Source organism: Phyllostomus hastatus, unplaced genomic scaffold (genome assembly GCF_019186645.2).
Source record: "Phyllostomus hastatus isolate PE091 unplaced genomic scaffold, TTU_PhHast_1.1 phas_contig_40, whole genome shotgun sequence".
NCBI classification, from domain to species: Eukaryota; Metazoa; Chordata; class Mammalia; order Chiroptera; family Phyllostomidae; genus Phyllostomus; species Phyllostomus hastatus.
In genome coordinates, this window is record NW_025333872.1 from 13369170 (window position 1) to 13441258 (window position 72089).

A 72089-nucleotide genomic window follows, 5' to 3' on the forward strand; every position below is an offset into this window, starting at 1 on the left:
CTTGGATAAGAGGATCTTTCCAGGTCATTAGAATCCTAAGTGACTGTGAGATTCCGGCCCCTTGGGAGAGGACTTTGGTTGGCTCTTGGGGAGGCCTCAGAGGCCAGTAGATTCACAAAGTGGTGGAAGGGTGCCAGGGGGTAGATAGAACCAGAGCACCATTAAGAGAGGAAACATCAGTTGTTGGCTTTCTTGGAATTCTCTAAAGGTACCTTTGCTCTCTCCACACATCCCAAATAAGCACTGGGAGAACAGAAGCTTGGGAACTTTAAGGATAAGTATTGATATTCAGATGTCTACTTCTTGTTTCACTTTGTGGAAAGAACTTCTGCAGACTATTTTGGATCTTCAGAATTCTACTGTTCTCCCCTCAAGCACCCATGAAAGTTGTCTCCTATTGTGCAAACACATGTCCAGGTTAGGAAACTCCATGTCTCACTGAAGCAGAGCACACTATATTTCCCTCTTAGACAATATACACATGTGGTCTCTTAAGGCATAAGTTTAATGCATTCAAACTTATCTCTACCTTCCTCTAAAAGGGAAGGAAGATGGGAAGGAAAAATGGGGGGGGGGAAGAAGGAAGGAAGGAAAGAAAGAAGAAGGAGGGCGTTCTGGCTGGTTCATGTATATGAATATGTCTTAAGGAAATATTTTTGGTTGAAAATGCCCAAATAAGTACAATCCTTAATTACTTCATTTAGCCTTATGCAAGAAGGTTTGTAGGCAATGTCTTTTCAGGCTACATAAAACAATTAAATTCATTTTACTAGGCAAATAAAATTCCAAGCAGGAAAAAGGAAAAAGAAGAGAAATACAAAACTAGGGATCGGCACTTGTTTGCTGGTAATTGTCCCCCCACCTCAAACACACAATGGGTGACAGACCCTTTCATTGAAAATTAGATTGGATAAAACCTGGCGTTTGTATGATATCAGCCTAAAAGCTCAAGACACCTGAACTTCCCACACCCGCATCTGAACCATAGAAAACAATTCAGAAACTCTCTTCTCTAGCTCTGGATCCTACCCAAAACAATAATGATAAATACAAATATTGGTCTGCAGATTCCTAAAGCAACTGCAGTAGAACAATCCCTCCTGGAGTGTGGAGTATGGAATCAGAAGGCAGAACAGAAGCTCTGGGGTCTAAGGGAGACCCTCTCCAGCTTCTAGGGTGCGGGGCTAGCAGGATCGCTCCCTCGCTTTTATGAGCTCTGTCAAATGGGCAGGAGCCAGACTGGCCTGGGGCTTAGGCTAGGATGCTCACTCTGGTTTCCCGAGGGAGGGAGCCCCAGGCGATTGTCACCAGTCTCCAACTCGCCAAGGCCAGTTAATTCAATTACGCGCCCGCTGGAGAATGTGTGGCCAATTGCTCTCTGGGAAAGGGGCAAAGTAGAGAAAGAGAAATTAGCTTTTGGGTCAAGCAGGATGTCACTTATTAATTGCTCAGGACTATTAATTAAATGGGCAGGGAAGATGGTGGGGGGACTGTCAGACAATCCTGCGTGCACGCACATCACACACACACACAGACACCAAGCCATACACCTGCCTCGGTGCGTTTCTTTAGAGAAGGGGCGCGCTAAGCAACCCTAGAGCAGATGGAAGGGAGCGCTGACCAGTCTGTGCATATGGCACAGATGATTTCCCCAACTTTTCTTTCAGGGACATGCAGCTTTTTTGAGGGGTGGAGGGGGTGAGGTGAGAGGAAACAGTTGGCCAAATGGAGTTTCCTTACAGTTCAGATGCTGGTGTGGGAAGCTGGGACACCAGGGTGTAAGCAGAAGAGCTTTCCCAAAAGGAGACGTGGTGCCCTGACAAAGTAGTTCCCTAAATTTAAAAAGACACCCTTTTTTCTGTTCTGCTTCATCTTCTCTGAAAACAAGTTTTTTTCTTATTCTTCATTATATTTAATTTTCTCTAATTCCACAGGGGTTCAAGAAGCACAGTAAATGAAGCCCTGGATGCCTTTTATCTTGGTACCAAGGAGTCACTCAGAAAGCTGTGGGGGGAGCTAAAGAGTAGAATGGTTCTCTGGTGATGTCCTGAAGTATTCAGATAGATGAGACATCCAGAGGTCATTCTGAGGCTGTACTCAGCTCCAGCCAGAGCTCATTACCGAGAGTATCAGAAGCTCTGGGTTATGTGAGGATCTTCCCCTGGACAGGGACAGACACACAGGGCAAATGTGCTGGGACAGCAAGCACAGCAGGTGGCCACGACTTCCTGAGTCTCCTGGTTGTTCCCAGGGGAGAGGATTTTCGTCTGCCTCCTGGACCTAAGCCCAGGAAAGATGGTCCCTTCACCTTCAATGAAGATGTACCTGACAGCAGGGGAGTTGAGGGAGGGGTTTGCAGCTTGTCTGAGAAGGAGCCATCCTTTTCTATTTGAGTTGGACTAACTGGGAATATCATAAAAAAAGAAAAGCACACCTGGCAATTCCCAAGATAACCTGAGGGCCTTACACATTATTCTAGGGGGAAGGTTGTTTCTTTGCAGGGGTGGGAGTTCCTAGAGTAAGGTCATGGGAGCTCCCACAGAGGATTATTTATTACGTCTGTGGGTAGAATATAGAGGCCTCACCCAGTCCTGGCAAACAAAAGACTTGGCTGCAAGCATTTTGGGATATTGCCCCTAGTGCCAACAGCACTCATCTTACCCCTTCTACTTAAATATCAAAGTGGGCACTTTTTCTTTTCATTTTCATTGGACTCTCAGTCTTCTGACTCCCTTAGACCAAAATTAGGAATTTCAAGAAGTTGGGGGGTGCTTGCACACCTTGGAAAAGGGAGCAAGTGTTGGCTGCTGAGCCTTGTGCAGGGCTGAAGCATCATGGATCTCCATTTCAGACAGTGCATTTCAATTTTCGTCGTGCGCCTTTGTCCATTTATATAAAGCAAAGAGTACTGAGTGACAGCCCCAGTTACCCTGCATGAGCAGATCCTAATAAACCCTCCCAAACCCCAACCAAAAAAAAAAAAAGCCACATGCCTGTTTGCCTGCAGCTTATTATTAAGATACCTTCTCAGCTTAAACACTTAAAAGCTAACCAAATGAAATGGCAATTAAGACTAAATTACCCTTCTATCTTTGAGATGACTCTACAGGGCCAGACGGTCCTTGTGAGGCTGACAGGCTTGGAAAGAGGAGCTTTCAGAGCCTCAGTATTGCCGGCATGTAGCCACTGATACCCTCTCCAGGGGCTAGACCACTTGGTGTGGGAAAGCCAAATTTTGAATGAAGCTGAAATACTCCTTGAAAGTTGAGAAACTCACAGAAGAACTAGAGAAAGGTGTGCGCTCCCTTCCTTCCTGCCTTCTCTTTGTAAAATATAACTTTCAAACATTTAAGGGCTATTTGAGGGCAATGGTGTTCAAATACCTGGTGCCACTGCTAAATGGTCTACCCCACCCCCTATCCAACACGGTTTCCAAAAGGGAAGGGAAAAACAAAAGACTGGGAAAGTGGGTTGAGTTGGGGATTGAAAGACAACATTTTACCTAAATGTAGAATCTTGTCACACATCTTTATTCTCTTGTGTTTTTTTTTCCTTAAATATATTGCCAGTTACACCATTTCTGTATAATGGAAACTTGGGACTATCCATCATGGTTATTTATTTTAAAAGCTGCAGAAGGTGTAAGCCACCTCCGGGTGTTGCCTCCCAAAAGAGGGAAAAGAACCCAAATTCGATGTAAATATGGAAGAAGCAGTATTGTTTCCAGTTGGGTAAAGGCAGACACCCCAAATTGAATGAAATTGATTTGGGTGCTTGTTGCAAAAAGCAGCTTTCAGCATGCAGGGATTGGAACCAATAGGAATGAACACTTACTTATGTAAAAGTAAGCTTTAATTAATATATATTTCTATTTCTAATACACACACATTGGGGCTAGATCTTTATCTTCACAATAAAATGTGTGCAAATTCTCTCTGCAGAGATGAGTCCCCATCTCAGTCGGTATAGAAAAGCATGATAAAGGTTGGAAAAAATGGATAAAAATGTTGAAAGAACCTCCAGTTCCTTATTAGGCGAAGATACAATATTTATTCCTTGTCTCCTGGGATAAATCTCTTCTGCCTATTGTCCTCCCAGTTCTCAGTGCTGATGCTTAATTTTCAAAACTTCTATATTACCAAGGGACCTACGACATCAGCCAAAGAAATACTCAGCAAGTACAAAATCTGTTCCAGGGAGCTGCTTTTGTGCAGAGGGAAAATTTTGTTCCTACAGGTTTTTAAGTGGGTAGAGGCAAGGAGCTAGCTGATCCGGGCAAAGCCACTGCAATTTAGATCTCTATCTATAGACTATTTTTTTTCCTTAAAAAAAATTGGAAAATACAAGAAGTTTGGATTTTTTTTCCCGATTCTTTTTTTGGAGGGGGAAACTGCATCGTAAGCTTTCGGAGAAACCCAACATGTCAACTACCTTTCCGGGACTAGTCCACGATGCCGAGGTATTATTACTTTTTTTTTTTTTTGAGCGCGCGCGTGTGTGTGTGTGGCGGCTGCGGCGGTGGCAGCGGCGGCGGTGGCAGCTTCCTCTGTCTCTAATCTATATTGGACCGTTACGTTTAATTATGATCTGGCTTTCGGGAGAAGTTAAGGAAGGAAAGGGGGAAAAGTTCGTTATGACATCTGTCGCCAGGAAGGGCAACTCTGCCACGTTAAAAAACATTTGCCATAATGAGGGGGAAACATAATCCTAAGAAAAAGAAAGGGAGGAGGTAGCCAAGAGAAAGATAGAGATAGGAAAAAGATACTCAGAAAGGCAAAGTAAAGAGATCGATGGGGGGGGGGGGGCGGTAGGTGGACAAGGGGGGTGGGGAACCACGCACCCCTTTTGGAATGGACTTATTCTAGGAAAGTGAAGCAGAAAGTGGGGGGTCGGATTCCTTGCCCCAAATGGTTAAGGAAATGAGCAAGTTGAATGATTTGCACAGACTGGATTTTGAAAATACATGGACAATGATTTTGAACAGCTCTGGAAAAACATTTCGGCCTCACAGCCGCGGATATCTGGGCTGGTATCTGGCTGGAGTGGCGAGGCGCTCTGCGTGTGTGGACTCTCGCCTTCTGCTCCCTGCGCCCCGGAGACAGTCGCGAACCTGGCTCCCAAAGCCCAGCTCCCTGCGCAAGTTGGGCAGGATGTGTGTGTGTGCACGTGTGTGAGTGTGTGTGTGTGTGTGTGTGTGTGTGTGTGTGTGTGTGTGTGGTGTCACCCGCACCTATATAGGGTGGGGGATTTTTTTTCCCCGCTCTCGACTTGAGGACGAGGCCGCCCACCCCCAGTCCGCCTGCTCGCAAAGGCTGTCTGGCAAAGGCGCTGAGCCCTGGCTGCGGCTCGGTCCGAGCCCTGCGCGCTCACTCTCCTTGGAGAGCCAGAGAAAGCCCCTGGCTCCGGGAAAGCAGCGTCTTGGTTGCACAATGACAAACCTCAAGTTTTTCTGCTCTCCCTTTTCCCCCTCTTCCTTCCAGATACGTCACGACGGATCAAACAGCTACCGTTTGATGCAGCTTGGCTGTCTGGAGTCCGTAGCCAATTCCACTGTCGCCTATTCCTCCTCCTCTCCTTTAACTTACTCCACCACCGGCACCGAGTTCGCGTCCCCCTACTTCTCCACTAACCACCAGTACACCCCGCTCCACCACCAGTCCTTCCATTACGAGTTTCAGCACAGCCACCCGGCCGTCACCCCTGACGCCTACTCTCTGAACTCGCTCCACCACTCGCAACAGTACTACCAGCAGATCCACCACGGGGAGCCCACCGACTTTATTAACCTGCACAATGCGCGGGCGCTCAAGTCGTCCTGCCTGGACGAGCAGAGGCGGGAACTGGGCTGCCTCGATGCCTACCGCCGCCACGACCTGTCCCTCATGAGTCATGGCTCTCAGTATGGAATGCACCCAGATCAAAGACTCCTACCAGGGCCCAGCCTGGGGCTGGCCGCCGCTGGAGCAGACGACTTGCAGGTAAATAAGCATGCAGTGAATTTGTCTGAGCCCTCCCCTATTCGCCCTCCCCCTCCCGTTCCGTTAATTCTCTGACTGTAAGCCGACTCTCCAAGTCTCTCTCCCTCTCTCTGCGCTCTCTCTCTCTCTCTCTGCGCTCTCTCTCTCTCTCTCTCTCTCTCTCTCTCTCTCTCTCTCTCTCTCTCTCTCTCTCACACACACACACACACACACACACACACACACACCACTTATGGGAAGTTATCAAAACAATTAGAGGAGGCGTGTGCCATTCGGTCCCTCTCATTGGATCAAGGCATTTCACCTGGACGCTCCGAAGTCCGGCTAGCTGCAGTTTCCCGCTTTGGGTGGGTCTGCAAGGAAGTCTTAGGTGAATCCACATTTCCGTCCAGGAAGCGGTAGGGTGGGGGAGATCAAGGAAGTTGGGGTTGAGACAGCTGGACTCAGAGTAAGACCCGATAAGTTGATGACCAATCGCACCCTCAATCTGGCGCTTTGCCGGGTCTACCCGTGTGTCTCAGGCGATTGTCCCAGGTTGAGCTGTAGGGAGGTTATTAGGAATTGGGAGGGCTGGTTTGTTTTGGGGACATGGTTGGGACCCTGAGCTCTAGCATAAGTTTCACCAAAGATACTAGGTTGATGTAGAGAGCAAAGAATCCCACGTGAAATCTTCAAAAATGCACCCCAGTGAAAGGATCTGCACAAGGCACCGCACCAGTGCTGAGCCTAATTCCCTGTGCCTGAGAGTGTCCAATCTCACTAGCCAGTTGAGTTAAAACTTTATTTTTTCTTCTTCAACCCATTAACTTTTGTGTAAGATGCAACTCCTGAAGAAGGAAATGAAGAAATAAAGAGGGAGAGGGGGGAGAGAAAATAAATAGGGAGAAAGGAGGAAAGAAAGAGAGAAAATAAAAAAGAAAAAGAGGAAGGGAGAGAGGGAGGAATTCAGATACTGTGGAGGTCACCACTCAGTTTGGTATCTCTCTCCTACTTTCTTAATGCATTTTCTCATATTATTTGCAACAATAGAATTTATAATTATGTAAGCATATTGTCACAGCTTCATTTCAAACAAATAAGCCCACAAATGTCCAAAACAGAAAGATGTGAATTTGCAACTTCGTTTGGCTGAAAATGCGACTAGTTCTACCTGTGAGTCCCTATTTTTCAGTTGGCACAAAGCTGGCCACCTCCACAGTCGCCACAAGGAAAGGCGAGATACTTGGAGAGCACAAGTTGGAGACGCTAGAGATCCCTTGTTGCGCACAGAAAATCTTTTCCCCTCATTTACCTCCAAGCAAGGGATCATTTTAAAATTGAAGTGAAAGCCCTTACAGTCACAACAAAGAGCCATAGCCGCAAGATCGGCACACAAGAAAAAAGATTTGGCTCCATAAACCTTGACTTTCTACATTTATATTCACAAAATCATTTTCTATGCTCAGGGCATTTTTACATTTTTCACAAGGATCCCCTTATGTCTCAAGGAGGAAAAATCTGCTATTCAATGCTTAGCTCAACTAAAACCTATTTACCCCTTTTAATAGCCACGTCTGCTGCTGATTTTTTTGTATCTGTACAAATTTTTTTTCTGTGCTAGGCACAAAGCCGGGCATTTTTCAAAAGAGGGGATTAGAACATTTGCAAGCACCAGACAAAGAGCGAATCCCATGCAAAAGAACACCGTAGTTTATCCAATTTTCGACTTAATGCCATTCAACTGGTCATTTATGCAATGTCATCCGACCAAACAACATGTTTTACTTACAAGGGGGGAAGTTTGTTAAGTGAAAAGTCCAAGATTTGTTTTTTTCCACAAAAATAAATATCTAAACGATGCGCCAGAGAATGGATGGGAAATGGTTCATTCCATCGAAGAGCTTTGCAGCCTTTTGCCTTCTACATTTCCGATGATTTTGAAGCCCTTTTTTCCCTGTCTATGTGTTTTTTTAATATTTCTATCTTTTTTTCCTATTTATTACTCATACTGAGGAATATGCACGCTAAGAGTAACACTCCAAGATACTAGAAGAAACTGAGGCGTATTGTATACCATCTATTTATGTATCTATGTCTATAGGCATATCTATATATATATGTATAATTTTATATATGTGTACATATGAAGGAAGTTGTAAATCTGAGAGTTATTTTCTTTCATTCCTCCTGGACTCAGGCAGCAGAATGAAAAAGAAAGAGAGAAAAGTCATAGGCACTTTTAAAACGAGAAATGGGAGGGGGATGTGTGGGAGAAACCCGTCTCTCTCCTTTTATTTCTTCCTTTTTAAAACATTCATCAGCATATGCCTCATTTCAAATGCAACAAATGTAAATATACTTTTCCCTGCACAGAATTTTAAGTGAAAGTCCAATGGTTTGGAGGGCGGTCTAAGTCTGCCTAACAGATGCAAACAGTCTTGTGGCTTCAGTTCCATCTTTGAGTCCCCTAAAAAGATTTGCTATGGCCAACAAAGGAAACTGTCACACCTTTTCCCATCACAGCTTTAATTTATGCTTAGTCTCCAAGTTTTTTCTTCATATTGATTTGATAATCACTTTAAGGCAGAACAGTTAAAATAAGAAAGAGCTCGTGAGTCCGTTGAAAAGGGGGCTCTTACAGGCCTGCCTCAATATGGTGAAAATGGGGAAGCGAGAGGGAGCCAGGGCTGTAAAGGTTGTTTTGTAAAGTGGGTTTTTATTATGCACCGACTCTCTCCGCATTTACTTAACTCTTCACGGGCTGTTGGGTAGGTTAACACCCTTCAAGGCCTCTTTCATGTCCAATACCTCGTTTGTTTGTAAAGGAAAATGAGCCTTTAACACATTTCAACTCAGAAAAAAAAAGACACAGAGAAAGAAAATTTTATTTTTCTTAATCAAAAATCAGCAAACCCTTACCTTCTTCCCACTTCAAATGATCTCTCAATCCATTAGGATCCTAAAGATCTAGAGTGAGTGAACCTGAAGGTGTTTCCTCTGTAGGACCCATTTTGGGTAGCATTACAGGATGCACCTTAAACTGGGGTAAAGCAGAACATTCATGAGATAACTTCAATCTTCCACTTGAAATGGCTCCTCTGAGCTCCCAAGAAACCTGCAGTGCCAAACTTGACATCTTTGGTGTAATTTGTTTCATGCAGAAACTGCTGTGGAAACTGTTTATGTGCTAGGTACCTTGATGGGAACTCAAAGGATTTCCCATTCACCTATGCCAAGATGAAAGGCACTAACGCCTTTGAAGTGTAATATTTTATGGTGTTGTCAAATGCATACTTTGAGATTTGTACAACTCTTATAGATTGTGGTTTTCTGGCCATTTTCCCCCTTAAAACTATGCATGCTGCCAAACTTGCTTCAGCTCAATGGTTGCTTTCAAGTGTCTACTATGGGGCTTTGTGGATATAAGGTTCAGGGATGGGACAGACTGAAAGACTTGACTCATGTGGGCATAGCTATTGGTATCAATTTGAGTCATTCCATTTATTGTTCTTTTATTAAGGGTTCTGTGGAGGCCCAGTGTGGACTTGTTCTCAATGGCCAAGGTGGAGTGATAAGAAGAGGTAAGTAACAACCTGTTAAAACTAAACATTCTTTTCTTATCTATTACTTCATTTTGAAGATCTGGTGGTTCTTTTAAACATCATACATCTTGTCTGATGATTAAGAAAACAATCACTCTTGGTCAAGTACTCTTGTCTCATGTCAGCATACCCACATTTAAAAGCCTCCTTTTCTGCACTGAGGCTTGAACTTAGCCTGTGCCCAAAAGTCCTATGATGGAAGAGATTGGCAGTTTCTCAGAGAACAGTGACAGAATCGAAGTTCAAGACAAAAAGAAAATCTTTCTCACAGCCCCTTTCCTCATCATGGAGCAGAATTTCTGGTCTTTTTTAGTCCTAAATGTGCCAGCCACATCCTGGGTATTTGAAGTGATGGTGTTAGCTTAAGGCTTTAAAGGATTTTGTGAAAGGCTAGATTCATTGAGGCTGCAGGGAAGGCTAATGAAACACCAACATTGTAGCTGCCCTTATTTTTCTAAGTGTCCTGAACATTTCTTTGAGGGAGGGTGGTAGGGGGAGGTGGTGTTAACTGTACTGGATAAAGCTTTCTTGTTCCCATCTGTTGAAGAAAACATCTGAATCCAGAGTTAGCCATGGAATTGGAAGGTGGGGGTGGGGGGCAAGAGTAGGGAGCTGTTGATTTTGGCTCAGACACTGAAGGGAGCTGTGTCTCAGATGTTCCATTTTGACAAAAGGTTTTGAACTATGACATTTTAAGGGCCTCAAGGCAGTGCAGATTTTGCTTGCTTCCCACTTAACTGTACCCAGAGTCTCTGAAGCATATTTTCCTAGCAAGCTGAGTAACCCGAGGAGCACACAAGGCAAAGGAGACCAGCTGTTATCCCAACTTCATACGAATTAATAAGATGTGGCCTATTCACCAGGACTAATTCCAGCTCCAGGGCTGCAGTTGTCTTTAGTAACTGAACCACTAAAGACTGAGTCTTCTGATGGCACCAAATAAATGTGCTTCAGTCCCTCTCCATTTCTTTCAAAGCTCTTGTAAAGATTCCAAAGAAAGAAATGCAATGATAAAGAGCATTGGATTCTTTCATGTTTAAACTCCAGGTTTGGCAACCCTATGTCCACTGTGAAACTCCATTTAAACTGAGGGGAAAAGAAAACAAAGAGTGCTTTCCTTTTGAAACTTGACTATTATCATAGTGGATATTTGAAACTTCCATTAAATTAAAAATAGATATTTAATTCTGTTGTCTTACCCCATGGATATTTGAAAACTACTTTCTTAAAAAAAAACTGCTAGTGTTGCTCCACAAAGATTTTTTTTGTAATGAGCAATATTAAGCGTGTCAGCCAGGCCAATACTCAGCCATGTTGACATGACATGAAATAGGCCCAAGACTAGCGAAAATTGAAATAAAATATACGCCCTGTTGCGGGGAGGGGTTAAAATTACAGAGTAAAAAGGGGGTCAAATAAGATGTGCTGGTCCGGGTCAGTCGGGGCGGTCACACTGAAGGTGAGGCCAAGCACTCTGAATGCACGAAGGTGTCGGTGGTGCTGAAGGACAGCGCCACTAATTAGCTCCGGGAGCCGGCTCCTCCCAGAGTCCCACTGGCGCTACTGCGGTGTTTTGAGTTCAGCCCCGCACTTGATCACCTCCTCAATTGCTTTTAAATTGCGTCATATCGTACAATAGCTGAAAGAGGGTGGGAATTATTAAAGGCCAAAGGTGGGAGCTGAATGCGAGGTGGCTGTGTAATCAGTTGAATTTTCAGGGAGATCCTAAGGAACTCCCTTGTTACACCATTCTCCAAAAATCCCAACTCTTTTGGGTAACTACAAGTAGAAAGTCTTATCAGAACCAGAAATGGTCTTCCTTAGGTGATGTTTTATTGTTCTTGTAACATTCAGTGCCAACTCACTTCACACACACACACAAAATTAAATTCTGCGCCGAATCTGTTGTTTTAAATCAAATATTGATCTTGTGACTAGCGTGGCTCTAAAGAGAAACAGGGAGGTAACTTGGGGTTTTTGTCTGTATTGTTTGACTGAACCCCACCCTGTGAAGGAATTCAGATTATAACTGCTGAGTTTATTCCTTTTCTGTGAGTCTTAAAGATAAGCCAATTAACTTGGTAATAGCCCCAGAGATCAGCGTGTGCTGACTTGTTTACTCTGAACGATCAATGTTCATGACAATTTACAAATGGATAGCAAGGACATCAAGGAAGTCTCGCATTAAAAGGTGGTGTATATCCTGCCAGAGGACGCCCAGCTCCTCATCTCAGGACTCCGTTTTTGAAGAAAGGCTAAGGAAGCCTCTTCTCTCTATTGTCCCAATAGTGCATAGGATTCTTACTATTGATAGCTCTAGTTACCTTTGTTCTGCAGAAATCTAGAAGACCTGAACTCCCACTCTCTGTGGCATCACCAGGTTGTGTGCCAGCTTAGGTGGGAGTGTCTCTCTTCTAATCCATGCTTTACAGGTATCTCTCCACAAGAAAAAAATAATTTTTTGAAAACCACAACTTTTCACCATTTCCCTTCTGCTAAGGTCTTGGATAAACTTACATTTCTAATGACTTCCAGAATTTATTGTTGGAGAAGAAAATAGATTTCATTTCCCAAGACCCCTGAAGAGAGATAGATTCCTAAATGCCCTACATAAATTCCCCAGGGAGAGACTGTCCTAGTTTGCCGTGGTGTGTGTGTGTTGGGGGAATTCCCGGTTTTTTAAATTTGGCCACTTCTAAACGCAAAGATCAAAACACCACTTCCCCGACTCTCTTTGGTAAGTGGCAGTTACGTTGTTTTGCCTGTAATGAAGGCCCACTAGCCGAAGAAAGAGCGAGTGTGGGGGCAGTAGCGAGGTAATTACCACCTAGATAAAATATTTGCCACCGCCTCTGAGGTGCAGCTCCCCGCGCGCTCACTCTCGGTTAATGGTGTGCGCGATTTTGCCTGCAGCTCCGCCACTCCAACCATCAGAACCAATAATCTTTACTTTACCCTGTGCTCGGGTATCGATAGCTTCTCTCGCCTCCGGCGTGGGCTTTGATATGTTAATATTTCTGAGTAGCAAATTCTGCAGAGATCATATTAATGTTGTACGTACAGAGTGGAGCTTTGCCTTCGTTGAATATTCAGATACTGGGTTTCAAAAGGCATCTCTTGAAGAAATGAGGCTTCTATTTACAGAAGTCGTCTGTGTTTTTAATCACTAAAAAAAAAAGAAAAAGAAAGAAAGGAAAACCCCACTCTTCTTATCCCCAGGAATCTTCTGAGACTCCCTTATGACACCCTCCCCTTTGTCAGGCGCTGGCCCCTTCCATTTCTCACTCTGAGAATACAATAGGAGGAGCACAATGTTGATGATGACGAGGAGAGGATGATGATGATGAAGCTAATAATGAGTGGATCCAGACTAGAATCGGAGGGGCAGGGGTTCAATTGGGCAGGGAGCTGTGGCCTTCAGAACAGGATTCAGGTGAAATGAGAAAACCAGTTTTTCCATATTTGGGCGGAAAGTGACATTTTGGCCCTGGTCTTTTTTTGTGAAATCGGGACGACAAACTCAAAAAAAAAGAAAGGGGGAAATGAAAAAAGTGAAGAGGGGAAGCTCCCTTGTTTCGCTTTGTGATCACTCTGCCTTGCAGCCCCAGGCTAATTTCAGAAGCTTAAATACCTCCATAGCCTCTGGGCCACGCAGAGAGGGAGCGGACCCGGCCACGGGCAGGCTGGAGCGCTTTCCGGATTGCCCGTGGCTACACAAAATACAAACTACTTTGAATCAAAACATTTTTGGGGAATTAATACAATGTGAACTCTACACGTTTTCAGAGAGCTGGAGTTTGTCAGATCGCTTAGAGGTGACTGGCACGCCAAGGCGGAGGCATTTATGCTTTGGTACAAACATTGTCAGATTTGATTTAATTTTTTAAAAAATGCTCCAGTGAAACGGAGCATAGAACCAATCGCCCGGGCTGCCAATAGCAGGGTGGATGGCTCTGACTGCTTTTCCCATCCGCAGCTTTCACGGCTGCCCACAGGCTGCTTTGGAAGAAGGATGTGTTTTCCTCCGCTTCTTAGCGTTTCTCCAGGCCCCTGAGCTTTGGAGAGAGTTAGTGAGTGCCTTTGGGTCTTTCAGCAGTTTCTGGAAGGAGTAAGATTGGAGGAGGGTGGAAGGATTTGTGCCTCTTCTTTTTTGTCTGAGCCCCTAGGAACTCTCTTTACCTGAATACCCAAAACGAATTTCTATGGCTTATTCATTGTGAAAATAAAGCCAGAAATATACCTGGAGCCTTACCTGCTTCATTAGTCTTCAAATACAGATGCTGAAGTTGCAGAATTCAATCACTTTTACATGAAGTCTAAAATTCATATACCAAAAGATCTAGATGTATGGTTTGTTGCAAATCTATTTTGCGGGAATGGGGAAGCTGCTTTTCCATAGCTACTGCCTTCTCTCTAATTTCCTTTTTGCTTTGAAAATCACCAAAAGTCAAAGCACTCTCTGCGTTGGAAAATGGGGACTAATTTCCCCCCACCCAGAACACACACACGCACACACTATTACACACCCACTGCCACATTAAACCAGTAGGTCTGTGCTTGCAGACATCCTTTCTTTTGTTCTGCCTGGACTCTGCCCGGAGAGGAGCGCTTTCAGACCTGGCAATCCAGTTACACCTGGTATATCCTCCCCCCAACAGAGCAATTCGCTGCTCAAACGGCGTCCGAGGCCTATTTGATTACAATTAAGCCCGCATCCCTTTGTTATTTGATTACAATTAGTATCTGCTGCCGTGGGGGTAGGGGATTACGTGGAGGAATTGGGATTGAGAAGGGCAAGAGGCTAGAGGGAAAGCAGCCGAGACGGTTTTTACCCCACCCAGTTTAAACGCTTACCTCGAAGAAACGCACCCGCAGAACAAACTGGGACAGGAAACTCCTGTAATCGCTTACACATTTTTAATGTGTCAGAAAAAAAAGAAACGAGCGATCACTGGAGATGAAGAAGGGGAGGAAAAAAAAAATCCCTGCCGTTTGTATTTCTTTCATTTGAATTGTAAACATCTGTTTGGCTGTAAGGCGAACAGAACATTTATTTTGCTCTCAAGATTTCGTCTAATTATGTCAACACTGAAGCGGCGGCTTGCGGGGCGGTGCTGTGGCTTTGGGGAGGCTGCGCGCACAGGCCCCGCTCCCGGAAGCCCGCCAGGAAGTGCTGATCACACTTGGAGAACTCGCGGGGCCTCTCTGTTCTCCGACTGGGGAAGCACCCAGCGCGCGGCTTAGAGGCAGCTTTGAGGGCGCCAGGAGAGGAGCCGCGGTTCCTTGGAGATCCACCGTAGCTTTTTCCTCTGCCCTAATTGTTTGGGATGGGAAAAGAAAAGACGAGTCCAGGCCTTAGCCTTTGGCTCTCTATCCGGTAGCGGCGCAGAAGGCGGGTGGGGTATCGTCATTCTCCAAGGCTCGCACACAGTGACTGATCAACACAACTGTGGGGTTGGGTGGCTTTTCCTCCAGATGCTGAGCACGTATGCATCCATTTCCTGTTGCACCTCCTCACTAGCTGGGAAAATAAGCAGAGCAGCTGTGAGCATTCCCGTTTTTCAGATGAGCAGACTGAGTTCCAGAGCTACTCGCCTAGAATCGAATGGATAGTTAGTTGGTCGGCTTATTACTTGCAACCGGGTCCACTTTCCTCTCCGTGGCCTCTAGACACAGGGCCAGAAATTTCCAGCCAAGCCAAAAAGGGCGCAGCCCCAAAACCCAGCTTCTTCTGGCAGCTGGAGGATCTGCATCTATATATTCTGTGCATGGTTTTGTCAAACACTCAGTAAGTCCTTGGCTGACTTTTTCCTATAGCAATGGCAAAGTTAATCCCTTTTATGATTGCCATGTCCTAGACAAGTGACCTTGAGTAGATAATTCCGTGATTTCTTATGCTGTTACTATAGCTACCCATCTAACTTTGCAGCATCACTAGAAATAGAAAGCCCTATCTCCAGGTTTCAATTTTAAAAATAATGACCTTCGTGGAAATATTGCTTCTGTGAACTGTGAATGGAAAAGGGATGTACTCTAGAGAAGTTTTGTGTGAGAACCTGGCTGTGGCACCAGAGACACCCCTAAATGGAGTGCTAGATTTAGAATGAGTATTGCTAATGTCAGTAAGAGCTGACATACAGCACAGACACCATGAGGACTTTCTACTAGTAGCACTGGGAATTAACACTGTAAATGGCTTGGCATGGTTGACTTTAATGACTTTCCTTCTTTGAAATGTCATCATTGCCATTAGTATTCTGGATCTCCTTAAAGAATTCCCACCTCCCTAGAACCTTCATTCCAAATGCAAAACTCTCCTAATGTTGACCTTTTACTTTTTAATTCCTTCCTAAAAAGAAGAAAGGAAAAAAAAACATTGGGAAGAAAAAATCAGGTTCCTCATGCTGCTGTAAACTTTACAAGTTGCCAAATCTTTAGCCAGGACAAGCGAGTTCCCCAAGGCTGCAGCAATGCCAAGTATCAAAGCAACAGAAATTCCCTTTAAAGATGCAGTGACATAAAAAATAAAAGACTCTAGAGTTGATGGCTAATATGAATACAAAATAAATCCTCCAGGCAATTTGTGTGTGCATAAAGCATACTCTTAACGTGCAGCCTGTGTAACTTACCTAATAAATGCGTTGGAGCATAAGCCAGAAGCCCAACCCAGACTCAGGAGAGAAAAAGCTGAGGCCCAGAGAGTTAGCACTTAGTTGGGTAGCACACCAGTGACTTCCCTGGGAGCATCTGGTTTCTAGCATGCAGGTCTTTGCCAGAGGGTGCTTCCTCCAACTGGGAAAAGCTTGATTTCATTCTTTTTATGAAAAAAATGTAATATTCTGCATCTTTCTAAATTAAGTTCTTAACCTACTGTAGATCGGTAAAGATAGGAAAGGTCTATAACTGTGTCCTTTCCCTTAGCAATCAGGAAAACAACACGTGCACAAGCCTCCTCTCACTCAGAGTAAACTTGAGACCCATTGGGTGAGATTCCTTGTGCCCTTAGTTGTGCACTGGCTAGCGTGCAAGAGAAGGGGCTTTATGTAAGAATGTACATTTGCTTATGATTCATAATGAGCATTGGTGGAGGCCCATTTTCACCTGTGTGACTTTTGATTATAGACATTATTATTTCTTTGTTTTAATACGTTTGCTTTAGATGACCTCACAGTGACCTAAATTCCAAAGTTTTCAGGTTCATGATTCTTACAATATGACACTAACACCCAGATTCACTGATATCTGGCTTATTTTCATGTTCATCTCAACTTTTGAGAAGTCATGGGTTTATTTTTCAAATGCTCTAGGTACAAAATGTATAAACATGTATAAACAAAGTATAATCATGTTTTTGAGCCTAGAAATCTTGGAAAACTGTTATTATTGTTGTACTCCCCCCTTTTCCAAGATTTTGCTTCCAATTACCCAAGGTCTACTACAGTCTAAAAACATTAAATGGAAAATTCCAGAAACAAACAGTTCATAAATTTTAAATTATATGGCATTCTGAGCAGTGTGATGAGATGTTGTGCCATCCCACTCAGTCCTGCCTTGGAAGTGAATCACCCCATTGTCCAGTGTACCCAACCTCTGTAGGCTATCTGCCTATTAGTCAGTTAGAAGTCATCTGGGTTATCAGATCAACTGTTACTATATCACAGTGCTCGTGTTCAAGTAACCCTCATTTTCTTAATAGCATCCCCAAAGGCCAAGAGTAGTGATGCAGGAGACTCAGATATGCCAAGGAGAAGTGGTAAGTGTGTGCATATATAGGAAAAAACATAGTATATATGAGGTTCAGTGTATAAGGTTTCACAATTTCACTAAGCATCTTGGAACATATCCCCTGTGCATAAGGGGGGCTATTGTATTGTTATTTGTTTTTAAAATCATCTCTGAGAATGCCAGGTAGGGATGGACAGGTGCATTTGTATTTCTATCTCCTGAGGAAGCCATTTGCATGGTTTCCCATGGTGTATGCCACAAATTTTACACTAGAAAAAGGATTTCAGCTTCACAATTGAGATTATGGCCTCTCAGATTTTAACTGAGGACAGGTTTCCAGGCACTAGCATTGGCAATTTAGCCAAGTGTACAGAACCCACTTTCTAGCCTGGAGGGCGCTAGCTCCTCTGATGTTCTCTATGTCCTCTGTTCTGTCTTTGAGGGACATGCAAGCTGACCACAAGCCTCAGAATGCTTAAGGAGAAAGATGTTGGTCCCAGCACCTTCAGGAGAAATTCAGATAACTGAAAGGCAGCCAGGAAGAATTCTAGAAAGTACATAGATAGGTAGAAACACTTTAAGAGTAGGTCTATGTCAGCCTGGGGTCCACCCAGGTCCAGGACCCCTTTGCCTTTTTGCAATATCCTCCCACGTTCCTTAGCCACTGTGCCCAGAATCTGAATACCATAGATACTTCGAACATAACAGTCCATCTGAGTTGCTTAGCAAAAGATGGCAGGAGTTATGAGGGAGGTCAGTGAGTCCTAGACCAGTGCTTCTCAAACTTTAATGCACACAGGAACCACCCAAGGGGCTTACACATGAGCATTCTGACTCAGGATGTCTGGGGTTGGACCTGACATTCTGCATTTCTGACAAGCTCCTAGGAGATGCCAGTTGAGAATTGCCCTTTGAGTAAAAAAATTTTGGACAACACTCCCTTGACCATTTTTCCTCTTCCACCTACTTTTTCTTTTCTTTTTCTTCATAGAACTTTGTCCTTTCCTGGAGCTGGGTCTTAAGATAGCCCAAAACTGAAGAAGCCAAATGTATGCTCAGAAAAGCAAACTTTGAATTTCACCTTGTCACTGAAACTCAAAAGTTCTTCCCTCAGACTTCTCAGTGGCTTGGGATGGGGGGAAGGTGCTGAGAGCAGCAGCCTTGGATCCCCGGCCACACAGCCACTATGTTAGCACTGTGCACATTGGTTCAGGAATTTTGCAGTAAAGGAGGACTGAGCAGCAGGAAACACTCCCCAACGATGATCATTATGGGTCCTTAAGTCCACTTCAGCTGTCTAGGGTTAGGGAATGCACTCTGTTGTTCCTGGAGGACGTTCTGGACGTTCTCCAAGACAGAACATTTCTGCTCCAGGAGAAAAACTGCTTTGGTGATTATGCTGTTATCAATTATCTTTGCTTTGCTCCCTAATAGTAATAATTGGTCTCTAACATTTAATGGGTTACTGTTACTATATTCTCAGTCACATGTTGTGTTTGACTCAGTGTGCTGATCCAGAGGGCTGACATATGGTAGAGGAACATGACCTATCATCCACCCACATGGGTTGGAAGTTTCTGGCAGTGGGCAAATGATTATCACTGGTGCCTGGTGACTAACTCTGCCACCTGTACTTGGTAGAAGTATGCAGGAAAGGTGATGGTGGCTCTCAAACATTTCAGAAGAGCTTTAAAAAATGCTGTTTATATATTAAATCATGGATAAAAAATCCACATGTGTGTGCATGTGTGCACACACAGGTATACACACAGCCATGGAAAAATAATACCCACCCTTTGATTGGTTAACTGGGGGGAGTTTGGGGCTTTTAATTAATTGAAATGTTTCTTGGTGTGGATGATGTCAAAATTAACACTGATGGGTTAGCCAACACTCCACAAGATGCTAATTTCACCAAAAAAAATATAAAACAATCTATTATAAACATTTCCTGTGTGATATTTGAAAGACAAAATGTTGAGTGTTATTTGAAATGGCATCTTCAGAGTAGCTTTTTGAGATGATTCAGTTGACATAGGTATAAGGAAAGTTGTGCCATGCATCTCCAAATCCTGAGGAGTGCCTTGATATTCACTGTCTTTCATGCAGTTCTCATCTCTCATTGTGATTAATATATAATGTACTTTTTCCTCCAAAGGTGGTACCTGTGTGGTCAACCCCACAGACTTGTTTTGCTCTGTCCCTGGCCGTTTGTCCCTTCTCAGTTCTACTTCCAAATACAAAGTGACCATTGCTGAGGTGAAGAGGCGCCTCTCACCACCTGAATGCCTCAATGCTTCACTCTTGGGAGGCATTTTGAGGAGGTAAGACGACATTGATTTCTGGCCCTGCAGTCTCCTAACCGCACTGATACCACACTCCCCAGCCCTTAGCCCTTACATCTGTTGTCATTGAATTCCCCAAATGATCAAGACTTCTCACCTTTTTCCTCAGAGTGTCAACCGACAAAACCTAGTTTTTATTTGTTTTGGGACAGAGCAAAGTCCAAGAATGGGGGCCGCTGCCTGAGAGAGAAGCTGGATCGGCTTGGCCTGAACTTGCCAGCAGGAAGACGGAAAGCAGCCAATGTTACCCTCCTCACTTCCTTAGTTGAAGGTATGTCTTTTCAGCTCTGCAAGATAACCATGGAGGGTTAGCAATTCTTTGAAACTCAGGATTGGTTGAATATACTGTTTAATTTGTGTCTATACCAGCAATATTCAACCTTTTTCATCTCACAGCACACATAAACAAATTACTAAAATTCTGCAATATAGCCCTGACAGGTGTAGCTCAGGTGGTCAGGCATTGTCCCACAAAGCGAATGGTCACTCGTTCAATTCCTGGTCAGGGCACATGCCTGGGCTGCAGGTTTTGTCCCCGGTCAGGGCATGTGGGAGAGGTAACTGATCAATGTTCTCTCTCACATCAATGCTTCTCTCCCTCTCTCCCTCCCTTTTCCTCTCTCTAAAAATAAATAAATACAATCTTTTTTAAATTTCTGTGGCATATCAAATATATATATATTTGCCAATCTGACAAAAATGTGTATAATTTTTCTTCATTCACACCAGACGGCTATTGTTGTGTTAGCTGTTATCATTTTCTTATTTGACAATTTAAGGGAAAAGTGGTCAATAGCCGGTGAATAAATAGGCAGTGGTAAATATTCAGGTATTACATGTTTTAAAAATTGTCTAAAAAATTCTTGTTGCACATCAGTTGGAAATCACTGGTAAATGCTATTAAGCAAGATAGTTAACATTTGCACTTGAAATTTCCAATTAACTTTAATAATTATTAATTACATTTAATATTGTATAAAGCTCAGATAATTCATAACATTATTTAATATACTGATCTTGGCAATAACAGGGAAGAATACAACAATGGAACATTTAGGTACTTTAATAAGTATACCCTAAACATCAGCAACAAAAATCAGCTGTACTATTGTCATTTTTATTGTTGTTTATTTCAGAGCTCAGATTAATTTGACTTAACTCACTATAATTCAGTGCAACATGATCTACAGGACAAATACTGCAATAACCCTATATAAAGAGTTTACAGTAGTCTGGGCATGATACTGAGCCTGAAAACTCATTGTTTTAACCGAGTACACGTCTAAAGTGCTGTGAGGTTCCATGGCTTTTTGGGTGGACAACCTAAGTCACAGAAAGGCTAACATTAACCAGTGGGGTAGGGACAGTGGTGGTAATCTATTTCCAGAAATTATTTTTTTCCATTTACCTTTTCCCTTTTGTTTCTGCTATGAGGACTAAACTTTACATGTTCTTGCTCAATCTTCTTTTAAGAAGTATTATTAAAGATTCATTTTTAACTTTGTGGGGGAGCTTTTGAATGTCAAAGATGGATTCTTCTGTAACTCAGGATACTATTGTTTTAAATATGAACAAAGAGGCTTTCTGCCAAGACTCACTTAAACACGCCTGTGACACTCTTCTTGCACTGGTTACTCACTTGTGTATAAGGTGCAATAGGAGGTAAAAAGTAAGTGAAACACATAAACAAACATGTCTCATTTTTCCCAATTATCAATATATAGGACTTACTGTACAACTTTGTCAAGTAGTGTATTCTTAACACTTGTCTTGGAAAAATGCTTTGGTGATTTTGCTGTTAACAATTATCTTTGCTTTGTTCCCTAATTGTAATGATAACAACTACAATGTTAATATTATTGGCCGCAAACATGTAGTAAGTATTACTATTACTGTCTTCTGTGGCTGTGCTGCAGTTGCTGTGTGTGCTAACACTGAGAGCTGACGTGTGGTGGAGGGAGCGGACCAGTCTCCCATCCATAGTGGGAGAGGCTGGGGGGTGGGGAAGGGCAAAGCAGAAAAAAATGATGAATAATCAATTCTAAAAGGAGACAGATTTCTGCTCAATTTAAGTGAAAACATCATTAAAATTATAGCTATTTAACAATAGAACAAAACGGTTGTTCAGGATATAACAAGAAACATCAGTGTTATTTAAGAATCATATGGTTGGTGGAACTTGGTTGGTTCTTACGCCTAACTCCACAGTAGAATCAACTGAGAGGTTTATTTAAAATGCCTGCTCCCAACCCCAATCTCTTAACCAACTGAAACATTCTCTGGTGGTATAGCCCAGGCATTTAAGACACCCCCAGTGATTCTGATATATAATGAGGTTTAAGGTCCATTAATCTAAATATTTTTTGAGACCTTTCTACTTCATAGGATGGATTGACTGTGAATTCTTAGGAAATTTGTAACTGATGTGAAAAGTAAAGGCCATAAGATTTCTCTCCATCATGTCTGTGAATGTATTGGCCAGTACAAACTGAAAAATCATAAAAGGATATATTCACAATTCTTCTTATTGATTTTTATAGTAGCCAAAAGCACTGGAGTACCCTGTGTGGGAGTCATCGATTGATGCTAACGGGGAAGATGCAGGTTAAATATGTGAAATCCTACAATGATCTCGTGCTCTTGCCATCTACTCTTTCAGCTGCCTCTCCATCACAAAGTGCCTCACTGGTGGTCTGTTCATTTGGCCTCTGCTTACAGAGGAGTCACAGCAGCATTTGCTGATGGAATGCAAGATTTTATTCTTTCCAAATATAACAATTTAATCAGATGTTCTTGACATCCCCCAAATATTCATGATGTAGAAAAATATATCTTTTAGAGTTGAATTTCAGGCACTTTGACAGAACTGAGGAAAAGAGATTTAGGGGAAAAGGGATCTTTTCTACCCCTCAGCTACCCACATATTACATTATGATCCTCAAACACATGCTGTCTTACACACACAAACACATTTTGTTTCACGACTCTGCTATGTTTTCTGATACTTTTCTTCTATTCTATATTTTTGCATTCTTTTAAAATGCTGATTGTATACCCACTAAATTTATTTCAAGAGTCTCTGTTGAGTCATGGGTCATGACCCACAGTTTAAAAAAAATACAAGTTTTCTTAGAACATGAGGAGAACTTAATACATGAAGAACGGGGACATTCCACCTAAATCAAAATAACCTTCATTGTAACCCCGGATGACAAGAAGAGCAGCTTCATTGTTTAGGACTCTTCTATTTATTTATATTCCCACATTTCAGGTGGGTTAGTGGTGACGACAAGGTGCCACGTGCTGCAATAGGCTGAGTCCTTGGAGTCCTGTAGGGGGTGCCAGATGTAAACAAAATAATGATGACCCAACTCTTATTTATCAACCTCTTGGGATATTGAAACAGTTGATGTTTCTCTTCAGCACTTTTATTACCTTTATTCTTTCTGTGCTAACATGGGTCTGATTCAGTTATTTCAGATTTGTTTTGCTTGTATAGTTTTCAGTAGTAAATAAAACTTCACCATGTCTATCAATTGGTGTGAATATAAAAGACTTTGAATTAAAGGGGTATTGGGGTAATATTTTACCCCAATATTTTGGTGTAATACTTTTCCTTCTCAATCAAAATTTTTGCAAAAGGCAGCAACATTTTAGGTTAAATTTTTTTAGAAATTCTAAAACTAGATTTCTAGTCATCAGAAATGGTCCATCAGCTTTCTTACAAATCTATGTTTTTGTGGGAAAGATTACTTATTTTTTCCACCATTTTAAAATTGATATCTCCCTCTTTTCTTCTGGATTTTCTACATCAACTCATATATGCATTTTAATCACCATATCATTTTGATCACAATTACCTTTTCTTAAATATCTCTTAAAACTTTGATTGAAACTTTTAGCCCTGGCTAGTATGGCTCAGTGGGTTAAGCATCAGCCTAAAAACTGAAAGGTCGCTGATTTGATTCCCAGTCAAGGCACATGCCTGGGTTGCAGGCCAGTTCCTCAGTTGGGGACATGCAAGAGGCAGATGGTATTTCTCTCTCTTTCTCCCTCTCTTCCTCTCTCTTTAAAAAATAAATAAAATCTATTTTGAAAGAAGAAACTTTTATAGAGTGGTCTAGCCATGACTAGATTAGTTCTTTCTCAAACAATGTGATGGCCCAATACATTGCTGGGATTTAATCACACTTCCCTCCTCGTTCCGTACATTAATTGAGCACAAGATAGATGTTATCTGATTGGCTTTCTCCTCATAGACCAGACTAAGAAATAAATCTCATGAAGGTCAACCATCTGTAACTTTATAGTATTTGTCTCTGCCCTTTTCTGAAGAAGAATTGAATGCATCTTTACCATTGTTGCAATTTTTATAGGAATCCCATAGAAAGATTAGTGTGTGAGAACTGCTCCAGCTCTCCATGCAGAGAAGCTTTAACCTTTGTGAAGATCTGATCATTGAACAGTAAGGTACCTTATGACAGGAATTAAAATTAGCAAATGAACAAATGTTTTTCAAAACCTACCCCTGTCACAAACATAACAGTAATTTCATCATAATAGTCTTATATTCCATGCTTGCCTTGGGTTTTCAATCATTTTGTTTTTTATTATTTTATACTATTTTCCCCTGTATTTCTTTCTCTTTTTTGTTTGGAGTAAATCACAGTTTTATTCAAACATAAGTGGGAAAATTAAAATAGGAAATAATGTTATTTGCAATTACATAAATTTTTAATTTTTATTGAATTTATTAGGGTGATATTGGTTAATAAAATTATATAGGTTTCAGATGATGTATCATATATTATATGTATGTATGTGCATTCACCACCCCTGTATTTCTTTTGAATGGAGTCACTCAACTAGTAGTTCCCTCCTAGAATTATTCTCAAATCAACATTTTTGAATCATTATTTTAGGGGTCACCTTAGAGATTTATAAGAGAGGGCTACTTAGTGTCAATTTATAATATACTTAAATAATTTCCAACATTTCTGTTACAAATATCATTGCACCTGGTAACCAATGGGATGAAGAATTTAAGTCTGACTGTACTTTGTTTCACCTGAAAATTAAGGCCCCTATTTAGAATGGGGAATATTTTTGTTCATGTAACATAGATAGATATATTTGACCTAGAAATTAGATATGAGTATTTGAACCTAGAGCCTCCTGAATGTAATACTAAATTATACCCCCTTTTAATCCATATGTCTTCATTTAACAAGTTGTAAATATATACTTAATGGTTAATACCATTTCTTATACCCCCACTTTATTGTAAACCTGCAGTTCTTTTCATTTCTTCTTGTTTGTCACATTGCTATGACTTCTCTATCCATTCTTGTATTTACAGCATCTGAGAGATTCAGATGTTGTATTTATAACATCAGATGTCACTCCCTGGAAAATACAGTGGGTTAAAGTTGCTTAACCCAGCGCACTGATCTGCCTGAGATTTGAGGATAGCCCCACACTCTGTCAGAGTGGAGAAAGTTCTATCTCTAGAAAACATTCAAAGGATTTGACCAATATTATTCTTCTAGTTCTAATACTCTTGCTATATTTTTATTACTTATGAATTGACAAGTTCTTTAGCTTCCACCCTATATTTTATTCCAGAATAATGTTTGCAAAGTTGAAGGAGTCGATTATGTAGTAATTTCTGCCCACCTCATTTGGAAAGAGTGTTGTAGAATGGGGGTGGGGGTTTATTCACTTGAGAGTGAGGTGCATTCCTGGGGCAGTGATGCTGAATTTGCACAGGCTCATACAACATCCTCGGGCAACATCAGGAGTTCTGAAAGCCCAGTTTAAGTCCTTAAACACAAATGTCTTGGCTTGCAGTTTGCCATGACATGTCGTTAAATTCTGTTTATATACATTTTTAAAGAACAGTGTGGAGCAGTGAAGGGTGAAATATGCATCAGCCAAAGAATGGGACTGTTTACAAATATCATGTATGATCCCCATTCACTCTTTTTAAGTTTGGACCCTTTGTCGGTGTTGCTTCCTTCCGTAGTTTCAAAAGTGTAAGCTCCCAGATTCTACCTAACACATCTTACCTCATGTAAGCTACTTGTACCACTCGCAAAATTTATTATCCCTCAGCCTAGTAACCATCCCCAACCCAATAATACCATTTTTGAAATTCTGTCTGACTTTGAGCTATTTACTTATCCTGACTGAGCTTCATTTTCTTAACTTGTAATAAGAATTATAATCTCTGTAATGGTTAGGATAATGTGAGCTGTTATAACAGCAAATTCCCAAATTTTCAGTCTCTTAACTCAACAGAAACTTATTTCTCATTCATCACAGTCTGATGTGATGCCCCTCATTGAAGGCCTTCTTTCCTTTCACAGTCTCATTCAGGGACCTGGAGTCCTTACATCTGGAGCTCTGCCCTCCTCTAGGCCGTATTCCTTCAGCTCATGTTAAGGAAAGAGAGGGGGGTGAAAGTGCACAGCTCTTACCCACTTGACCAGGAAGTGACCCACATTACTGCTGTTCACATTTCATAAGAACTAGTCCCATGGGTATACTAGAAAATGTAGTCTCCAGCTGGGCAGCAACTCTAAAGTATGTAAGGAAAGGACAAATCTTTGACAATCCAGTAGTCCAGTACCTATCTCTGCCTTAACATGTGGCACAGAAGCATATAATAAAGATGCATACCTGTCTTCCACCTTCTTTTTTTCTAAACAACACTATTTAATAACAGGATTTACTCAGAATCATAAAACTTTAGCTTTGGAGGCAAATGAAACATTGAGTAGTCCATAGCCACTAGGTCATAGCAGTTAACAGTGAGCTTCTTGAGTCAAAGAACCTTGTTTGAACTTACTTCCACTACTTGCTAGTAATGTGCTATAGGGAAATACATACAACCTCTGTGAGCATCAGAGTCTTTATCTACAAAGTGGTGTTAATAATAGTACCCTGTTCATAAGGTTGTTGAGACAGTAAAATCAGAATGTTTGTAAAGCAATTAACATGGTACCCAGCTCTAACTTGCTTCTTGATAAGTTTTAGTTACCATTATTCTTGAGTAAACTAAGATACAATGAGATTAACTGTTCTGCAAAGGACCATAAAATTGGGAGCCTGGTCAATGTGACTCAGTTGGTTGAGCCTCATCCCACAAACTGAAAGTTTGCAGGTTTGATTCCCACTCAGGGCACGTGCCTAGATTTCAGGTTTGGTCACCCGTCAAGATGTGTACAAAAGGTAAACAATCAATGTTTCTCTCACATTGATGTTTTTTTTCTCTCTTTTCACTCCCTTTTTCTCTCTCTAAAATCTATAAACATGTCCTTGGGTAAGGATTTTAAACAAATTGGGAGCAGCAAGGATAAGAACCCAGATCTTCTGGTTTGCAGCATCACCATGTATATTCTACTCAAATTTGCATTTTTGGCATGGATTGTGCCAAAGTTGCATAGCTGAACTACTCTGCATTTTAAAAAGGTATAACTGTGGGTTAGAAAGAAATCTGTGACCCTGTTTTTCACTGTGGATTGGCCCTTCCTGCTAACTAGGAATCCTGGGCAAGTTTGTTGAGCTTACTTACATCCTCTAGTTCACGTTTTTATTTAAAATCCCGATGAACTCTCTGCCACCACTTAACCACTGAGAGTTAGGGTGACATTTCATCTTGGTTCATCCCACTTCTCTGGAATAATGAGCAATAGTGTCTCTTGTACTTTTGATAGGATGTCCATTTAGTCAGTCAGGCAGTCAGTTACAAGATTACCCTACAATCCCTTTTCTTTCCAGGCCAGCCAAACCAAACAAAGGTGGGAGAAAGGAATGCTATCACTTGGTGCTACTTCCCCTTTTTCTTTAATATGGAGCCTATGCAATTGCATTTCCAGGAAACAAGGGAAAAATAACTTTCCTATAGGAGAGGTAATAGCAAGTGGAGGTATATCAGACTTGCTTGATATGTGATTAACCCATGGCATCCTTTTGCCAAGTATTTATGGCAAAACATGCACAGGGCATGCTCAGCATTAGTTATTCTTCTCATGGCATTGAGGAGGAAACTAGTAGTCTCGTTGCCTTTACATGGGTACCACAGTGTGGGGTTATGGACTGAGCAGCTAAGGCTAGCTTTCAGGGACTCATGGCAATTACAGGTCTGAAAGGACTGTCATCCCAAAACAACTCTTCCACTGGTCATTCCAGACATCACATTCCCACAGTATCCTTCCCTTAATTCAGTATCTTGAATTAAGGTTTTCAGCTTTTTCAAAAAGACTAATGTGGTCAGGCCCACCGGCCTCAGTCCTGGCCCTGCTGGCTTTGCTCTGCTCATCACACCCTGTGGTAAATTGTAATGCTCACTTCAAAGCATGTCTCTACAATATTTTACCCGTGATTTCATTTTCTTTTTTCTATTGTTATCTTTCAAACTTTGTGCCTCAACTAATATGCTTTTCAAACACTCAGTTCTGCTTCTTTCTGATATTTACATTTATCAAAATTCATAGGTATTCTAATAAAATTGTAGACTGTAATTATTATTATTGATATCTAACTCCTACTGAATGGCAGTGGATGTTTTGGAATTTCTCATGTTTTAATTTGCAACATATATTTGAGTTTAGAATTAAACCTTAGAATGGGGTCAGAGTGTAATTTTGCTTTTGAATTCATATAATTTTAAATAGATAATTTATACAAATGGTAACAAAAATTAAATGTTACAAAAGAGCATGTAATGAAATACCTCCTTTTCTCTTTGTTCCTCAATCATTCAGTGACCCTCTGGGAAGAAAAAATAATATCAATGGTTTCTCCATATCCTTCCAAAGATATAGCGTATATGCTTGGGTTTATTATTCTACATGCTTTCTGCATATTGAGTTTTTTTCACTTATATTAGTGGGGTTTTTTTCAGTGATTACAAATTGTCCATTCTTTAAATTATTCATGGAATTCTATTGTTTGAGTGTATTGTAATTTATTTAATCAGTCCCCTACTGAATATCATATAGGTATTTTCAATCTTCAGCTATTAAAAATAGTGCTGTACAATGAGTAACCTCATACTTAAACATAAATAATTCTACAGATTATTCAAGCACATCTATTCAATAAATTCTTAGAGATCTGTTGCAGGGTTCAGAGATATTTACATTTGTAATTTTAGAAGATTATAGGAAGATTGTTCTCCATTGTAGTTGTAAATTTATAATCCCATCAGGAGTGGGGGTAAAAGGCACCAATATGATAGTATTCCCTGTGCAGGCAGGGTACTATCAACATTTTGATCTTTGATGATTTGGTTGGGAAAAAAGGCTACCTACATTATGAAGGAGGTTGGATTAATTTTTAGGAAAATTTTATGAGCTTTTCTGTACATTCATTTATTTTGTCCTTATGGGGTAATTTTGTATATTTTTCTTATTGATTTATAAGTACTCATTATACTTCAGAAAAGTTGGCTGTATGTCTCTGAAATGAGTTGCAAGATTTCTCTGGTCCTGGCTTTGGTTTGTTTCTTTGCTGCTAAGAGTTTTTTGTTTGTTTGCTTATTTGTTCAGGTCTATTTCCTGTAGAACTTTTTGACATTAATATAATCATATTTCTCATATATTTTACTTCATGGCTTTTAGTATTTATTATAATACTTTAAAAGACCTTTTTATTCCAAGATTATAACAGATTTATCCCATGTTATCTTCTAATTACTTTGAGGTTCTATTTTTATGTTTAAATCTTTGATTCCTCTGGACCTTGTTTTGTTGTCGGATGTACGTTATAGATTCAATTTTATTTCATTTTTTCCCAATGTCCACCCAGTTGTCTCAACCCTTCACTAATATTCCACCTCTTCCCTACTAGTATGAAAAGCAACCCTCCTCTTACATGGAAACTCCCTATAGAAATATACTTTTTCAGTAGACTAATGGCTTTGTTTCCCCAACAATGCTGTCTCCACTTCTGCCACCACATTTTCTGGGTTGATTCCAGAGTTTATACTATATCAGTCAAATAAGGCCAAACTTCTCATGCAAGAGCCTAGACAGAGGCCTTTGCAGTTTAATATTAAGTCTACAGGGACTGCCGTCCCTTTGTATAAGCCACAGAATCCTTGTGTTTGGGGAAGATGTATAGTCAGTACCTGCATAATGATTTCCCTCCACCTGAGAGCAGTGGTTCTAACACTGGCTTGTGATTACTGCGGGGCTCTCAGATGCCCTGGCTCCAGAGATTAACTGATGTGGGAGGGGACCCAGACTTTTTAAAAAATAAACTCTTATGTATGGAAGTAGCAAGGGTTGAGAAACAGTGCCTTCAACTATATAGTGTGTTAAGTGTCTCCACTGATATAACAATATACTCTATTTCTCTGGGTTGGCTGTATATTTTGGCCTTTATAACAATTCTCTTTTGCTCGAGATTTTCACTGTATGCTTTGGGGAGGGTGTCTCACAAGACTGTTATTGAAAGTTTTTTATTTAACAAATGTTTACTGAGTACCTATTATGAATTAGGTGCTGTGCTAAGTGCAGAGTATAGAATAGGAAGCAAAACTATCACTTTGAAAAACCAGTGTTAGCATTTAAACAAAATCATCATTAAGCAAGGGAAACTACCACAAAAGAAGGCACCTGTTTCTATCACAGATTGTATGCTATATAGCATTGTGGAGTATATTTCCTTCAGAATAGTTTGGGAAACCTGTAACAGATACATTATCTTTGTCCTGCAGCTCTAGGATTTATTGTAGCTGCATGTAATAAGACAATCCATTTAATGTAATATCCAGGTTTGAAAATATTCCAAATTTGCTTTCTAATGGGTACTTTTTGGAATAATCCCAAAGATAGACTTAAACGTGCTCTTGCACTGCACATGTAATTAAGGCTGAAATCATAGATATGTGACTGGAATTTAACACATGAATGCTTTTATGTAATAAAATTGGGTATAGCAATACTAAGTTAAACCTAAATTGCTTTTTTTAAAATCCTCATCTGAGGATATGCTTATTGATTTTAGAGACAGAGGGAGGGAGGGAGGAGGAGAGAGAGAGAGAGAAAGTGAGAGAGGAAGAGAAACATCTATTGGTTGCCTCCCATATGTGCCCTGACCAGGGTGGAACTCAAAACCTCTTGGTGTATAGGACAGCCCTTCAACCAACTGAGCAACTCAGCCAGGGCCCTAAATTGTTTTGGGTGTGAAATATGAAAGCCCTGAAACCAGGGAGCAAATTGTCTTTTTATGTTTTTCTATATTCTATAATTTCACTTCTGCTGGATTTTTGAGCTACTTAATACATATCAGGCATCAAGCGCTGCTGTTACTATTGAAAAATTAAATAGCCTTAGTGGTTTCCGCTTTTTTAGATGTAGGAGGGTAACTCATGTGGCACATAGAGCCTCGAGACTTGCACTTAGAACACTCCTGTCCAAGCAGTACTAGTAGCCCAAAAAACATCTGTGTATCCTACTTCTAGTACATTCTTGAAATTACATGAAACACAATGGGTGTACTTGCCCAAGTTAGTATGCTCAGTTGTGTGAAAAAAGAAGAGCTGGGGGACTGGTTTGTCAAGTGGCACAATGCACCAAAATTAAGGAATCACTCAAATCTGTTCTGAAACAGAAAACAAAGAAAAACCAGGGCGTCCCATCTCAGCTCACATGGAAATACAGGGTCGGGGGAGCGCCCAGTTGTACTTGCAGTGGGAACAGAAGGGAAAATGCTCGGGCCCTTCATGGGCCACACTTTTCACCACAGGTGACTGCACCTGATTGTTGTTCACGTGGGCACGTCCACCCACCATAGAGACAGAGACACTCGCAGATCTCTATTTTCATAAACCAGTCCAGTCCCCTTCCAGCATATTCATATGCTTTTCGAATCCTGACATTTTAAGTTTTTAAACCTGTTGACTCTAAGGTAACTGCTGTACAGGACTTAACTGTAGATTTGTCATCATTACTGAATACAATGTGTATTCTAACTCATGGGTCCATTTCTTGGTTCATTCTTGGGTCCTCACAGATAAAGCTTTTGTGGCATGATGCACGCATTTTAACTACGTATCAGAGTGTCTTCACTTGCCACTTCTTCTGATGTAGCATTGCTATACATCCAGTAACAATGTTACATTGCATCAGGAGAAAGCAGTAAACAGAACTAAGGAAGGAAGGATCTGACTGTCAGTGTAAATGTAAATAGCAGCTGTTCCATTCAAACTGTTTTTAAAACGACCACACGGTTAGAGCGTTGCATGAAATAGGCCAGATCCACAAAAATCAGGTTTTAGCACCCAAGTTAAGAGGCGTGCTGCTATCCTGTTCACACTGTTTCACTTTCCACTATCACACAAACAGTAGAGGAAATAAATATATATAGACAGGGTCCAGCACAAATAACGTCCCTGTTTTATTACAAAATCTTTTATTGCAAAATTATAAGCATGTAGTTGTAGTTCTGTAACATAACAATATCACACTCAGGCATACCACATGACATTTTAGGTGAAATATTCAAATTAAAACTATATATTATTACACCCATATTATTACCTTACCAACTGCCTTCAAACAAGACTTACTTCTGCTGGACCCTGTCTTTAATGGTCTCAGTTAAAATATTATTTAAACATCTACTTCTGTGTGAATATTGTAAAATGCAGATACATCAATATACACAATGACCTGCTGTACAAAGATGACTCTGTGAATGGTGTTGTTGTGCTAATTGCAAAATATCTGGGAGTCAAGGCCACATGAGCTTATCCTCTGATCAGGTGCTGTGGCCACTACTTGATAGATCTTTTTACCTCAAATTTGAAAATTTTTAAAATTATCTCCATGTTGTCATTTTCCAAGAAAGAGACCATCCTATATGACAATACAATGTCCTTTTAAAAAATATCTGTGCCATTTTTTTTTGGTCAAATATGCATACATCCCCCCAGTTGGTTAGAGTGATAAACTGCTGGTATTGAGCACTTTGAAAATTTGCTTGTGCATTGCAGCTCTGTTCAAAACTGTGACCCTTCAATAAGTAGCACTACCCAGACTAATAATTGTAGACACCCTTTCCATTTAGTTGTGTTGCCTTACTATTTAACATGGAGGAAAAACAAAGATGTTTTCTACTACATGAATATAAAAATCTTAACTGAAGACCTGCAGCTGCATTGAAATAGAATAAGAGGGTAGGAACATCATGATGGGATAGTTCACCAAACATTATCTGGTCCAATATGTTTTCCTCATTGTAATCTTTATATATTAAACTACACTCTTCCAAGGGCTAGAACAGGGCTTCTCACATTTCAGGAATGAAAAAAGTTGTTAGAGACACAGTGAATGGGTTAAAAAAAAGAATAACAATATTAGCTTCTATTGGTAACATACTTAAAAATTAAACACACTTGCATAAATACAAGAGCCTACTTTAACTTTTGCTTAATATTTGTACACATTACAACTTCAAATCAGGATATTAACTAATATCTGCATATAAATGTACTTTTCTGTCAAGTAAACAAGGGCAAGGACCCCACCAGTTCCTATTTACTCAGTAGGTGGAAATAACACAAACAAACTGGCATTAAAGAGTTTATATGGTCTTGTTCTGTTTTCTTAATATACATCAGGGAAAATCTTTGAGGTACAGTTTTTAAGGGAAAAACTATTAACAAATATTAAACCTATTTAAATACATAATGCTGAAGTCTTCAGGGAGATATATATGAGGTTTATAAGTTACTCTGATATTCATCAGATATAACATGGATTCAAGGATAAGTAGAGGTAAAGAAAGATGAACAGATACATGATAAAGCAAATTTAGTATAACACGAAGGGTGGACATATGGGAATTCACTGTCAGAGTCTTTCAACTTTGCTATATGTTTGAACTTTTATATAATTAAAAAGTTTGAAAAAAATTCTCATGAATTTATTTACCTTTTATTCCCATTAGGATTTTCAGTGGTAAGAAAGGCTAGGTATCCAAAAATAGTTTAAGATAAAATTACTTTTAAGATTATAGTTCCTCAGATCTATATTATCTTAATTTGTCCTGCTGTTTTTTATTATTGGTAATTTTCTTTGTCCTTTTTTTATAAATGTGGTTTTTCCAACCTGAATATTAACTAGCCTATTTTGTATATTTACTTTGTACAACTATAAATTTTTCCTCCTCTTTAGTAATATTAACCATTTTTACTTCTTCCTGGCATTAAGTCATCCACTACTCTAACATTCTATGAGTATGAAGTAGGATCAAATCCATTATATCTTTGACTGTTAATCTGGCTGATCACCAAACAAACATCATATGATTTAGTCATCAAACCTGACTTTTAAATTTTTTTCATGACTAAACTTAATTGATCTTGTGGCTACAGGATCACCTCTTCTTGATTAACACCTTCTCCTCCTTTGAACTTACGTGAAACATTTTATCTCTAACACTCACTTGATATTTGTAATGTAATAGCTTTTATTATATATAATGTCAACATATGTCAATAAACATACCAATTATAAATAATGCTTCTATCAATGCAATATAAATTATAAAAGTCCTACTAATATGTCTTTGTGTTTGTTGTTATTGCAGCTACTAGTATTGGTATGATTGTCACCTTTCTAGAAACAGGAAACAGGGGTGATCGTTGGTGCCTTTTATATCACCCATTGCTCCTACCTAGCGCTGTACCTTGAACAAAGTAGGAGATATGTATATATAGTGGAAACTTGTCTTTTAAAATTTTTAATGGTTGAGTAAGAGTTGGCTGATTAACCTTTAAAAATACTGTTTTCCAAATCAAAACCCATCACCAAATCTTTACCAATAAACCATTTTTACTCCATTTCTTAAAATTTTACCTGGGTTTAGAATTGTGAAAGGACAAAGTTATGGTACCTAAGAAACATCATACATTTTATAATGTAGTTAAGAAACATTGTGCCTAGTGCTGAAAGGTACTGAAGCTTACCATAAAGTCTGATGGTGCTACTACTATAATTATGCAATATACTCTGTTGAACAATGTGACAATATGAAATTGGTATAATTCACTCAGCTCAATTCCGAAGTGTTCCAACTTCTTTGAAAAAATTATTTGAACCCTTTGCCAATATTTTGATAGAAATAGCATGGAAAAAATATCTGAATATTCCAGATATACTGAGGATAGGCTGTAGGCTGAGCAGCAACAAAATGACATTCCCATGGAGTTCTTTCCGAGAGCATTAACGTGTAGAATCTCAGATGTGCATCTAGTCTAATGGCCAGAGCCTTGAGGGGCGTCAAAACTCCTAGACTGTAGTTCTGGGTTTTCCCCTCCATTTTCCACCTACTCCTCCTGGTAAATAGCTTCTGTTTCTCAGATTCTCCTCATCCTACCCAATCCTTCCTGCAAGGTCCTTTCCCTTGGATTGTTTAGAATGAATGGAAAAAATGATCCATCTAACCACAGCCAGGAATGAGGCTGAAAATAAGGTGTTACTCTTATCGACTTTGGTCATTCCTGAGGAACTGACTTTCATTGTCTGCCAACAGGGGAGGCTTTACACTTGGCTCGAGATTTTGGCTACACTTGCGAAACAGAGTTTCCCGCCAAAGCTGTAGGAGAACATCTTGCCAGACAACATATGGAACAGAAAGAACAGACGGCAAGAAAAAAGATGATCCTAGCGACCAAGTAAGCCAAATTGAGAAGCCTCTATGCGCCTTTATCTTCAGTGTTTCCATTTTCTTTGAGGAAAGAAACAGTCAGAAAGCACCAGTTCTCTAAAGCAATGGGGGTGGGGGTGGGGGTGGGGGTGCGGTTCTGACATCCCAGCAGCAAGATACATTAAGCAAGGACCCTCCACATCCTTCTGGTGCTCCTGGCAAGATTTGCAAACTGCCCTGGGTTCGTGCTGGGGTTATCTTTCACACTGATGAAGGTTCTCAGAAAACCTTTCCAGAACATGAAGGAATATGTAGGAGAAAAACATGTCTAGGAGATGTAGATTCCAGGCAAATATGCCTCTGGTTCCTACGTAATTTGGTGTAAGCCACTCACTGCGCCTTAATAAGTGAGGGTAAAGATCTTAAAACACTAGGAGTGTTTGGAGAATGTGAAACAGTTAAAGACTTGGGTGCATGAAAGGCCGCAGGAAGACCTCTGGGGCCGAGAGAGCCACCAGGGCCCCCATCTGGTATATAACGAAGCAAATAATCCATGTATCACCCCATCTCCTATGGTGCTATTGTTGAAAAGGAAAAGGTAAACATATGAGAAAGCTTCTGAAACTTGGGGAAAAAAAGTCCAATTGAAATGTGAATTAAAATAATAAGAAAAATGTTATAGAGAAAGGGAAGCTTGCATAAGGTGACTTTAAATTTCTTCCAACTTGAAAGTTCTTTAATAATGAATAAAAGAACTACCATTTACTGTGTGAAAACCCAGCGGAACAGAAGTAGTGCTGCAAGTCATGTTCACATTTTTAGAGGAAAGTCTTTCAGGTAATAGCTAATTCTTTCTCTCTTCTCTTTATTAAAGTAAGTTATTGCTACATATAGACCATTAATAATTTAGAACTAATAGTCCTAGGTGGTTAAATTATTATTTACAAGTTAGTTTCTTACTTGGGAAAGAGAAAGCATAGGTAGATAGTGTTAGAAATACTGCTTCTTTAAACTGATGAAAAAATGACTTTACAAGATGTTGGCTAGAACTTAAATTGACTAAAAATGCATAAAACCAGAAGTACATATTCCTTCTTCCACCAACTTCCAATGTAACGTAGGTCTTCCTACAAATTTAAGGGTTTTTATGGGATACCTACTACCTAACAGGTTTGCCCAAGACACTCGAGTCCTTCATCTGGGGTTTGTGCTGCTTATGGCTGTGACCAAATGGGTTTGTCATATATTTATGCATTGCTCTTCTGAGAGTACCAGACATTCTCTTATCTTGCCCCAAAGAGAAAGAAAGCAAAAGGAAGTGGCTAAAGGAGAGGAGAAAATAACAAAACAAGGAGATAAAGGGGAAAGGAATAGCAGGAAGAATGAAGACCAAGATTTAAAAAAGAAAATTGTAAGGCAGGTGTAGATTTGGATTTAAAATTTGGGGATAAACTTTGTGCTGTGGAAGCTCCTGAACACTTACTATAGAATGACCTAAACCTGGACTTTATGTGTTGTTTATCTTCTGGAGATGGGCAGAGCGTTCGCTATTCTTTTGCTTCTACTCTTTCCCAAAGGGGCCTGTATCAGTCATACTTCAGTTTCTCCAGAAGGAACTGAAAGTACATGTAGTTAATTAGTTGAAATCCTTAATATAATCTCAGGAGAATGTAAAGACTCGTTATACATCCAGAGAAATAAACAGTTCTAGAAAGTAGGTAGTATCCCCGAGGTGTTTTCGAAGCATCATATCATTCTAGCTGGCAAGATCATATGAATTTTCCCATATTAGTACCCATGTGATGTAGCCAAATGACATGGTTATTCCAAAATACAAATTACCCAAGAGAAAACACTTCATATTTTCTGCCTCAGAATCACTTGGTTGTGGTTTCATTGTGCATATTCTAAGTCTTTTACCTCCTAAACCAGAGAAATCCTTCTGGCCCTCCTTTTCCCAGGAATGATTTTATAACTGTTGACCATTACCACTGCAGCCACTATTAACATTCCACATGCAAGTCCATTTTCTTGGGAGCTTCCATCACTCTGTTTAAGTGTTTTGGAGTCAGGGTATTCAAACTGATGCTGAGAGTTTGTTTTCACAGAAATAAATATTACAAGAACTTGAGGGAAGTAAGAGAGATACTTCTGTATTTGTCAAAGTTATGCTGAGACATCTTTTTTAGTGTAGTAATTCAACTGGGGAGTTGTATTTTCCTTTTACCTGGCATCTAACTCAAGTATATTATATCAGGTGATATTTTAACTTTTGATTTAATAAAATATTGTGAGAACATGTAATTTTCTTTGATTCTTCTGCCCATAGCTAAACATTTGCAGGCCATTACATATCAATCAAAAATTGAGTTCACTAGCTTCAATGATTTCATTTTACACAAAGTATATAGGCCATAAACATCTAGAGATTAGGAGAGAGTATTTACAATTTTTTTATCTTTTTGGTTATTTATATTCATCCCACCTCTTTATGAAATGATGCAAAATAAGAATTAAGAACCAGAAATTTTGTCATCATAGCAAACATACACAATACCGGTAGTCATTAATATAAGTAGATAATGTAAGGGATGTGTAGAAATAACATGCCTTTTCTACAACTCACCAATAGATCCAATGTACTCTGAGTGGTTTCTAATTTTCCAATGGTAAAGTATTGGCTATTTTCAATTAAAATACTCAGAGTGAAATTAAGTAGCCTACATAAATATTCATTATATTCTCACAACTCACCTTGATTCACAAGACTGTGATAATTATGTCAAAAATATGTACCACATTCAAAATTCTTTGTATGAGAGATCCAATTGCTGATCTGTATCAGAAGATTGATTTACATATTTCCTTCTTATCTCTATGAATAAGAGATTCAGTTACATTTAATTTATTGCCAAGTATATCATTGTATGAAGGTCCCTTGATTAAGTGTCAGCCTCCCAATTCCTCTTTATTGCTAGTGCTTTGTTGATTAACCAAAATGCTTTGGTGTAATTAGATAGTTATTTGTGAGAATAGATAAGCAATTTTTGAAATCTAAAATGTACCAGACAAAACGTTTATTTGATTTGTAGAAGCACATTTAAAAATCTTCATTAAACTTAGAACTAAATATGGTTAACATCTGATCTACATAAAGGTAAAGCAGAATAGTTACAAAGTTTTAATTGAGTGTTACCACTCCCATTAGTCATCAAAAGGAAGAAATACAGAACTTTACATTCAGACCAGCTAAAAATGATGTCCTTAAGGACAATGATGTAAGTGATAAAATTAGAATTTATGATTCATCAAAGATCATCTTGTGTTACATAATTCATAATGTGACATTTTATTTGAAGAAATAAGAATATTGCTTATTGTGGTTTCATAAATGAAATTTTAAATAAGAATTAAATTAAGCATAAAAATAACTTTGTGTCATAATGAAATGGTAATGATGATTGCCTAAGGGATATCTACAGATTTGTTATCTGTTTTCAAGTCTAGAAGCTGTCCTAAGTCAGTGAGTTAAGCAGCAGAATCAAATATCAAAGACTGAGAATTCTGAAACTTCTCCTGATATAGCTTTATGTGTGGTGTACTTGAATTGTTTAGCATAAGGTAAATCTTTCCACAATTTGCTTTTTCCTCATTTCTTCATCAACTTTAATTGTAACTTGTCATATTATCTATATAGTAGGAAAGTTGATGTGCTAACATATATATTAATTTGCTCAAATATCCAAGTAATTCCCTTAATATAACACAAGAACTAAAACAATGTTTCAATCTTTATTTTAAGTTTTTAATATATTTTAATTTGATAGAAAATTTAGAAAGTTATCTTTAAACAACTTCAATATTTCTTTGTACTAATGGATCACATTGATGGCCTTCCAGAGAGTAATTCATTTTGCTAGTCTGAAATATGATAATATCAATCTATATTTAAAAATTTAGTTAGTAATTTACTAAAAGCAAAGATAATATAGCCAATTATAAAATAACACAATGCACAACAGATAATGATGCCCACAGATATTGTCATTTGATGCCATCAAACACTTAGCTTAGTTCCTATTTATCTAAAAATAGGTTATATACTTGAAAGTCAGACAACTGAGTCTAACTCAGAACAGAACAAGTGAGTTCAGATCAAATATTCTCAGTGAAAGTTTGCACATGTGAAAAGCATGCATTTAGATGCTGTATCTCAGACATTAGCAGGGGAACATGGAGGATTCCATTTGCTTTAGAGCAGGTAAGGACTTATCCCTGTTCGTTTGTTTTCCTTTCCCCATGATTCTCTTTCACCTGTGTTCAAAATGAATATGGCAAATTTTGTGAAATGAAGCAGTATTTGAACACTGCCAATAAACCTGAGGTTCATTGTTCATTTAAAAATTTAAGAAGGCAAGTACAATATGGTTTCACTCATATGTGGAACCTAGTGAACAAAGTGAACTAACAAACAAAATACAGACAGACTCACATAGAGAGCAGGCTGACATCTGTTCAGGGTGGGTTGAAGGTTGTGGGTCTGGGTAGGGAGGTATGGATGCACTGAGCAAAAAAAAAAGAGGGGGGGAACTCACTGACAACAATGTGGAGATTGCCATGGGGAAGGGGTAGGGGAGAAGTGGAGAAAATTACAGGGGAAATAGTGACGGAGGGAAACTTGACTTGGGGTGGTGAACACACAATACAGTGTACAGATGATGTGTTGTGGAATTGTGCACCAAAATCTGTACAATTTTATTAACCAGTGTCACCCCAATTAATTAAATAAAAAAGGAAAAAATCATAAATGATCTTTGGAAGAATTCAATAAATTTTAGGTACCTAATAATAAACAAGACTCCACTGATTTTAACTTAGTGATAATTTATTTGTGCTTCAAGAAATTTTGTCATCTTTCAGTAGTTATTTGTTGATGACATAAATGGTTTGGAGAAGAATTAGTGGGTCCATGGTACGACATTCACTTGGAATAAATTGACCCTTTTCCTTGGCTATATTGATAACTATAATCAAGGCTACATCACTACATTTTTGTGAATGCCCATTATAAATTCAGACAATAAACCTAATCACTATCATATTATCCCTTGTATATAGAATGGCCTCACTTTAGAAGATAAATTCTTTTCAGCAATTCCTGAGGAGTCCTTTACTTCACGCTTTAGCTACTATATTAATCCAGTGTTTTGTTGTTTTTGTAACTGTTTCTGTAAGTGTTGCTTCTTTAGAATTATATTGTTTGGACTATGTACAACAAAGGCTTTACTCTTATACAGCATACATGGTAACATGGCAGTTAAAACTGAAACCAATGATCAGAAATCATAATCATTGAAAATAAGAAAAGCAGCAAAAAATGCCCTTATATGGAGCATGACGATCATTTCTGTGAGGCTGGTGGACGACCTTCACATAAGTAGTATCTACATCAAATATTAAGATGCAAATATAGTCCACAAGAGTCTGAATTATAATGAAATATTGGGAAAAAAGGACTTTCCAAAGTTTACTTGAATCATGACTCTGAAAGATGCCTGTGACTTGATTTAAAGTTCTTTATGGATATGATATCATCTAGCATCATATTTTAATTAAAAAATAATTACTAATTGAACTGTGATCCTCTCATACAGGTTTTTCTCTGTCCTTAGGTTAACCTATGAATATTTACTTTAAAATTAACCTTGGCTTTATCCAGGCTCCTGAACTGTTACTCACTGGAAAGGGTTATGGTGATGCTATGCTGAGAGAAAAGTTGCCCCTGTGCCCCTCATCTGCACGATGTGGATGGAACTTTACAGTTCGCTTTATGAAATGTTATCTAGTCCTCTTGTCAATGGGAAAACAAACCTTAACAAAATCCCATGGGATGAAATTAAAGCCCCATTTCAAGAGTTCAACTCCAACTTTGAATCTTTTATTTTAGACAAATTTGTAAAGAATTCCAAGACCTCTTGAGCCAAGATAGGTCACCACTGGGATCCTCCAGACCCACTCCAATTCTAGACCTGGACATCCAGAGACACTTAACACATTTCAGGTAAGGCTGGTTTTCTCATGGGTTTAACCTCTTTTTATACTGTTAAAACTGTCTTTACTAACCCAGATATTTTTGTATTCCTATCACAATTCCACTTAGAGATATGACATATTTATATGGTGACTAACTGAAGTTTTTGAAATTCCAAACATCTAAGACAAGGGTGTTAAACTCATTTTCACCAGGGGCCACATCAGCCTCGTGGTTGCCTTCAAAGGGCCAAAATAATTTTAGGACTGTATAAATGTAACTACTCCTTAACTGTTAAGGAGTTGAAATTACATTTGGTTGAAAATTATATTTAATGCATGGATCATTTGGGATAGGAATATTTAATATCTTTGTGTGATTATTAAGAATTTATGACTTTGAAAGTAGATACTATTATTTTAAATAATCACACTTTTGGATTAGGAGTCTGAAATCCTTTAAACAGTTTTTTAAAATCTTGATTAGTTTAATTTTTGAATGAACAAATGATATAACAAAATTAATGGGATGTTATAGACTGATTTTCCAGGAGTATTATTTCTACACAACTAGAAACTGCAAATGGTTCTTAAGTTAGTCTGCACAAACATAGTTAAAGGGCCTGGAATATATTATAAAGAGCATATTTTGAATTTTATTTTTGAGAGGATTAGGAAAAGAATAGAATTATTTTTTCCAGGTTAACTTATGCCCTGGATACAATGTAAAAAAGAACATATAACTATACAGGTGCATTCCAATTTAAAACTTCAGAATTCTATGTCTATAGGATGTTTCTCACCAATATAAAAATATTTATTGTCCTTTAATTAGCACCACTTAGTTTAAAAATGCTAAGGAAAGAATTATGTTTAAATTTTGAACATTAACATTAAATTTTAAAATATGCTTTAATGCTTTTCAATGATTATAATGCTGTTGAGGGGAATACTCCATTATAATAAAGAATGGGTACTTAAATAATTTGGAATTTTATCTTCAGGATCAAAGATGTATAAATATAGTATTTTATTTTCTATAATATCACAAGGCTCCTCAGGATGTAACAGACATACCTCTGAAGACTAAACATAGTATTTGTCTTCTAAAAATGTACAAAATGTATAGTTCACAGGACTTTTCCCCTATGACTCATTTGGGTCAGTGAAGATGAGTGTTTAAAACTGGAAGAAAATATAATGCCTAGACATGTAGAGCAAAAGGCTTTGGAGTCAATAGAACCACTTTCAAATGTAGACCCTTACACATCTGAGCTTGGTTGTTTGGGGTAACTTATAGACTCTTTCCAAGCCTTTCTCTCCTTAGCTATAGTGGAACAAACCACTCCCCCATTTTACAGTGGTAGTGAGCCGAAATGAAAAAATGAATATAAAGTAAGCATTCCTTTAGATATTGTATTGTTTACTCCACTGCAGATCCAGGCTAAAAGGTATAGATTGCTACACTATCATATCTCTACACATATTCTTATATGTACACGTACTAAAAACATCTCTAAGTTTTGCAGAAGTTTAAGTCAGAACTTAATTTTTATACAAATTCAATTCTGGATTTAAGGAAGTTTAAGTTATAAATTTATTCTAAGGAGGCACTTACTGCTCAAATAAAGAGATTAGGACTCTATGTCATATCTATAGGTTATTTCCAATTATAGATGCTGTAGCCTTCATCAGACTGTGAGCTCAAAATAAAATACAGCATAAATGCGTAAATCTAATATCAGCTACAGTGTGAAATAAACAGCCAAATCATTTGTTTGCTCAGTATAGCCACAATCTGCTAATGTGTTGATACTTTAGTCATTTGCCATTTTAATGCCAGAGAACTCTAAAGAAAACTTTTGCTTCTAACTTAAGCTGAATGTTTCCCAAATGGGCTTCATATGCTCTTATTGACATCTCCATGCAAAATATGGTAACAGAGTAGTCCAGTGTCTCCCAAGGATGAGTAAAATATGTGGTAAATTGTTCCTCCAATTCTCAGTTTAAAAAAAGAGAGAGAGAGATTATGTTTTAGGTGTAAAACTCTCAAGATAATCTGTGGCTGCAGATTCTCAATCACAACCTTTGAAACACATAACCAGCCCTGGCTGGTGTGGCTCAATAGATTGAGTCCCAGCCTGTGAACCAAAGGGTCACTGGTTGAATTCCCAGTCAAGACACATGCCTGGGTTGCAGGCCAGGCCCGCAGTAGTGGGTGCATGACAGGCAACCACACACTGATGTTTTTCGCCCTCTCTTTCTCTCTCCCTCCCCCTCTCTCTTAAAATAAATAAATAAAATCTTTTAAAAAATGAAACACATAACCATAACTTAAAGCATTTAACACTACATGGTGAATCTACTTATAAAAGTATGATCTATGAAATTTTGCTGTTATTTGTATGTTGAGCATTTTGTTATCAGAAAGTTATGAAACCCACTTATTATGCTCTTTTTTAATGTTTGCCAGAGTTTTCATTTATTTTTAACCACATTCCAGATTATTTATGTAGATGAAATCTTTTGATTTTGCAATGGGAGGCAGTATGATGATAGACATCACTTAACCAAACTCTCTTTATAGCAAATTTCCTAAATTATGTCTTTTTAAAATTATGGTAAAACGAACACATAACATAAAATGTACCATCTAAACTAAAACTATTAAATAACAGCTTCCCATTCTTCAATTCCCCCAGCCCCTGGCAGTGACTATTTTACTTTCTGTCTCTATGAACATGGGTACTTTTTAAATGTCTCATATAAGTAGAATCATACAGTATTTGCTTTTTTTCTTTTGTCACTGGTTTATTTCAATTAGTATAATGTCCTCAGGGTTCATCTGTGTTGTAAATGTTAAATAAATATTCTTTCTTCTAAAACTGCATAATATTCCATTGATGTGTATGTGACATTTTGCTTATCCATATATCCATCAATGGACACTTGGTTTGCTTCCACCTCTTGACTATGGTGCATAGTGCTGCTATGAACATGAATGTGAAAATATCTCTTCAAGATTCTACTTTCAATTCTTTTGGATATATACCCAGAAGTAGAATGATATGTCATATTGCAACTCTATCTGAGAATCTGCCATACTGTTTTCCATAGTGGCTGTACGATTTTATGTTCCCACCAACACTGTCCAGGATTTTATTTAATTCCTCCAATTCCTGGCCATCACTTGTTATTTACTTGTTTATTATTTTAGTAGTAGCTATCCTATTTGGTTGGAAGAGATATTCCATTATGTTTTTGATTTGCATTTCCCTAGTGATTAGTGATGTTAAGCATCTTTTTGTGTGCTTGTTGGCCATTTCTGTGTCATCTCTGGAGAAATGTCCATGAATATCCTTTGCCCAATTTTAATCTGCTTATTTGCTTTTTATTGTTTTTAGTTCTTTATGTATCTGGATATTAACCCCATGTTAGACATGTGATTTGCAAATATTTTCTCCTATTTGTAGTTTGCCTTTTTATTCTGTTGATTTTGTTCTTTGATGCACAGTTTTTTTTATATAGTTTGATTTGCCTATTTTTACCTTTGTTTCCTGTCTTTTCTGTGTCATATTCAGGAGGTTCTTGCCAAATCCAATGTCATGAGCTTTTGGCTTACTGTTTTCCTGTAAGAGTGTTATAGTTTCAAGTCTTACATTTAGGTCTTTGATCCATTTTGAGTTAATTTTCATGTACAGTATAAGACGTGTTCAATTTCATTCTTTTGCATATCTTAAATTACATTACGACCTGAATGTCACCAATAGGTTCTGCAACTTTAAGTGAAACAGTGGATAATGAAACCCATTCTGCCATAGGCTAATTGATACAAGCAAGAGTTAAATTCGTTAGGCATCTCATCAATGCTATAACGAAATAGTGTTATTCAAGAACCTGCTGTTATTCAAGGGACTGCTGTATATCCTTTTAAACAAAAGGTTTAAACATGGTTTAAACATTTCCAGTTAAAACCCAGACTGAAGTCTAATGTAGACTGAATTTAAAAGTGTGCATTTTTGTTTTTACTGTGCATTTATTAAAAGTAGCCTCAATAGATTGTCTTAATAGAACTATAAAATTCAGCTTGTTGTCTGACCCTGAAAGAGACTCCTCACTTTGTAAATGTAGCCCTTAAACCTGGCTTCACAGTGGACTCTCTCTTGGAGCTTTTTAAAAATCTTAAGACCTGGAGTACCCTTGTAAAGATCTGACTCAACCATTCTACAACTGCACTCAGGCACCTATTACTTGCAGATCTGAAGTTGATTCTGATACATAGGCAGCTTTAAGAACCATGGTCCTAGGATATTCCCAGGCTATTAGCCCTTTTATGGAAAGAAAAACAACTCTAAATAATTTTTAAAGTGACACTGAGAATTATGGAAAGTTTTGTATGTTAATGTATTAGATTCTACATCACTTATTCTGCTAATAATCTGGGTAACAATGTTAGCATAGGGCATGCCCCTTTCGTAATTTCCTACTGAGGGTGGTAACTTTTATTCTGATAGAAGCACGAGCTCAAGAGAAAAATTAGTTAGAAAGGAATCATATCACATCTAACTTTGAAAACAATCCAATAACAGAGTGTGATTTTCCAGTTTTTGCTGAGTGCTGGCTGAGAAAGAAGGAGAGCATAATTGGATGGGCATAGAGGATACTCTAAATAGTAACATCATCTTGTGGCACTATTTTACTTAGTCAAAATCTCCTTCCCAATGCGGAGCACTTGAATTACACCTCGTAGGGTGGCTGATCTTGCATCTTAACAACTATGACTTACTTTCAGCAGGTTGTAAACATCCAGGTAAAGCTCTGGAATGCTCTGGTCTTGGAAAGCACAGATAACTATTCCTGTTTTCTATGGTAGCTAAGATATCAGAGAACTCTGGAACACCATGCATGTAGTGGCCCTCCTCTCGATTCACAGCTGGGAAAGCTGCTGTTTTGGTGAAAATGACAGGAGGCAGCTTTATTCACAATTTATAATTTACTGAGTACCACACAAAAAGTGTCTTGCTGTAGAGAACACAGCAGACACCACAGCTCCTACTGGAAGAGGGAAGACAATTGACTGAAATCTGTGGGAGACTCTGCAGATGCAATTCCCAGGACTGGTGATTGTAACTAGACCTGGGGTTCTGCGGGCAGAACAGATTCAGCTGAAGTAGAAACCCAGAGCCCCAATTTTCTGAAATGTTAGGAATTCTTCTCTTTGAGATCTCAGAACATCTTAACTTTTTATTTCTTTGCCTCTTATATTCTCAGAATCACAATGAGTTTGAAGTCAAGCATCTGTTAACATGAATAACTGGAGGAAGTTAGACTATCTTTAATACTCAGTTCAGAGAGAACAGCCTAATAGAAAAATGAGAAAATTTTCATTCTCCATAATTCCTTGGGAGCCTGAAATTTTATTGTTTCTAATATTTTAATGTGCTAAAGTCAGGTGGTGCAAAGATTGCTCCATTCTTTAGGAAATTCTAATGTAGAAGAAGATAATTACATTCAAAGACTTAAATGAGACAGATTTTATAATAGAGAATTAATCAGAGTTCAGGCAATTACTTGGAGCAACCAGGAAAGGCTTCCATTTATTTTATCCACACTACTTAGCACATAGTATATGCCCAATAAGTATATGTTAATAAATGTAGATTATGGTGATATCTGTGTTAGGTCTTAGATGAAACCCCCACTAATTCATTCCCCAAGGCGATGGGGCTGCAGAAGTGAAATGATCAATGTGCTTAATTCTCCTATTTGAGTCAAAAGTGTGCTGATATCACACCTTACAAATAGATCCTCCTACTACATCCATAATGCTTTGAAAATAAGAAATGTACAGGCATTCCCAGATAACTGTTCACTTGTGATTAATTTTTTTCATTGATTCTCACTGTTGAAAGCCCCTTTACATTTCCCAATGTTCTTCAATATTTGAATCTTCTGTTCAGCAACCCTGTCAAGTTGTCACCCATTCCAGGCTTGAAAACTTCCAATGATACACAACTCTTGCCAGGGTATCCCTACTATGTCTGACAGCTCTATTAGAAATGCTTTTTTTTCAATGAGGCAACATCCATCTCCCTAACGTCCCCCTCCTTGGAGGCTTCACAGTCAGTTCAATCCTGTTTTCCTCCCAATTTCTAAGGACAGCTTTCATGTCTCTCTGAGTTTCTCTGCCTGGCCCATTCATACCTATTTCCTTTAGTGTTTCACATATGTCATGCATTCCAGTCAGCTCAACTAGTGTCATCTGAGTGCTGTGTGCTTGGCAACTTGCTGAAGAGATCTTTCTTTTTACTTGAACCTGAGAATGTTTGGTCTTTCCCAGAAAGTGTACAATGTGCGTATTCTCCCCCCCACCAACTTTGGAGGGGAAGGTGACAGGGAAGGTAATCTGGAGTGGATGAATTTCTCAACCTTGCAAAAGTATTTTTTAGTGCCAGAAGAGAAATGAAGAAATTTTAATTAAATCTCCAATCCCCAAAGAAAACATCATGAAATAAATTACACAACTAAACTTAGGCTTTTAAAAAAGATTTTTAAAATTTATTTTTAGAGAGGGGGGAAGGAGGAAGAAAGAGAGGAAGAGAAACATCAATGTGTGGTTGCCTGTCATGCGCCCCCTACTGGGGATCTGGCCTGCAACCCAGGCATGTGCTCTGACTGGGAATTGAACCAGGACACTGGTTCGCAGGCTGGCACTCAATCCACTGAGCCACACCAGGCAGTGCTAAGCTTAGCATTTGAGAAATAAAATGATTAAGCCTCCTTCAGGATGTTCTGCCCTGTTCAAGGGGACATATAAGCTCATTTTCTTTAAGAATATTGGAGATCCTGAGCCTAACGTGAAGAAAAAAAGAATCCTGTGTTTTCCAAACTTCAGATCCTTTGTGTAGGGTTGAAATCAAACTTTAAAACTTGAACTCCAAGAGTGCCATTTTCAGGTATGAAAAAAAGAAAACATACTTGTCAGGTCTTATTCATCAGTTAAGTAAGCAAGGATAGTCTGTATTTACAGACAAGAAAAGAGTCTCTCTTGAAGTAAAACTCACTAGCAACAATATTGACTAAAAATAAAACAGGCTGCAGTTTTCACTTCCTTAACAGACAAATGGAACCATAATGCACTTCTAGTATGAATCTACATTAAATCACTTACATTCACTTGACAGTAGTAGGAAGTTAAAGAATTAAATCAGTTGCCAGTAGTCATTGTACTTCACAATAGCAAATGCTGCAGGAGATACATACATAGAAGCAGGTCATTTGATGACATTTTTATGGATTTTTAGGTTCAGCATGTAGGAGGTTAGTAACTCAAATAAAAGAAACCAGAGGTAATGGTTTAGTTTTGAAATTTTTATTTATTTATTTTTGGACAGAGAGGAAGGGAAAAAGAAGGAGAGGGAGAGAAACATTGATGGTAACACATTGACCTGGCTGGTTGCCTTTTGCATGCCCCCAACTGGGGACGGGCCTGAAACCCAGGCATGTGCCCTGACTAGGAACTGAACCAGTGACCTTTCTGTTTTTAGGACAATGCCCAACCCACTGAGCCATACCCTTCAGGGCACAACTGTTTCTAATAACAAGTTGCAAACATGGCCTGCAATAATTACATGCAAATAATTGATTTTGGGGAATGCATACCTTGGGGAAGAACTTTGGTAAATCTTTATTTAAATAATTTCTGGTTTTTGAGCTATGGATTGGGGACCAGTCAAAGGGAGAAGGCGCAAGACTCTGGGACACACTCAGGATAGATGTCAGGGGGCCTAGCTCAGTCTTCCCCGGTCACCAGCTGGAAGTGTGGATTTAGAGCAGTCACTGTGCCAGTCCAGGCTCTGCATGTTCTTCTGTAAATCAATGCAGTCAAGCTGGATGATCTCTAAAGCTCCTGTAGCCCAGTGATGTTTCCCCCATTGCCGATTTACTGCTGCACTTTACATTTTTATTTGTGCTATATTTCCATATGATCTCCTTTCTTCTCCTTATGTTTTAGCCACTCATTTATTTTAAAAAGTTAACATTTAAATAACTGTTAAATGTTTTTTAGCAAAAACATGGGAGTTCTAACATTAGTGTCGCAATTCCCCTATACTACAGAAAATATGAATGGTCTAAGGGGGAGAAATATAAGGAAATGGATTATGTATCCCCAAAAGCTCTTTCCCCAATGTGGAAAAAAAAAGCAACAGGATACAAATATCAAAAAAATGTCTTTACCTTCAAAAAGTTGACTTGGATGTGGTTGACTTTGGTCTCTCCTAATGTGTTGGCAGTGATTGGATCCTTAACCTCTTTTTCTAATGAGCTGGATTGAAGTAAAATGGAACCCCCAGAACCAATTCCATTTTGGGAACTCAGAGTTAGTGGCTGAGAAGAGCAGGAGGAACATGACCTTTGGCGGATGAGGGACAACACATCTCCCAATCCGGCAGAGACTCAGGGCAGTCCCAAACACATGTCTCCACACCATGTTTCATAGAGCACTACTCCTGTGAGATGTGCCTTAAAAGTGTCTCACAATCAAGTATTTCTTGGAACAAGAAACCCTGACTGTTACACTCCCCTTGAAGTATGCCAGTGCACATTAGCATGTCAAAGGCTCCCAGCACCTTTTGAATGGAACTATTTTTGAATGGAAGGAATACTTAGTCCCATGTTTTCAAAACTGGATCACAGAAACTTATTTTCCCTCAGAATACTTATTAACATTCCTTAGGTCTCAGGTTCTATAGAAGTTCTTGGGGGAAATGCTGAAGAACTTCATCATCCTCCATTTCCCCAAAATGATAGCAGACATGGTAGTTTGGTGTTATTCCTAGGCCCTAAGAGGACACTCCAACTCCCTAGCTGCATTTAAACTGTTTTAAAAATACTGATGTTTTGGATCCACCTCCAACCCATTAAAGCAGGATCTTTGGGGTGGGATCCACACATTGGTATTTTCTTAATTAAGTTCCCATATATTTAGGGTTGAGAACCACACCATGAAGGAGCCACAGAACATTTCTAAGTGTGCTGTGAGGGCCTTGCTAATGAGGAAATTTCAGTGATTTATAGCCACCAAAGAACTATATACCTTATATGTGCACCTTAATTAAACTACATTTTAAAATCACTTGGGACCATGGGATAATATAAGAAGATAAATACATTCAGCCAGTTTCCCTTTTTCTCTATCTCCTCAATCAGTTAGGCTACAAAGGATAGACATCATCAAGTTCTAGGAGGATAGGACCCAGCTACTTTCCTCCCGGGGAGGTCATTCTCCATGGCCTATATTCAGGGGTTGTGCTGCTTCAGAGAGATGTAGGGCCTTACCCTCAGAGCTCTGAAAAGAAGGAAGGTTTTGAAAAGAAGCTCCACAATCCTTTGCCCACATTCTCCAGGGTCTGTTTCCCAGCCTCCTGCCCTCACAGCTGTTCCCATGAGCTCAAGAAGGCACCAAAAACAATAGTGGGGATATAGACTGAGCCTAGGGCTATATTTGGACCTAAACCTGCAGTAGCTGAATAATCCAGCAGAGGAGGAAAAGAAGCTTGTCTTCCCTTTAAATCTTGCTGCTTGCATGACTGCCCGAGGCCAAAAAAGAGAACTGAAGTTGATGACAGTGGCATCTGTATGCAATTCGGAAAAATCAAAGATATATGATTGCAAACACCCACTTGAATAATGCAACATAACAAAATAATAGTAATAATAGCCCAAACTATTTCAACCTTGCCACATATCAAATCAATGGAGGAAGAGAAGTTTGCTTGTCAAGGTAGAAATTTGAAATTTGACAAAATGAAATTTGCTTTTACTCTAATTACCTGAATGATGATGGTAGTTGGCTATTTTCTCTTGATTTTCAGTCTTCTAGTTTGTAGCATAATAGTATCTATTACTTCCAGCATTTTGTGGATCAAAGAAAGCTAGGAAAAAAACATCCAGGGTTGTCAGACACAACTGGGTGATCCAGACTTCAGTGGCCAATACTAATGAGGCTTTCTTCTTTTCTTTTTTTTAATTAGCTATTGTTCAGTTACAGTTGTCCTCATTTTTCCCCAGTTACTCTCCCCCACCCTGTCCCCTCCCACATTCAATCCTCCCCCCAACCCCGCCCTGTTGTCTTTGTCCATTTGTCCTTTATGCATGTTCTTTGCCCCTTCCCCTTCTTTTCCCCATTGTCCCCTCCCCCCTCCCCTCGGGTCACTGTAAGTTTGTTCTTTATTTCCCTGTATCTGGTTCTATTTTGCTTGCTCGCTTGTTTGTTTTGTTAGTTAGGTTCCACTTATAGGTGAGATCTTATGATATTTGTTTTTGACCACCTGGCTTATTTCACTTAGCATAATGCTCTCCAGTTCTATCCATGCTGTCTGCTGTTGCAAATGGTAGGAGCTCCTTCTTTCTTTCTGCTGCATAGTATCCCATCGTGTAAGTGTACCAAAGTTTTTTTAATCCACTCATTTACTCATGAGCACTTAAGTTGCTTCTAGCACTTGGCTATTGCAAATTGTACTGCAGTGAACATTGGGGTGCATAGGTTCTTCTGAATTGGTATTTCAGGTTTCTTAGAGTATAATTCCTGCAGTGGAATTGCTGGGTCAAACGGCAAGTCCATTTTTAGTTTTTTTGAGGAATAATGAGGCCTTCCTTTTCTTTTCAACACATATCAACTCAGTATTTGCTTAGCAGGTAGAAAGAATATGCTGGAACCCAGGCCATACTCTTACTAAGGTAGGAAGAATCCAGGGGATGATTCCACAGAAGTTTGCTTTAGGCTATGTTTTAGAAAATTGCTTCAGTGATTTAATTTAAATTAGTTTAGACAAATCAGTAATGATGAAGCAATTTTCAAGGACTATTACAATATTTAAACAGCTTTGTAACTCTTCTCTAGCTTACAACAAGGCTAGTGAAAGGTAAACCATATTTACTCAGATTAAGGAAAGTAAAATAACTCTTGTGCCTCTGGTAGATTTTCCATTTAGAATCCTATATTAACTTCCATTTCAAATAAACAATGAAGGTTTTGAGATTTTAAAAATAAATATATAAAGCCTTGGCCCTGAGAAAAAAATGCCCTTAACCAAGGATCGCAAGGTATGAAGAAAAGTTTATGAAATTTTTATTGTATGGCAGTTTATTGATAGTGCTCATCATTAATGTCAAGTATAGCCATGTTCCCTTTCATGATGGGGATACTTTCTGAGAATTGCATCCTTAGGTGACTTCCTCATTGTGTGAACATCATGGAATGTACTTACAGTAACCTAGGTTGTGTAGGACCGTTGTACATTGTCTGTCATTGACTGAAACATCATTTTGTGGCACATGACTGTAGTTTATAAGTATAAACACTGTGTTAAGGATGGAGTGTCACTAACATCTGATTAGCAAAACTACACAGGAGAAAAGAAGGATTATAATTCATTGTCTTTCAAATAGCAGTCTCTCTCTTTCATCCTCTATTATTTTTTTCATTTCTGAGTCTCGATTTCTTCCGTTTTAACCCTACTGATAGAGAATACAGTTTGAACTGTTGCAATATAGTTTCCTTTTAAAAGTTAAATTCTGTATCAAAACTTAATCAGGTCAAGTCCATTGGTCAAGAAGAGGTTAGAAAGCCACCTCATAAAAAGGCAAAAGCAGTTTAAGTCCACAGGTGTGCACACACACACAGTCTCTCCTGTAAAGGTTTTCTACCCCCTGGTGTCCCTTCCATTGCTGAAATGTGAACATGTCCTAACAGTCATGGGAGAAGTCATAAAGTAGAGCCTCACTTCTGGATCAAGCACATAGTTACTACCTTCCTGAACTCAGCCTATTAAAGAGATGGTTTATGTTGCAGAAAGATGCTCTAGAGAATGTTAATTGGGAAGGCTAGCAAAATAGGAGTTTTTAAAACCATGAATAAAATTAAGAAGATGACTGTTAAATATAAGTTACATTTTCTGTAACATCAGGTGCCATAAACAACAGCAGCCTAGATTTTCTCAGCAGGTGATTATATTGCTCACAGTCAGTTGTCAGAACCTTCCTGTTCTTCAGTGCAAAATTAGTAATGGGAAATGAAATCAATGAGCTGGAATCTAGTTAGAGACAGAAAGAATGGTTTAAAGTAAATACAGCTACCAAGCCTGACTAGCTAGGATCCAAACCTCAAATTTGGACCCGTGCTTTTTTAGTTTAGGCTTACTACTTTGGCAAGACATTTTCCTAAGAATTACTCTTCAGTCAGATCTCTCTCAGCGTACTACAAGTGGATGTGTTTTCCTTAATCTCCCCTAAATTTCACATCATTGATTTTGGCCCACCAACTAAGCTTTTTACCACATTAAGGTATTTCTGCACGTTGGTTCTACTATCCAATGCAGGAATTTTCCTCTCTATTTTAATGCCAGCCATTAAGTTACAAATCCATGATGCCTTCAACCACATTGTCAATTAACATGTTGAGCAGAGTGGAATTAATGAGAGAGTGTTGCAATGCTCCCCTGGAGATGTCCTTCAAGGTTGACAACTGCCCTTAAGTCCACACTTCGTGTTTCATTGTCCAACCAGCTGTGACTCTTCCTTACTCTGCTGTCATCTAGCTCACCCCCAGCCCCCAATTTATCTCATGGCATTTTGGGAGAATTTGGGAGATTCATTGCTAAAATTCTAGAGTAAGTTGCACTGGTACTGCTCTAATAACAGTTGCACTGTTACTGCTCTTTCTACTTTTATAGAAAAATAATTAGTACAGTTACTTTATTGGGTTCCTTATGGAACTAGGCAACCTTTCAGTGATCACCTCCATGTTTTTAAATGTTAACACTTCAGATTTGTAATAATTCCATGAATAAATTGTGATGAATCCCTTCACTTTAAACGATGAAAAGAATCTATTGATGTGGATAAACCTCAGAGGAATTACATGAAGTGAAAAGAAGGAGTCAGAAAAGTCTATGGACTTTATCATTCAATTTAGATGACATTTATGGGGAAAAGTACAAACTCTAAGGATAGAGATTAGAGCACTGAGTCTCAGTAGTGGGGGTTGGGGAGAGTGAATTCTGGAAAGAAGCATAAGAACACTGTTTGGATAATGGGAGTGATTACATAACTCTGAGTTTGTAGGTATCCAGTGAACTATATACCTAAATAGCATAAATATTACCATATGTAAATTCAAACCAAATAAGCCTGATTTTAAAAATATCTCATTACAAGAAATTTGTTAAGGGACTAAGTAAACATAATTTAAAAACCCAGAGTTTCTCAAATCTGTCTCCTTTTCCCCTACTTTGGTTATGAAAGCATGTTTCTCTATTCCATCTCACTACTTCCTCTCATCGCCCATGGTTTTTCAAACATAACCTAACTCCAGTGTTTTAGAAACACATTCTTATGTTTTCTTTATCCTAAAATAGGAGATTCCTGTACTTAAAAAGTCTCAACTCAGTTATGCTATTGACAGTTTTAAGAAAGCAAAGCATCTTAATTACCATTTAATCTTTCATATGCAAGCATAGCATTATCTCCCCCAAGCCTTGGGCCTATTCCTGCATTATTTCTCTTCCTCATTCTTGAAATAAAACTTCAAAGCCTACTGACCTGGACATCAGAGACTGCTAAATGGAACCAAGGAAGCTTGAGCCTTTGTAACCTCAAATGATTCCACACACTGAAGTCCCCACCCATTCTCCAGAAGGCTGCTGCCTCCTGCAGGTTATTGTTACCCAAATGCTGGCGGCAGACAAGCTCCCGAAGGGTGTAGGTTGACTAGTGCCCCACCTCAGCCTTGTTTGTTTTGTTTCTCCTTTCGTTTGTGGTTTGTTCTCACTTTGTTTTAACACTCTTTATATTTTTTTAAGATTAGACTATAACTATGGTTACCAATTTACAGTGAGAGCCAAAAGCACAATTTTTTAGAGATACAAAGCTTCTTATTTGCCACTTACATTACAATTTGGTGAATTTTGATGGTCACTTATACTGTAAGCCACCCTCCCTCTTCTTCACTTTGGTGACTGAGTTCTTACCTTCATGGGTCTATTTTCTTCCCCATTGTCTTCTGTCTGCCTATTTTACATTTTTAGAGGAATGTTACTCCTTTCTCCTCAGAATTCTATTTAAGTCCTCTCATCACTTTGTCAGGAGCACATATTTTTCAATATTGTGATCAAGGGATCAGGAAATTAACACCTTTTTTTACAAGAGCCTCCAAGGAGCTTTGAGTGGACTTTGGACAAAAAGAAGAATGAGGAACAAAGGTACCCAACTAAGAATGACCATCATAGGTTTGAGGATGGAGAGGACACAAGCCTGAAACAAGCTTTTAAAAATAAAGTGATAGAACACATGATTAAAAAGGATGAAGAAAAGATATCTGGGAAATGTAAATGTGTTAGGAAATCAGATACAACATTTGTATCCTCTGCTACTGCTCTGCAAAAATGTTTAAAATGTGTCATAAAGATGTCACATTGCTAGTTGTCTCTTTCATTTGTCTCATTGAGGATAAATTTTATATAAATTTGAATTTAGAACTTCTAGATTTTGACTACCTACTTCAAACCATCATGGCTACTATTTAACTCAGGTAATATTTGCTTATGAAATGCTCTCTGATGTTAATCTTATGAAAATATATGCAAATGTCAAGTATAACTTAAATATTAACTCTGTGGTTAAAAACTAATATTTTCTAAAGTCAAAATCCAATCTTTGTTTTGAAAGACTTTGGAGATTTGGAGTGGGTTACCTGACTATTGTTTGTTTTCTGTCTAACACTGAAAGTCAGCATTGTCAGTTTTCTTTTTCTTCTGTTTTTCTGTATATTCTATATTATTCCTCTTTTTCTTTTTGTAGGTCACTAAGTGTGAGATATATACCTGTTTTTCTGCAGTGTTTTGGGGCTAACAGAATGTCATGATATTCCCAGAAATTTTTTAATCACCCTGTGATTTTACACTTTTTTGTGTGCTATTCTAATACAATATTAGACTATTTTAGTTATTTGAATTCATAAACTTCACTGAAAATTGCTAGAACAGAGGCTATCCTTTGCATTTAGAATCATCCTATGTGGTGTGCCATGCATATTTTTTGTTGTACAAGTAACGTTAAATTAAGGAAACTAACAAAATTTACATAATTTTTTAAAAAGATTTTATTTATTTATTTTTAGAGAGAGAGGAAAGGAAGGAGAAAGGGAGAGAAACATCGATGTGTGGTTGCCTCTCTACACCTCTCACTGGGGACCCAGCCTGCAACCCAGGCTTGTGCCCTGATTGGGAATCAAACCAGAGACCCTTTGGTTCACAGGCTGTCACTCCACTGAGCCACACCAGCCAGGGCAAAATTTACATAATGTTTTTAATGTTGAAAGAAAGCAATTCAAGTAATTACTTTTCTTATGTTGAATATTCCACAATCAATTTTTGTCTTCTCTGTTAAGCTCAGTGGTCTTCCAACTTCCATCACCTTCTGTCCATGTCCTGCATTTTAAGAAAAGCATGATAAGCATTAATAATGATGAATTGAAGCTTAGAGTTGGAAAGAACTTTGCAGATGTTCTAGTTATACCTTTGTCATTTTACAAGGTTACATAACTTCAGAAAGTGAATCACAAATCAGAAAGTGACTAAGGTCGGAGCCAATGCAAAGACTTGGTACACCTAGTTCTCAATGCAGGGCAGAGATGACAATGCAACCTGCTAATGAGCAGGTACATATTTTAGAAGCCAGAAAGGCCATCAGCCAAGAAAGATACCAGCTTAAGAATCTTTCATTATGGTGACAACTTTTCTGGACATGGAGAATTAAAGCATTTATACAGACCTATCCATTTTGTAGTTGATTTTTAAAGCCATGGTTTTATACAGGAAAGTGAACAGGAAGAATTAACATCTTCTGGGCCTCAAGTCTGCCTATAGAACAAAGTTAGAGAAATAAGCTAAAAGTACCAACATATTGTGATTTTTCAAAGGAAAGGAATAAAACACACCCTCAGCCTAAGAAGAACATAAACACAAAGGAAATACGGAATATCAGATTTCCCTGGGAAATTATTTAACTTCTCTAGCATTAGTTTCTTCATCTATAAAATGGAGATAATAATACCCACTTACTGTTGATGCCAGGGTTATATGAGGCCATACAAAATAAAGCAGTGGTCAGAACTCACACGTTGGCTATTAACTGTAGTATTTAACCTAGTAAAAATAAATTCTGCATATTTAGCTATAGATGATGAAGGCAGTCACAACCAAGAGGATGTAGAAGTAGAGAGGAAAATAAAATAAATCTAATGATACAAGGTACTCTAAAACAGGAATAAAGCACAAGAAAAGAGGTAGTTTGTACCCAGAGCCAAACATCTACACATCAGTGGATTGCTTCACTCAGTTCTTTTTGTGGGTACAGCCATGATTAGTTCCTCCACCTCTCCAGTCAATTGCATTTGTTGTCCAGACTCTCTGATAGATACTAAAGCATATACATTCCTCTCTAGTTATCTCATTGTAGAAATGGAGTGGAAGTCAGTATTCCTGCTCAGCAGTGCAAGATACTGCAGCAAAGATGTGTGTACGCTTGAACTATGATAATATCCCGACATTACAAATTGGGTATACTTAGTTGCCCAAACACTGACCATTCTTGTTTTCTTTTTTTTTTAAGATTTATTTATTTATTTATTTATTTATTTATTTATTTATTTATTTATTTATTTTTAGAGAGGGAAGGGAGGGAGAGAGAGAGAGAAACATCAATGTACGGTTACTGGGGGCTGTGGCCTACAACCCAGGCATGTGCCCTAACTTGGAATTGAATCTGCGATACTCATTCTTGTTTTCTTAATAACAGGATACTGAAGGGGATTTTTCCCTTTTTAGTGTATATGAATTATGATCTAGGCATAGGCCAAGCTTTGTAAAATGTCCAGATGAAAGATGCTAGTAACCTGTGCAGTATAATGAGGGATATGCAGAAAATCTTACCCTCACCCTTAAAATCCCACAGCCAACAATATTTATCGTTTATTGAACATATGCTGTAGGTCTGGCCATATTCTGAGCCCACTAAATGGATTAATATAAACAATTCCCTTGGGTACATCCTATTGTTATCACTACTGAGACATATCAGTAGGCTGCATTAGACCCTAAGTCCCATTCTTTTAAAGTCCCTAAGTCCCACCATTTTAAAGTTTCATTTTAAAGCAATGAAAATCTCATTATTTTTGTTCCTGAAGGTTATATACTCTAAGAGGGGTCACTAGCTAATTAACATATTTTGGAGGATAGTTCTATCTGATTTAAAAACTGCTAAAGCCATAACAACGATAGCAACCTAGGACTTGTAAGTAGTTAATAGTTTGGTTTTTTTAATATACTATATATAATATGCATATGGACTGTTATACTATACATAGTATATTACATATTGTGTATATTATGTATATTATATATTATATGTAGTCTATATAATAACTTTATATACCATGTCATATATATGCTATAACATATGCATAATATATGTCAAGCATGTTTTCCTGTGTTATTACAAGTATGAATTATGGGGAGCAATCTGGCTTTAGTACTTTAGAAACAGTTGACCAGTGGCACAATATGGGTCACTTCTTTTCACAAGAAGAGTAAATCTGCACTTACTTGTCCAACTAGAAATGATATTTGTCATGGTTGGAAGGGCTACCTGTACTGAAGTTGCCATGATACCTACACATGCTCATTAGTTATGATTATTAGTTAATTAGCTGCTAAAGCCCAAACACAGAGTGGTTTACATAAGATAGAATTTTATTTTTTTCTCAGTAAAGAAACTGGGGCTGAGTGGGTTCTTTCCATCTTGTTTTGTTACCAACACCAGGGTGATTATCCTCATCTGCATGGCTGCATAACTATTTTGAGAGGACCCAGTTTCACTTTAAGCAGGTGGAAGGGTTAGTCCCATGTTCAAACATCGCTGCCGGGGTAAAATTCAATTACTATGAAGAAAAGAAGGATGAAGTCAGAAACAACCATCAGGCATGCTCAGCCAATTTTGATTTCTTCTTGTATGATCTATGCCCATACAAGCATGGCTATCACTCTGAAATGAGATGGTTCCCACACATAGAAAGTTGTATTTTCTGATTTTCTTAATGAGATGGAGAACCAGAGTCAAGTCATGTGTTAAATACTCAGATTTGATAATAATTATTGCATGTCAGACCTATCAGGGATAAACCTTCTTCCAAATACATCCCAATTTCTTACCATCAAAAGCAGTACACTGACTTGTGTTCTACCTTCCACAGTGCCTGGCACCACTCAGGAACATAATACATGCCTGTTGAATTGGTTGATGTGGATTGATGGTGGATTTGTTATCCTATATCATATTGCAAGTTGTTCATCTCTTTTTCCCTACTACTTCTCATTTCCAGTTTGATCACTCATGGCTTTGGGACTCCAGCAATATGTGCAGCCCTAAGCACTTTCCAAACAGTCCTCAGTGAAATGCTGAACTACTTGGAAAAACACACTACCCACAAAAACGGCGGAGCGGCAGATTCTGGCCAAGGACATGCCAACTCGGAGAAAGCCCCCCTGCGGAAAACTTCAGAAGCTGCGGTGAAAGAGGGCAAAACAGAAAAGACAGACTAGCTGCATCAAACAGAATCTATTTCCAGAGAGTCTTGCTGCTGATATTTTTTCTAATATATATATCATTGAGGGTGATTAATCTTCAGTGGACTAAATCTCGACCCTCCCCTGAACTGTCATAAAAAACAAAAATGGAAATGAAAAATGAAACAAAAAAGGACAAAACCACAAAAAAAGAGAAAAAAAGGAAAACAGCAGTGTAACTGTGTGATGAAATTGTCACTTTTTAATTTTATGTTATGATAAACTCCTTTTGTGCACGTAATTTATTGTTCTGAATTATACACATCACAGTTCTAAGCACTTCTGGACTTTGGAGAGGCAGCACATGCTTTTTCACATCTGACTGATGCACTTTCTTACCCAGCGTCATAGGTAGGGATCAGAAAGCATGACCAAACTGGAATTCACCACCAGAGCTAACAGCTCCAATCTTTCTTGACTTAATTCCCTGTAACAAGAGTGCCTCTTTCCATTAACTAGAACACTCTGGCAATCAATCCATCAATAAATATTTTGGGAGCTCAGAATGGCAGTCATGAATCTTTGTCCTGTAAATTGACAGAAATTGTAAAATTTTGGCCACCCCCAGCCCTCTTAACTACCAGTGCCTTGGTGGTATTTAAAAATTCCAGGAAATGCTGTCCCCTCTGTGTATGACTATTCTCACCTCACCCTAAATCCTTTTGTATTTTTCCCCAGTAGCTAAGAAGAGAGTCGGCATAATATTGAAAAGAGAAGTAATAAATGAACTCCTCTACCCATTCTCATATACCCAACCTAACAGCTGGAGAAACAGACTGCACTTAATGGGTTGGGGCAGGATGGATACAGGAAAGGGTAGCTTTGCCACCTGGTCTCCCAATGGGAAGCAGTGGGATTGTGTAGCCTGGAAATGCTTGGGAATAGGAGCAGTGATCTTTCCAGGAGGCCCCACCCCTCAGAGACAGGAGAGGAGCCCAGGGCACCACTGGAGGTCCACTGAAGTGCTGGTGGCCAATGGTTGTATGATTTGAATGAGCGCCCCCTTTTTTCTACCTTCGTGCATTTTCTGTCTGCCCAATAGCTGTGTTCTAAACCTTTAGAAGCACAGAATCATTCAGGTGTGTGTTTAATTAAAAGAAAAAAAAAACAATAATCAGAGAAGATTTTTGCTTTTAAGATGATGCTTCCTTTTTTTTTTTTAGCTTGTTCTTATAGCATCATTGTTCTTTAGTTAAGATACGAAAAACAAGAGGATCTAGGCTGTAAAGGCCAGAGGATAATTGAGTGAAAGGACCAGTTAAACCAGAAAGTGTCAATAAACCTGATTGGTACCACATTGTTCTAGCCTTTCTACTGTTAATTTTTTCCAACTGCTAAGCAAATAAAGATATAAGTCATCATCTATGAAAAAATACTTTAATAATGTGTGGACACAACACAGTGTAGCATGAAAATATTGTCCTCTTATTAACATATTTCAATTACTTTTGCTAAGTGTCTTCCATAATATAGTCCCATGGGGAGTATTGGTAGTATTTTGAATTGGGAGGAAATTGCTCAAGATTTTTTATGTAGAGATCACAAGAAAAGTATTTTTATCTAACAATAATTCTTAAAATTATTTGACTTTTGTCTTCAGTCTTGTATAGAAAAGAACCATAACCAATAAAAATCTAAATTTTCTAGATTAAATTCAATTAACAGACATTACTAAGGAATTCTATGATAAAGGGGTTTTATAATTACACAGGAGAAAGGCTTAAAATAAAGAAATGAATTGTGATTTCACATGTTTAGATCCATTTTGAAAATTTTACCATTATTTAAAGCTTAATTTTTTTAATAAAATAGAATAAAGCTGAGATTCTGCTGCAGTTCCAAATTTCATCACAAAATAAATTATTCCATTTTACATGAAATTTTCCACATTGTAAATTATACATATGAAAAATGATGAATATTTCAGTTCATAAGTAGTAGGAAAGCTATATACTAATAATGTGGACCACTAATATTTCCTTAATAAAATTTCCACATTAACTTTCTTTCATTCTTTTTATTATTAACAATGCATATGTATTTTATATGGCTTTTTGATATGCATATCTGCTAGGTACTTAATGTAGTTATACACCATGTCAAATATTCACCAATAATCAGATGAAAAATTAGGTCTGGCTTATAGTACCAGCTTATTTCCCCACCCATAGCTGTGACTAGTTGGGGTTCTTAATACCTCAGTGGGGTGTTATTATTTACTAGCCTTGGAAACAAAAGTATAACTATAAATAATTACAATGCATATTATTTACCAGGACTTGGGGTGTCTTAAGAGCCTTAAATGGACAACACCCACCATTTAACTTAACCAGCCATTAGGACAGAAACAAATTGATGGACTGGTCATGTTTAGAGTCATTATTTATTATCATATTCTAATAGACATTGTTAACATACCAACTTTTGCCTTGTATATAATAGGTACTCCACACTTTTTAAATAAATGAATAAATGAATGTGTCTGTGTTCTTTGTCCAAAACGGGCCAAAGGACCTTTTACTTTTGATTGTTTTTCAATAATCCATGCGTCAATCTGGCATGCTTCTTCCATGGTAATTTATGAATAATTCTTTTTATTTGAATAAGGAAATATTTCCACTATCTCATGTTAGTGGCAAGTAGATATAGTTAATATAGAACAATAAAGAAAATTAGATATGTATCAGAATTTCAACAAAAGTCAAGTTATAGTCATTATCAGTATTATAGTTTTATAGTAATGGAAGGTAGCTCACAAAAATCTACCTGATTTTCAGTGTTATGATGAGTAATAAAGCAATGAAAAAGCCTTTCAGATTAATTATTACTTGTTCAGAAAATTGTGCCTTTCATAATTATACATAATTGATAATGACAATTAATGTAAATTTTTATATTTAACCATGTGAAAGATTAGGTCAAATTCTTCTAAAAAAGAAATGTCTGTTTTAAGGCTGTTTCAATAATCAATTTAAGAGCCTATGGCTATTTCATTAGCATTACCATTTAAGTCTGGTGGTTCTGGAAAAATAAATGAAAACTGTTATTCTACTTTTTCTTCTCTGGAAAGTAGAGAGCACTGGAAAGATGCCTCATCTTTTCTCCTGCTCACTTTTTTCAGATGTTTCAAAAATAGGAATAATTCTTTCTGACTTTGTAGTTCCTTTGTTTCCTTTCCCTCTTTTTAAGTTTATATTCTCTTCAATGTCCAGGGCATAACCTGACCCTTCAGAACTTGTAAGCATCTTGACCCTAGTGTGACAGTGATAAGCATTTGATCTTTTTTCACCTGGTGCTTTTAAGGTAAATGTGTTAATGAATTACTCTCGTTAATAATGAGTAAAACAATATAATTTCATTTTGCCATATTTTTTTCTCATTTTATGCTTCTTTGAAGGCATTTTAGACAAGCGCAATTTTTAAAATGGATCGGGATGTTCTACACAATGAGCGTGCCATCTCCCTTCAAATTGTAAACCAAGTTAACATAAGGAGGTGTGCCATGGCCTACTGACTGAGAACATAGCCTCTGCAGCTAAAATACCTGGGTCCCAATCACAGCTCTTTCATTTCCTTCTGTGTGACCTTGGGCAAGTTGCCCAACCTCTCTATGCTTCCGTTTTTCTTTCTGTAAAATGAGGGTAATAATGACACCTCCTCAGAAAATTATTGTCAGAATCAAAGAGTTAATGCATCTAAACTGAGAGCAGAACAGGGGCATGGTTAGCAATGTGTGTTAGCTATTGCCTGTAACACACAGACAAACTGTTCTTTTTATCTAGATATCAGTTCCTCAGTTTTTTGAACTCCATTTACATGGCATGCTCTGTCCTAGAGACACAGAGTAGAACAGAACATTTTTCTTGCAAATTTCTCAATCTCCTATGAAAATCCCATACATTAGCATATGGTAAGTGCTGTGATGACAAGGTGCACAAGCTGTCCCAACGTAAACCAGACCAAGGTCCAGGGAACTGCAGGGTGGGGGGGGCCTGAAGGGTAGAGAAGAGTATAGAAAATTAAGGGCAGCAGTTGTGACCAGGGACTGGAAAAGCAAAAATTAGTAATAAAGGGACTTTATGGTTCTGGGTGAATTAAAAACACTCGGCAGGATGCTATTTTGAAAACTAATAAATGCACCAAGTATTTCTGGCCATTCTTACCTTCTTCCTTTTTAGGCAACTAACATTCTGTTTGGCCTGCCTCAGGGCAGAAATGTAACCCAATGGAGTGCAGGCAACAAGAGTTGAATTTTTGTACAAGTTTTCAGTTTCAAAATTCTAGGCCCTAAGGAAGACTTGAAGTTCAAAAGTGTACCTGTCAGGACATTTTCCCTTCATACACACACACTCACCACACACAAAGGAGACCATGGTTCCCAGGTAGAGGAAAGAAAAAATAAGAGATTAATAAAAGAAAGCTTAGCTATCATTGCATCTCTCTGAGAAGGGGCTGTCCTGGTAAGGTTGGGGGCAGAGGGAACCATGTCCTCCTCTCAGAGAAAAGCCCAGGGAGGAAGAACATCCAACATAGTGAATAGGCAGAAGCAACATCTATATGCTGTGTGTCTAGGCAGGTGGTTCTCAGACAGCTTCAAGGGGTTTCTCCCAAGGAGTTTATCTCAGCATGGCATGGAGAGATCAGGATGACATGGTTTCAAGCAGAAAATAAAGAAGCAACAAAAGCATATTTCACATGGATCCAGGAGCAACCCATGCAGCTGACATACATGCAGCATGCTCACAGGTTGGACTCGAGTCACACAGGAGATACCTGAGACATGTGCCAATCAAAGAGCAGATGGGAATTCCCATGTATCAGAATCCAGTCAGGAGAACAGAATCCTCCCTATGGATTTCTAGGAGAAAGAACTTGATGAAGAGAAGTTAAATAGGTGTTAAGAGCCTGGAAGAGCAAAAATGAGACACTGAATCACCCAAATATTAGTAATTTGAAAAAAAAAAAGAGTGACCACCCCTATAACCCTATAGATGGGAAAACAAAAAGAAGGAGGTGAGGTTACTGCACCTGGGAGGTTGGAGGAGAGCATCCTCCTCCCCACAGTTGTTGCTCAAACCTGGTGGTGGTACCTCTGATGGGGTAGAGTGTGGCTAAGGCTGGGAATGCAGAAGAAGCTAGAGGCTGGAGTCGTGACCTTCCCCTTCCGCTCAAGGAGTGCTGACAGGAACTGGTAGTACATGGAGCATCTTTTCCTTTCCTTCTTCCTTTCAATTCCCAGTGTCTTCCATGGTCAGACCTGATTAGAAGCCAGGGGGCAAAGGGTTATGAGAAGAATAGTTTGCAGACTTCCAGCCCCAACATCTCTACAATGTCAACATCAGTAGATGGGGATTCAGACCACATGTTCCCCCACACAAATTGGTGCTACATAAAGCCTTCCCCACTTGACTCTGGGACATAGATGTAACCCAAGAAGATTCTGAATGGAGTTGACTAACTTTCTGCCACATTTAAAATGAGGCTCAAATATAGAAATAATGTCAGGTTATAGAAAATACAGTGCCAGTTCTCATATATTCAAAATGGAAGATAGACATTCATACTGTACTAAAAAACTATATTTTAGCTACTTTCCACTTGCATCAAAGAGGATTCAAAAAACCAAGACACTTAATAAAATTTGAAATAGCAATTTCCAATAAAAGCAGAAAAAAATTAAGTAAACATGGACATATGAGTTATTGTCAAAATCTAATGTAAGTTTTCAAAGTTGTTCTTCCTTTAACATTATGTTTCTTTAATTATTTTTTTATGTCAAGAGATATTTGAAGAATATATATTAAGATGATATTTAAGTTGATGTTTAGTCTTTCTTCCAAATCCAGTCATGATATTCTTATAGTCACTAAAAGCTAACTCTGTGCATAAATATTAGGATCTTTTATCTTCTCAGCACTCACATTCTCCCTGGACAGTATCATCTTCTACCATAATTTCAACTATCATGTCTTTTCTTGTGACAAAAACCAATAGCCATCTGACAAAGCCCATTTAGGGTCTTTGTCCTAGGTACACATCTATAGCAGGTTTGGCAAACTCTTACTGTCAAGGGTCAGATAGTAAATATTTAGGCTCTGCAGGCCATACATACAGTCTCTGTTGCAACTCCTCAACTCTGCCACTGCGTTTCTTTTCTGGATTTACAAGTGTTTTCTCTAATTAGTTAACTTTCATTTTATAGTAGGTAAGTTTTTGCTTTCTTAATGAATGACAGGATTCCACTGGAAAGAATAGTCTTCCATCCTAGAGGTTATATAGCTATTATAATGACTTTGGAAGCATGAAAGTAGCTCTAGACAATATGCAAAAAAACTAGACATGATTCTTCCAGTAAATCTTTATTTATAAAAATAGGCTAAGGGCTAGATTAGTTTGCTACCCCTAGATTAAATTTCTCAGCATGTCCTGTTGTTTGTAGCTATGTGATTAAGTTTTCTCCAGTGGGGGAGAGGAGGTGATACTTGTCATTTTCAGATTTTACCAGTAAATCCAGCCACACACTTGCCTCCATTTTATGTTCTCTTCTACCAGATGCATGAGATGATGATGAGGCCTTGGGACAAGGGTTCTCAATGTTGGCACTACTGACATTTTGGGCCAGATAATTCTTATTGTGAGGGGCTGTCCTGTGTGTTGTCAGATGTGTAGCATGTCCTTGGCTTCTGTCTACTCACTGCCAGCAGCCTCTCTTCTAGTTGTGATAACCAAAATTGTCTCCAGACATTGACAAATGTCTCCTGGGGGATAAAGTCACCCCAGTCAAGAACCACTGTCTCAGAGATGACAGAAACACAAGATAGAAAGTACCTGGATCCTAAAATGACCACACAGAAGTACACATGACTCTGACCTAAACTTCTATTATATCAAACCACTGGAATTAGGGTGGTGGGGTACAGGAGTTTGTATTTGTTACTATGTGTTAGCCTTGCCCAACCCAATGCTGATGAATTACAAATCTATATCTTCATTCCAGAATATTCTTCTGCACTCTAGATCCATATAATCAATTTCCTATAGGTAGCTCCTTATGAAAAACAGCAATCTTCAAACTGAACATATATCAACATGCAGATTCCTAATCAATCCCTTTCCTCAACCGACTTCCTCTTCATGAGTTTTCTTGTTGTTTATGATGTGCTCATACAGTTGTCCAAGACAGAAAACTTTTGTCTTCTCTCCACACACCTTCTCCCAGGACAGTATCATGTTCTCTCATAATTTCAACTATCATGTCTTTTCTTGTGGCAAAGACCAATAACCATCTAACTAAGTCCATTTAGGGACTTTGTCCTAGATACTATCTGTAGCAGGTTTGGCAAACTCTTTTTCCATCTGTCTACCCCTTCCTACAGTTAATCACTAGTTTCAGACAAATAAATATCATAGTAGCATGATAAATTACTTTTAGGGCCTAGTGATTGATGGTATGAAGTAGCCATTCTCCTAGTTCAGGGCACCATCGAATCAGGATTGCAGTAGCCTCCTACCTGGTCTGTCTGCCTCCAGGCATGCTCTTCTTTATTCCATCCTCTACACTGTAGAGAATCGTTCTAAAAAATGAATCTGGTTTGAAGATCTCAAACAAAATTCTTCATGGCTGGCTGTTGCCCTTAAAAAAAATCAAACTCTTCTAGAGGATTTTTAATGACTTCTTGGCCTGGGTTTTGCTCTCCCTCAGTCTCCTCAAGCTTTACCTTGTATCCCAGTTTCTTTCATTACATTCCCTCCTCCCCCCATTTACATACTCCATGGTTTAATCACAGTAAGCTTCTTTGAATTTCTGACACTCTCCATGATCTAAGACTTTGCCTATGTAGCCCTTTAGCTAGCAACATTACGTTCTACCCAATCTCCTTCACCAAGCCAGCTTCTACTCATCTTAAAAGTCAACAATTCAGTGCAATTCTTATGAGTTTTCTGTTGCTGCATCACATTAGCACAAACTTAATGGCTTAAATCAGCGTCCATATACTAGTGCATATTTCTATAGGCCCCAAGTCCAGCCAGGCTTAAGTGGGATTCTGCTTAGACTCTCATAAAGCTGAACTCCAGATAAGAACCAGGCTGAGCTCTTCTCGGAAGCCTCTTGGGAAGAATCCTCTTCCAAACTCATTCAGGTGGTTGGCAAGGTTAGTGCCTTGTGGTTGCAGAACTAAGGTCCCCACTTGCTTGCTGACTGCCAGCCAAGGGTGACTGTCACTCTCAGGTCTTTATCACGCTGCCCTCTCCATGTTCAAAGCCCCTGACCATGCATTGAAGCCAGCAAGTGTCTCTCAGACTTTTCCTCTGCTATTCGATAGAGAAAATACTCTGCTTTTAATGGGTTCACATCTGGAAGACCACCCAGATGATCTCCCTTTGGATTAACTAACTCATAGTTAACATATCAGTAACAATAATCACATCTGCAAAATTTCTTTGTTACCTGAGGTAACATAATTATAAATGTGTTATCACATTATACACAGAGTCCCAGGGATTAGGGTCGGAAATCTGGGAGTTCATCTTTAGAATTCTACCTACCACAGAGGCCTTCTCTGATTCTCCATACCAGGGTGCTTTTGTCTCTTTTGTGCTCCTCTACCATCATTTATCCCAGTCGTGTCACTGGTTAAAGACATTTACATAATCATTTGTTTAATACAGATGATCCCCAGTTTCCACAACAGTAAAATGAGGGTAATTATGGCATTTACATCAATAGGTTGCTATAAGAATTAAATGAATTTTTCCATGTAAAACCATGAAACATTGCCTGAGACTTCGTAAGGGCTCAAATGATGTTAGCTGTTCATATTATTGCAAATGTTGGAATTGCTAGAAGTAAATATCACCAGGTTTTGAAGAGGGCATCCATGTGTCTTGCCTATCATTGTATTCCCAGCAGCTAGCCCAGTGCCACCCTGACGTATTCCTACTTGGCAAGAATGAAGGATGGATAAATGAATATGGAATTCAAGGGCTAACCTGAGGTCTACAGGGTAATATTCCCTAAAAGAAATGGAGACAATCATAAATTAATGGGAGCACTAGATCTGTCTTCAGCTTCACAGTGCCAAGTGAAAATTGATAGGCGCAAAATATCTCGTCTTAACCCAGAAAGTCATTATCACACAGTCCCCAATGCATAAATCGTGTAAGTACATTGTTAAAACTAAGATTTAAATAAAAGAGTAATGGAAAATAAAACTGACAACTTATTGTCTCGTCTACAGAAAAGCATTCTTTGTATACCATATTATATCCTCAAACAGCACTGAAATGGGTATAAATGCTTATTGTTCCTAATTGTCCTAATTATCTATTTGAAGCCTATTTACTAACACAGTCAAGATGGATTTTTTTTTTTCTGAGGCTGGTTGAGGGAATATGGGAAAGCTACATTTCTTTTCTGGCTTCATAAATGTTTTCTCTAATTAGTTAACTTCCATTTTATAGTAGATAAGTTTTGTTTTCTTAATGAATGGCAGGATTCCACTGGAAATTATAGTCTTTCCTCCTAGAGGTTATAAAGCTATTATAATGGCTGTGAGACAGAAGACTATTATAATGGTTTTATTTAAAGGGTTTTGGAGAAGATTGTCTATGACTTCCTCTGAACATGGAGGAAAAAGCAGTCCTATGTGCAGAGAATACTACAGATAAGTTTTCCCCTGTCACCTGCCTGTATGGAAGCATGAATTTAATTGTTATCTGAACATTAAACTCCCAGAACATGTAATGGTAACTTTGGAAATTCCAGATTTCTTTGTAAATGGGTCAAACTAAAATTCTTACCATCGGCAACAAATTATATTTAATCAAAAGAGATTTTCTTGAGCCCAACATTTTAAAATAAATTCTTCTCATACTCTTCATCCAAATGAAGACCAATTAAATCTATTCATTCATTCATTCATTCATTTATTTTTCAAAAAACTTATTTAGAATTCACTATATGCCAGTCACAAGGTCAAACATATAATAGAAGATGCTAAATAAGTTCAGCAGTAGAACTTTAAATTTTACTCAATCCTTTGTTTTCATTGGTTTTATTTCTTTAAAATTCATATTAATTTCAAGTCTTAGGTCTAGGAGCTCATGCTCCTTTCCAGTGGCTATATATAGCAATTCTCATTATGTACTTATTTTTTAGGTCCTTCATCACAGACTGGAAATAGTTTATCTTATGCATTTATTTATGAATGCTCCTACAGTCTTCAAAAATCAGATTTAATGCAGCTTTCAGAAACGTATACAAATAATAACGTACTATAAATTAGAAATAGCTGGGAAATAAAAAGGCAAATTAATGGTATATTTGTAAAATAGAGCCACAAATGAAGCTAATAAAAAATAGAGTTGTGTTTGCTGTATACAACTGGCTAGGAAATCAAACTCTGAGCTTTCTAGTAGCCATGGTAGAATGATCATTAGTTCAGTTTTATGTTTGTGCCTAAGACTAAGGCAAAATTATTGTTCAGCAGAAATACAACTATTTCAGACCCTTAGGTTAGGAAAAGTCTTTGGAAAAAGAACTATGAACAACATTCAGCAGATTTGAGTTTCTAACCTCAGCACCTTTGACATTCTGGCTGGGGAATTCTTTGCTGTGGGGGGATACCCTGTGCTTTGTAAAGTATTAGACTCCCTCCACTATATGATGGTTGCACCCCTCCCCCAGCCGTGACAACCAAAAATGTCTTCGGACATTGCTAAGTGTCCTGTAGAAGCTCAAATTTCACCCCCCCACCATGTCCTGCCCATTAAGAACCATGGACGTAGATAGTAGTCCATGGTAGGCAGTCAGATAGGCATGAGCAGATTAGCAACTATAGGCCAGGTGGAGGCGTCACCCTGGGTGCCTAGCAACAGGCAAAACTATAAACCCTTGCATGACCACTCCCTTAAGAATTAATCCCTGGAGATGATATCTAGGCTTCAGCTGTGTTTTACCTCTAGGCTTGGAAAAACAACAAAACCAGGTGAAGCAATGCCATGGCTAGCAACTCCATGGCTGACATCAGGTGCCATGATAGCAATGTCATGGCTTACCAGATGCATTGATTGACTAATGACCACCTGGTGCTGACCATGACCTTGAGGAGACACACCTGGAAAGCTTATGAATATTCAATTGGGATCCTTCCCTGAGACCTCCAGATAAAAACCTTCAGGATGGGGGACCCAGTGCTCAAGCTCCAAGGACCTTCTTTTGCTTCTGTGGCTTGTTTTCTGAGCCCATTTCTTCTACAGCTCACTTCTACCTCTGTGACTTTCTAAGTAAACTTTATCTTAGAATTCAGAGCAAAGCTTTTTCACCATCTTGAAGCCTATGGAGCCTGCCAGGAACAGGATTTCTACAACAGGTATGTCTGGAAGGCGGTGGTCCAAGGCCATTTTAAGGGCTCTAAACAGGGTCTCCAGAACCAGAGGGAGCACACAGCCCTTCTTAAAATTGAAGGTGTTTATGCTCGAGATGAAACTGAATTCCATCTAGGCAAGAGCTGTGCTTCTGTGTACAAAGCAAAGAACAACACAGTGACTCCTGGTGGTAAACCAGACAAAAGCAGTCATCTGGGGAAAGGTAACTTATGCTCATGGAAACAGTGGCACAGCTCAAGCTATATTCCGAAAAACCTTCCTGCTAAGGCTATTGGACACAAAATCCATGTAATGTTGTACCCTTCAAGGATTTAAACTTACTGATAAATAAATAACAACCCTGACTGTGTGGCTCAGTTGGGGGCCCTCTGACAAAGCGAAGGATTCCAGGTTGGGGCACATGGTTGGGCTACAGGTTCAGTCCCTGGTCAAGATGCAAGAGGGAGCCAACTGATGAATGTTTCTCTCACAAGTCGATGGTTCTCATCTTTTTCTCCCTCCCTTCCCTTTCAAATAAGTAAATAAAATCTATTTTAAAGAGTAAATTAAAAAAAGAATTCAGAGCCAAGACTCAGAACTATTCCTTAGCCATAACTCAAGCACTGAGGTTGCCGAACTGAGATCCAGCCTGACTCCATGGGTCTAACACCTGGTTCTGTTTCGCTGCCTACAGATCCATCAAGGAGGAACACACTG

At 38.7% G+C, this 72089-nt stretch overlaps 1 protein-coding gene across 1 annotated transcript; it reads left to right on the forward strand.

Annotated features, from left to right (window-relative positions):
- Nucleotides 1–4420: 4420 nt before the first annotated feature.
- Nucleotides 4421–59981, forward strand: TFAP2D (transcription factor AP-2 delta). The gene is made up of 8 exons (XM_045844104.1): nt 4421–4459; nt 5481–5978; nt 9478–9538; nt 19443–19608; nt 19782–19900; nt 35179–35320; nt 41240–41353; nt 59762–59981. Exons 1-8 carry the CDS (start codon nt 4421–4423, stop codon nt 59979–59981), a joined length of 1359 nt encoding a protein of 452 aa, XP_045700060.1.
- Nucleotides 59982–72089: the final 12108 nt, after the last annotated feature.

What these genes read in the sequence shown, in the direction of transcription:
- TFAP2D (XM_045844104.1), top strand. Translation starts at nt 4,421, where the DNA reads ATGTCAACTACCTTTCCGGGACTAGTCCACGATGCCGAG. An exon ending in CTGGAGCAGACGACTTGCAG is followed by an intron (nt 5,979 to 9,477) that starts GTAAATAAGCAT and finishes TCTTTTATTAAG; the next exon opens with GGTTCTGTGGAGGCCCAGTG. An exon ending in TTGGGAGGCATTTTGAGGAG is followed by an intron (nt 19,609 to 19,781) that starts GTAAGACGACAT and finishes GTTTTGGGACAG; the next exon opens with AGCAAAGTCCAAGAATGGGG.